This window comes from Lontra canadensis, unplaced genomic scaffold (assembly GCF_010015895.1).
Source record: "Lontra canadensis isolate GAN:19392208 unplaced genomic scaffold, GSC_riverotter_1.0 scaffold4, whole genome shotgun sequence".
NCBI classification, from domain to species: Eukaryota; Metazoa; Chordata; class Mammalia; order Carnivora; family Mustelidae; genus Lontra; species Lontra canadensis.
The window spans coordinates 14,503,865-14,570,557 of NW_022630998.1; the positions used below are offsets into that span (position 1 = coordinate 14,503,865).

Below are 66,693 nucleotides of genomic sequence, written 5' to 3' on the forward strand. Positions count from 1 at the left end.
CCGTAGTCAAGTAAATCTCCCTAAGACTATTCCAGAAATAAGAATTGTTGTTCCTAGAAAATATCATTGATTTATTTAAGAGAAGGAGGATAGTCTTGGTCATGTGCTTTCTTTTTTCCTCTCTCGGTCTGAATAAACACAGCATAGCTAATTTATATTCTACTTTCCCACACTAAGTTATGTGTGCGCTACAATGACATTTAGCTCAGGAATGTAATTTATATAATTAAAAAATGATGTTAGATGTTTGAGGGTTTTATAAAATGTGGATGGTACTCTGCATTGGTTTTGGGAAAATCTCAATTATCTTTTATAACTTTGCCTCACCTCTTCTTTTGAAACTCCACTTAGATTTTCTCACTTTATCCTCCCTTTTACCTTTCACTGATAAGCCTCTTTGGGGTAACTTATAATTTCTTTTCAGTCTGTCTTCTTGTTTTCTTAGTTTTCTCTCTAGAAGTAAATAGTATTTTATTAAAAAGAATCAGGTAAGTCAAATTGCCACCATTGTATTTTTATTTCTAGTAGTTTTGCTTGTTTCTTCTTTTATATAGTTTTTCATATTTAATTCATAATGATCATCTCTTTTATTTTTTGAAATATTATTTTTTATATTGTATATTTGATCATTCTAGTGTTTGAATATTAGATTTTGGGTGTTTTATTTTTTGGTTTTTTTTGGATCCTCTGCTGGCTCTTGCTCATGGTGCTACAATTTCTTGTGTGTTTACTAATTTATGTAAACAGTCTTTGCTGGCTGAAAAGTATTAAGTAAAATAGTATTAAACAACATATTTTCCTTTATTTTCTAATAAAAGGTATATAGATTTTGGTGTGAGAACTGAGAGTAGGCTTAACATTATTCAAAAGTAAAAAATACTTGGGGGCTTAGTCAGTTAAATGTGTGCCTTTTGTCCTGGTCATGATCCCAGAGCCTGCTTCCCTTCTCCCTCAGCCTCTCCCCTGGCTTGTGTGCTCTCTCTCTCTTTCATGCTTACTCTTTCTCTCTTAAAAAAAATCTTTTTTAAATATTCAAAGAAAAAAACAAAAGTGAAAAATGCTTAGAATTATTTTCTGTTTCTAGTATTTCAAATGATAAATGAGGACTACCAGAATCAGTACTAACAGAAGGTCTAACACAGGTGATTAGAGACAACAACTTATAAAGAAAGCACATGAGCTTTGAAATCAGGCAGAATTGGGTAAATTCTTAGCTCTGACACTTACTGTGCATGGTAACCAAATTCATCTCATTTACTCAGATAAAATAAGATAAAATGAGGATGGTGATTGTTACCTCATGAAGATATTATAGATATTGAAAGAGATAATATATGTGATGTGCCTAGCACCTGTTTTGCATAATAGATATGCAATGAAGAATTGTTATATTGTTATTATCACTATGAATTATGAAGGCCAAAATGTCAGTCATTATATATATCATATTCAGAGTATTGTAGAATATCACAAATTGTTCTTAGTGGATTTTCTTTTTAGAATTTTTACATTTAAAGCAACAACACATTGAAAAGCACAGATATATCAATATTAGTCTCCAAATTACCAACACCGAATTTATAATAAATTTAGTAAGGTGGTTTAGGGCACACATAGTGAGGCCTGACAATGTAAATAGAATCCCATTTCTAACTCTCATGACTTGGGCAAATTACTTATTTTCTCTCTCTGTCAGTTTTTCATTTTTAAAATGAGAATAATAATAGTGCTGATGTCAGTGAGTTAGTATGAGGATCAAGTATTATTAATATGATTGGAAGATTAACAGGCCTCTACAAAGTTCTATGTGAGTGTTTATTAAGTAAAGTTTTGAAAACAAATGTTTTATTAATAGGCTTAAAGTGGGTTTTAGGAAAATGAATCTAAATATAAGAGAAATCTTTACCTTGCAGAAACATGGACTTGGTTTTTGAACTATTTCTATAGCTGATTGGTTTCTCAATGAAGCACTATTTTTGGTTGTAGTATATTTTCCTGCCTGAGTTAAAATAAACTAGGAGAGCACTTCCACTACTCTTAGCAGATCTGAAAAGTACAATTGCGTGCATGCGTGCGTGCGTGTGTGCGTGTGTGTGGTGTGCTCAAGAGCTGGGAAGAATAGAAAGCAGTGAAAAGCAGGGGTTCAAATTCCTGTTCTATGTGCTGGAAATGACTTAGCTGATTACTCTTTCACTTACCTCTCTCTTTTTTTTTTTTTTTTTTTTTCCCTTAATAGATGGGTCATCCAAAGGGGAGGATGACTACCTAAGCTTTCTCTTCCTCAAGGAATGAAATCATAGGAACTCTAACATAACTGACAGAAGAATCTCACTCTGCTAATCTATTCTTATAAGAATTAATGGAAAGAATGTCATATGAATGAAATCATACAGTGTATAAGCACTTGGCACTGACTTATTTCACTCACCAGATTGTTGCAAATATTTATAGCTCATTACTTTTTATTGTTAAGCAAAAAGCTCATTGTAGTTTTGATTTATATTTCCCTGATGATAAGTGATGTGGAGCATCTTTTCATGTGTCTAAATGTCTTCTTCGGAAAAATGTCTCTTCATGCCTTCTGCCCATTTCTTAACTGGATTATGTATTTTTGGGTGTGTTGAGTTTGATAAGTTCTTTATAGATTTTGAATACTAACCCCTTATCAGATATGTCATTTGCAAATATCTTCTATCATTCTGAAGGTTGTCTTCCAGTTTTTTGGGTTGCTTCCTTCACTGTGCAGAAGCTTTTTATCTTGAGGAGGTCCCATTAGTTTATTTTTGCTTTTGTTTCCCTTGCCTCAGGAGACATATCTAGTAAGAAGTTACTATGGCTAGTGTCAAAGAGGTTGCTGCCTGAGATCTCCTCAAGGATTTTGATGGTTTCCTCTCTCATATTTAGTTCTTTTCATCCATTTTGAATTTATTTTTGTGAATGGTATATGCAAATGGTCCATTTTCATCGTTCTGCACGTGGCTGTCCCATTTTCCCAACACCATTTGGTGAAGAGACTATCTCTTTTGCATTGGATATTCTACCTGCTTTGTTGATAATTAGTTGACCATATACTTGTGGGTCCATTTCTGGGTTTTCTATTCTGTTCCATGAATCTGTGTATCTGTGTATCTGTTTTGTGCCACTGCCATTCTGTCTTGATCACTACAGCTTTGACTATAACTTGAAGTCCAGTATTCTAAGGCCTCCAGCTTTGCTTTTCTTTTTTAAGATGTCCTTTGCTGTTCAGGGTCTTTTGTGGTTCCATACACATTTTAGGCTTGTTTGTTCTAGTGCTGTGAAAAATGCTGGGGATATTTTGATAGGGATTGCATTGAATGTATAGATTGCTTTGGGTGGTATAGACATTTAAAAAATAATTTGTTCTTCCAATTCATGCGCATGGAATGACTTTCCATTTCTTTGTTTCCTTAGCAATTTCTTTTGTTGAGTGTTGTATAGTTTTCAGAGTACAGATCTTCCTATGTATTTTACAGGTTTTGGTGAAATTGTAAATGAGATGGATTCCTTGATTTCTCTTTCTGCCACTTCATTATAGGTGTATAGAAACGCAACTGTACATTGATTTTGTATCCTGCAATTTTACTGAATTTTGATATCAGCTCTAGCAAATTTTTTTTTGTATGTGTGGAATCTTTTGGAGTTTTCTATATAGAATATCATGTTGTCTGCAAAAAATGAAAGTTTGACTTATTCTGTATTGATTTAAATGCTTTTCTTTTTGTTGTCTGATTGCTGTGGTTAGGACTTCTAGTACTATGCTAAATAATAGTGGTGAGAGTGGACATCTTTGTCTTGTGCCTGACTATAGAGGGTAAGTTCTCAATTTTTCCCCATTGAGGATGATATTAGCTATGGTTCTTTCTCTTACGGCCTTTATGATGTGAGCTATGTTCCCTGTATCCCAACTTTATTGAGGGTTTTTATCACGAATGGGTTTTGTGCTTGATCAAATTCTTTTCTGTATCTATTGAGAGGATTGTATGGTTCTTATCCTTTCTTTTATTAATGTGGTGTAGCACATTGATTGATTTGTGAGTATTAAACCACCCTTGTAGCCCAGGAATAAATCACACTTAACTGTGGAGAATCATTCTTTTTTTTTTTTTTTAAGATTTTATTTATTTGAGAGAGAGAGAGAAGGAGTGAACATGAACAGGGGTGGGGGAGGGGCAGAGGGAGAGGGAAAAGCAGAATCCCACTGAGCAAGGAGCCAGATGTGGGGCTTGATTGAGGGACCCTGGGATCATGACCTGAGCCAAAGGCAGACACTTAACTGACTGAGCCACCTAGGCACCCCGTCAATCATTCTTTCAATGTATTCAATGTCCTGTTGGATTTGACTTGCTAGAGTATTGTTGAAAATTTTTGCATCCATGTTCATCAGGTATATTGGCCTCTAGTTCTCTTTTTTTATGGAGTCTTTGTCTGGTTTTGGAATCACAGTAATGTTGGCCTCATAGAATGAGTTTGGAAGTTTTCCTTCCATTCCTATCTTTTGAAACAGTTTGAGGAGAATAGGTGTTAATTCTTCCTTAAATGTTTGCTAGAATTCCCTGTGAAGCTATCTAGCCATGGACTTTTGTTTGTTGGGAGATTTTGTATTACTGATTCAATTCCTTTGCTAGTTATGGGTCTTTTTAATTTTTCTACTTCTTCCTGGTTCAGTTTTGGTAGTTTATATCTTTCTAGGAATTTATCCATTTCTTCCAGATTGTCCAATTTGTTGGCATATAATTTTTCATAATATTCTCTTATAATTCTTTGTATTTGTGTAGTATTAATTGTTGTTTCTCCTCTTATTTCTAATTTTATTTATTTAGCTCCTTTCTCTTTTCTTTTTGAAAAGTCTGGCTAGGTGTTTACCAAGTTTATTAATTTTTTCAAAGAACTAGTTCCTGGTTTAATTGATCTGTTCTACTGTTTTTTGTTGGTGTTGTTTTTATCATTGTTGTTGTTTTATATATTTGGGTGCTCCCACATTGGGGGCATAAATATTTAGATGTTTTTGTTGGGTAGTACCCTTTATTATGATATAGTGGTCCCCTTCATCTCTTGTTACAGTCTTTGGTTTAAAATCTAGTTTGTCTGATATCCATATGGCTACTCCAGTTTTCTTTTGACATCCTTTTGCATGATAAATTGTTCTTCATTTTCTCACTTTAATCTGCAAGTGTCTTTAGCTCTAAAATGAGTCTCTTGTAGGCAGCATATAGACGGGTCTTGTTTTTTTATTCATTCTAAATCTTATGTCTTTTGATTGGAGCATTTAGTCCATTTACATTCAGAGTGATTATTGAGAGATATGAATTCAGTACCATCTTATTACTTGTTTTGTCCTTGTTTCTGGAGATTTTCTCCGTCCTAGTCTTTGTCACATTTGGTCTTTCTTTCCCACTTAGAGTCCCCATTGATATTTCTCACAGGGTTGGTTTAGTGCTGATGAACTCCTTTAGTTTTTGTTTGTCTGGGAAACTACTTATCTTTCCTTCTATTCTGAATGATAGCCTTGCTGGATAGAGTATTCTTGGCTGCATATTTTTCTCATTCACCCTGCTGAATACATCATGCCATTCTCTTCTTGCTTGTCAAGCTTCTTTGGAGAGATCTGATGTTAGTCTTATGGGTGTTCCCTTAAAAGTTAGGGACTTCTAGGGTGCCTCAGTGGCTCAGTAGGTTAAAGCCTCTGCCTTCAGCTCAGGTCATGATCCCAGGGTTCTGGGATCGAGCCCCGCATCAGGTTCTCTGCTCGGCAGGGAGCCTGCTTCCTCCTCTCTCTCTGCCTGCCTCTCCACTTACTTGTGATCTCTGCCTCTCAAATAAATAAATAAAATATTGAAAAGAAAGCTAAATTAAAAAAAAAAGTTAGGGACTTCTTTTGTCTTGGTGCTTTTAGGATTTTTTTTTATATATATTTAAAAAGTTTATTAAGATATGTCTTGGCATTGGCCTGCTTTTGTTGATTTTGATGGGAGTCCTCTGTGCCTTCTGGGTTTGAAGGTCTCTTTCCTTCCCCAGATTAGGGATGTTTCCAGCTATAATTTCCTTAAGTAAACCTGCCCCCTTTACCCTCTCTTATCTGGGACTCCTATGTATGAATTTTATTATACTTGATGGAGTCACCAAGTTCTCTCAATCTACTTTTATGATCCAAGATTTTTTTCCTCTGTTTGGTTCAGCTTCATTATTTTCCATAATTCTATCTTTTATATCACTTATTCATTGCTCTACTTCAATCCTGTGGTCCTTGCCTCCAGTCAGTTTCAAATCTCAGTTATTATTATTTTCATTTCAGTCTGATTCATTTTTAGTTCTTCAATCTCTATAGCAAGGTTCTCCCTGATGTCTTCCATGAACTTCTCCAGCCCAGCTAGTATCCTTATGATTCTTGCTTTAAATTCTGGATTAGACATTTCACTTATATCTGTTTCCATTAGATCCATGGTGATGACCTTTTCTTATTCTTTCTTTTGGGATGAATTCCTCTGTCTTGGCATTTTGTCTAGGTTTCTGTCTTCTTCTATGTGTTAGTAAAATAAAGTGTGCTATGTTTCCTTCTCTTGAGAGTAATGGCTTTATTAAGAAGAGGTCATATAATATCCAGGGTCTGGTACTTCAGGAAGTGTCTCTGGTGTGCACTCTGCTGTGTGCACTCTGCTGCTCTGTTTTCACTGCTCTCTCCCTTAGGTCAGTCCTCTGCAGAGTTTTCCCTTGCCAGCAGTGGGGAGTGGTTGGACCCTGGCCAGAGTGTGGCAAGTTTTAACTAGGTGTATTCTGGTCAGCCTGTTTAAAGAAACCTGATGCTATTCCCACTAGAAATGAAGCTTTGCAGAACTCTATGGTCATAGATGTGGTACATGGTGTGGGGGGGTTCTGATCTGGGGGAGAGGCCACCATGCTGGCTGCTGGCTGTTAGGCAACCTTGCCCCAGAAAAGCAGTCCCAGTGGAGCACAGAGGGATAAACAATTTAGGCAGCCAGGGTTGATGCTGTGCTATTTACTGAAGCTGGTATATGCTAATGGGTGGAAGGAGACATCCTTCCTGTTCTTTTGTCCCTGGAAAGGGGAGTCCCTGCTTGCTGCTCTCAGGGAAGCACTTTCAGAGGAGCAAATAATTTCTCACTCGTGTGTCACAGGTGTTTTTCAGAGGCTGACTTCACACTGTCTCTGGGTTAGTTGTCTCCCTGGAGCACTACAGTGCAACTTCGGCTCTACCCTAGCCAGCCCTGCTAAGTTTTAAAGTTCCAAACATCAGGGACCTGGTGTGGTGAAGACCTGCACTAATCCTCTGGGAAAGGGTCTTATTGTGCTGGGAATGCTGCAGGTTTGACCCAGAAGGACAGTTGTGCCAGAGCACAGGGGTGGGGATGAGGAGTAAACAAGCTTAATAGGAGTGGCCCAGTAAACTGTGCTCAGCAGGTGTCTCTGCACCTCTGCTGGGTTAGGGGGTGGGGGGCTAATAGGACCTGCTGGTTCTTTTGTCCCTGGAGAAGCAATGCCAGGTCTTACAGATGCACTCCAAAAAGTATGAGAACTGTCTTCCCAATCCCCTTAGGAGATCCTCAGATTGTACAATCTGCTCCAGGATTGCTTGTCTGGCTCCACTCCAGAAGTAGAACAGGGTCATCAGGTCTCATTCACAGCCAAATATGGGGACCTCTGAAATCCCAGTCTTTGAGCCCCACTGGTTGCAAAAACTCATGAAATTCAGCCCCTCCCCCTTCCCCAAGCAGTGGCTTTGAGGAAGTCTGCTCTTTGTGCTTATCCTTGTGTACCCCCATTCTCCCTCACCTTTCTCTGTGATCAGCCCCCTCACCTCCATAGCAGCCATCTGTTTCTCCCCCAAGCCACATCTCTGCACTTTCAACCTTCCTCAAAGTGACTTCTCTCCCTTTAGTTGTACAATTTGTTCTCTCACTCCTCAGATTAATTTCTTGGGTATTCGGAATGATTTGATGGTTATCTAGCTGTGTTTGAAGGACTAGGCAAGCCTAGGGTCCTCCTACTATGCCACAACCTTAGCTCTCTCAAGTTTAAGATCCTTTTGTTTAATGCTAGATCCTAAAGTTTTTCTCCTACATGTTATTTCTAAAAGATTTCACATTTTACCTTTTACATTTAAGTTTGTCATCCAATCTCCTTAATTTTTGTAGTGCGTGAGATTTAAGTCAGACTTCATTTTTTTCTACTATTTATTATGGGCATCCAACTGTTTCAGCCCACTGTTGAAAGACTCTCTTCCACTGCATTGCCTTGGCAACTTTGCCAGATGTCAGCTGAGTGTTACTTGTGTGGGTCTATTTCTGGGTTTTCTATTTACTTTATTGATCCATACATTTACTTCTCTGGCACTATCTCATAGACTTGATAGATGGTACATAGTAAGTACTGGAATTGGATAGAATGATTCCTCTCAGATTCTTCTTTTTTAAACATTATTTTATTCTATTTCCAATGCCCTTCCATAAAAATTTTGGAATAAGACTTTCTATGAGTGCAAATATTTTGTTGGGATGGGAATTTTGTTAAATTTGTATGTCAGTTTGGGGAGAATGGATTTCTTTACTATGTTGAGATTTCCAGGCAATTTTCATGGTATGATTCTCCATTTTTATTTTTTAATTTATTTTTTATTTTTTTGAATTTCCATTTTAAAAAAATCTTTGATTTCTTTCATTAGTGTTGCATAGTTTTCAGCATGCAAACAAATCACCCTCACTCTTTTTTTTAAATTTAGAATTAAACTTAAGTATTTCATTTGTATTCAGTTTATAAAGGGCACTCTCTTTTAATTTCGTTCCTCACTTATTCATTAGTAGCATACAGAAATGTAATTGATTTTTGTGTGTTAACCAGGTATCTTACAATCTTACTGAACTCATTTGTTAGTTCCTGGATGCTTGATACCTTGAATTTTCTATGTAGACCACTAGAATAAAGGTCCAGTAAGTGGCAAAGCATAGAAATTGAATCTGTGCTTTCAGATGACAAAGTCCATTTGCTTTCTACTTCATCTGAATAATTTACATGGGTTATTACTGATATATATTGGGAAATGAATGTTGGATGTTGCACCAATATGAAAACTAAATATTTATGTAAATTATACACAATAAGGAAAACCAAAAAGAAATAATAAATTAATGCTTTATATACGAAATGGCTTAATCAAGACATATGTTGACAAAAAGAAACTCACTTGTTATAATACTTGATGAAATGTAGAGTATTACTTTTAAAACAACCAGGGAAAGGAATTCTGGCCTTTTTCCTATGGCAGTTCATAAATAGTATGTCACCAGTGGCTCAAACTTCTTGAGAAACATTTTATACACTGACATGCTTCCTTTATCATTAAGACAGTTTTTCTTAAATTATAAATTGTGCTTTTGATATAAGTTGGCTAATTTTTTAATAAGGATAGCAATTCTTTCATAGTATTAAGTGTACCTTTTAACTCTTTGCACTTATTTTTGTAAGAGTAGCTTATGGACAAGGAAATATTTTGTTAAATGATGTTGACCTTTTCAAACAATAGCAACAACTTTGGATTATAAAGAGTATGACACAAATCTCAACATCCTACCATTATTATTTCCTTTCTCACACAAAATCACACCATAATATCTCAACTTTCTTGTGAAAAGCACATTTCCCTTTCATTTTAAAATGTAATAAAGTAGGGCGCCCAGGTGACTTGGTTGGTTAAATGACTGCCTTAGGCTCAGATCATGATCCTGGAGTCTCAGGATGAAGTCCCACATCAGGCTCCCTGCTTGGTGGGGAATTTGCTTCTCCCTCTGACCCTCCTTCTTCTCATGCTCTGTTTCTCTCTCTCAAATAAATAAATAAAATCTTAAAAAAAATTTAAAAAATGTAATAAAGCATAAGTCATGAAATTAACAGATATCAGCTTTGCAAATTGTGAAACATAAGAATTTTTTAAAGTAATACATATTGCCTGTCTGCCTGCCTGCCTTCCTTCCTTCCTTCTTCCTTCCTCTTTCTTTCTCTCTCTCTTCCTGTCTTTCTTTTTCTTTTCCTTTTTCTTTCTTTACTTCTTTCTTGTCAAGAAAGAAATGAAAATCCATTGTGGTAAACTCAAACCCTGCGAAGATGGTTTTTGGTCTTCAGTCATAATGACTCTAATTGTGGGACAAAGGCAGACAGTTTTAAGGTAGGAGGGAAAGGCCCGATATAATGTGTTAAGTGCATCCCAAAATACACAAACCTTAAAATGAGTTTATTTATGTCATACTCCATTTATTTCACTAAATTAAACTAACAGACAAAACACAAATTTGAAATGATTAACCTAAAAAATAATGTTGAAAAACATAAATATGTATTTCCATATGAATAATGTTTATTTATTTCCTAAAATACCAATATAGGACTTTAACTGATTAAGATTCAGCTCTTTCTTACCTCACCTGTATTCACAAGGCATCTATGTTTTCAGTTTTGGTTTCTTTAAATTAGACAATGCATTTAAATCTATTTTAAAGGGACTTGATAAATACAGATATCATCATTTTCCCCAATCTTGTTTGGTCTCTCACATTTCATTTCATTTTTATTTTTGTGCAATGTTGGAAGCATTTAACCTAATGAAATTAAGTAATTACAGTGATAACAAAATTGGTATAATCAAATTCTGGGGAAAAAACAGTACTAGTTTTATAAGCATTCAACTTCGCTGTTGAGCAGAGAATTGTGTGGGCACCCTGGACAATTAGCGTACCATGACTTCAGTCTACAGAGTGCTGGTTAAAACTACAAGACAGTTAAGTGGAGGGAAATAGAACAAAGCTATTTAATGACTCTGTTTTACATTGATTTCATTTGCCCTATGAATGACAGACCAGAAATCATCTGCAAATCCTCACCAAGGGCCTGGGACATCTCTACATCCTACTGTCACATGTGCCATCTAAAGCAAATACAAATACCATGAACAACACTCCAGCTTCATGTGAATCTAGCTCTGACTAATAGGTGGGTTGATACATTTTCTGCACCTACTGTTCTTCCCTGTGATTGGATCTAAAATGGTGACAGGTGTTGTGATCTTTATTATTCCTCTTCAGAAAGAAATCTGAGAGCACTTAAATTTTTGAAATAGTTGTACGCCATCCTATCCAGCTAGCTTAAACCTTCCTTATCCTGTCATATCACAACTGTACTCCTGAAGACTAAGCATATGATATATGTAGTAATCTATTCCCCACCTTGCATCAGGCATGTAATACATTCAGAAAAGCAGGAAACAACTCTTAAGAACTTGATCTCTTTAGGTTTCTACATGACTAAGAATGACTGTGATGGTTCATGACTATGGACAAGCAACTTAAAAGGCCTCTAGCAACTGGCCCTGACTTCCATGACTGTAGGTTCCAAATGCATTCTTCACACACTGTGTTTTTGTTTTAATTTTTAAAAAAGATGTTTTATTCATTTCTTTGAGAGGGAGAGCACATGGGCACGTGTGCAAGTGAAGGGAGAGGGAGAGGGAGAGGGAGAGGGAGGAAGCAGATTCCCCTCTGACTGCCCAGCCTGACAGGGGTCTGGATCCCAGGACCCTGAGATAATGACCTGAGTCAAAAATCAAGAGTTGGACACTTCATCTACTGAGTCACCCGGTGCTCCATACACACCATGTTTTTATTTTAAATAGCCCCATTCTTATTTCCATGCGAGAAGGATCAGAAGATCCAAAATAAGCCACTTTGATATGAAGGCATTTGAGAAAAACAAGACATGTGATTCTCTTCCCTATCTGCTTAAAAGCTGGGCACAAATATCTTTTATGGAGGTGTCCTCTTTTCTTATACCAGGAAGGAAAGAACATTCTTTATTCAGCAGAGATACAGGCAGTGCCAAGAGGAGACTGCATAAGCAAAATCTTGTAAAATAACCCTCATCTTCCACTCACCAATATCTTTCATGTATCTACCTTCCATAGTTTACCACCCCTAGAATCTTAAACCCCTTTTCCTTTGTCTTAATGAAGAGGCAAATTACCCAGAGCAGGCCCAGGCTGGCAGACCCCAGTAGGTGAGAAGTTATTAACAATAAGCTAGAGATAACCAGAAGCCCCGCTGGGAGCAAGAGATAACCAGCTGTCTCTGTGTCTGGAAACAGGCTTTCCGCCTAAAGCAGCTCCCCTCCACATCCCCCCAATCCCGAACCTGACCTACTGCATTTCCCTATAAAAAGCCCTATAACCTCACTGCCCGGACCCAGAATTTCGAGTGCGAGCTCCTCTGGGTCCACTGGGGTAAAATGTTCTCCTACTTCTCTGATTGTCACTTGATTTCTCGCCGGTCTGATTATTTTTTCTGCAACATTTCCACTTCTCCACAACTTGTCGCCCTTTGTTAAAATGGTATATAACGCCTCCTCTCCCTGCCCTCCCCCTGCTCCCACACTGAGTCTAACTGCTTCTCGAATCTTGACTTGTAGGCCTCCATGCACTTAAAAAATTAAAAGAGTAATATGAAATAAAGTTTGAATGCCCTTTTTTCCAGTTAATCTGTCTTTTGTGCATTTAATGCACAGGTCCCAGTGATATAACATAAGATAGTAGAAGAAAGTATTTCCTCCTTTATACATATTAGAAATATATTTTACATTTTAATCCCCGATAACATTTTACTACCCTTTACGACTCTGCTTAGTACTAAGTGGTAGAAAGAAATAGTGTTGTGATAGATATTATGTTAGAAAGAGTATCATGGAGTATTTAAGAGAGGTCCCTTGTCATACTGCCAACTTTTAAATCTGCTCTCACTTATCATGTAACCCTGAGAATTTAATTAAAATCTCTTGCTTTAGAGGGTTATTTATTTATTTAGTTAGGTATGAAAACAAATTTGTTGCCTCACAGAATTATGGTGAAAATTAAAGGACTCTATAAGTATAAATCACATTGAACAAAACCTGACTCAGAATGTTCAACTAGTATTAGCTTTAAAAAGTCATATAAACATCCTGAACAGCGTATGTCATAGACCACAGTCTCATGGCTGCCCTGTAGCAAAACTGTACTGCTCACATGACATGAAGCCTGTTAGCTTGAATGTAATTCATTTTGATGCTTTAAAAAAATTAATTTGTAATTCAGCTTTGGTTTTATTTCTTTAACTGGTCCCTCAGTTAACTCACATATAAAGCACACTGTCCTCTGTCTTCTTCTGTTACCCCAAGTCATGACAACTCAATCCACCCTAGGAAAGCAAACACGTAAGTAGCATGTTGGACAATACGAAGATTAGTAAAGTGTGGCTTCTGGCGAGAAGAAATATAGTTGTTTTCTTTTTGGTAGAGTTCTAGGAAACTGCTATCTCTTCTGGTAAATCAGAGAATTTTGAATACAAATGGATTGCCAATTTACTCTTTCAGTTGAATAACTGAAATAATGCTTTTGGTTTATAAGACCATGGAAGATAAACTTATATGTTTACATACAATGTAGATTACATCTGCATTTTTTGTAGAAGTTAAAATTTTCCATCTCTCTAATATATTCATATAACCAGATAAAAATCTTACCTCATTTCTTATATCTAATTACTCACATCATTAATAATTCAAAAATATACTTTTGTCTAATATAAGACTAGTCAGGACTCACGCTTCCTGGGGATTTCTTTCTAAAGCAACTTTTCCTGACTATCTGGTTCTTAACCTTGTTCTGTATTTTGGCAGAGACATGAAAAGTGGAATGATCTGACAAGTACAAAGTAACATATTCACAGTGCTTCCGTGAACGTACAATGCTCCCCAACTCTGTATGATGACTACTATGATTGATTTATTTAGTATTGTAGGAGCATTTTGCACTCTGCTTGAAATGGTTAACCTATATGAACAAAAGGTTTACACAACACAGAAGCCCATCATATGTTTATAACACTAAATATCTTATCACTTGGACTTAAATAAAACCTTCAAAAAGTGATTCTATATCTTCTAAATGATATTTAAAAAGTCATTTTAGAATACATATCCAATTCTGAAAAAAAAAAACTATAGAAAGACCAGTTTTTCATTTGTAAATGAAATCACATTAAAATAAGCAGGACCTAGATCTATCTTTGGCATAGTCAGCTTCCCATGATGAATCTCTTAAGATGCTGAAGGAAGGTGACCTTTTCAGAAAATATCTCTGCTCTGAATAGTCTTCATTTAATCACGTTGCCTCAACACTGACCAATTTAGGTTAGCAAACTCCTTTTTAAAAAAAATCTAGCTGTCTCAGGATGTATATTAATTTGGTTTATTAGTCATTCATACCTATTATAGAATATTAGAAAGTGTTTAAATTTTAGAACTTCACCGAAATTTAAAAATTCATCTAGTACACCCTCATATTTAATAGCTCCAGATTCAAGGTCATTTCAGCATAATGGTCAAAACCATTGCTTCAGAGACTGGACTGCCTGAAGACTGCTAGAAAGTTGTGAGACCTTAGGGAAATTACTTAAATTCTCTTTGCCTCATCTTTTTCAATTGTGAAATGGGGATAATATCTGACACCTTGGTAACAACTTCACAGGTTATTTTGAGTATTAAATGCCATAGTCTATATAAAATGGCTAGAAGAATACCTGCTATATGGTAAGTGTTCTTTTGCTATTATTACGAACTTACTATGGAGATCACAATTGACTTACTTTAAGTGAATACCAGGGTTATTATTTAAAGAGACTTAGAAGAACATTTCCTTTTGAAATTCACTAAATGTCAATGGGCATAGTAAGTAGACAAGGAACTCATGCATTCACACACCTGGGTCAGAGAGCTACCACGACGTAAGCCTCATCACATCTTTTTTAAGTGGCATGTGCTCTGGAAGAAAGAGAGATCAAGAGCAGACCTGGACTCCTACTTCATTTTTGGGAGGAGATAAACAGGACAACAGAACAAAACCACTGTAGGCCAGGTTTCCTCTGACTTCTGCCTGGTTTTCTCACACCTCAAATAATCAATTAAATTGTGCTCTGGTAAAAACAAGAAATAATAATAAAAAATTTAAAAATGGTGCTTTGGTAAATGGGAGAAATTTATTTATTTATTGTGTGTAAAGGAGACAAGCACAGTTAAAATTAAATTCACTGAGTTAGCTACTTCTGTCATCCTCAAATACAGTCTCCTAATATCAGAGTGATTTGGGTAGAAATAACAATAGGAATCCAGTTCTAACATAAAGACCTAACACTCTTGGGATGCCTGGGTGGCTCAGTCAGTTAAGCGTCTGCCTTAGGCTCAGGTCATGATTCCGGGGTCCTGGGACTGAGTCCCACTTTGGGTTCCTTGCTTAGCGAGGAGTCTTCTTCCCCCTCTGCTTGCTGATCTCCCTGCTTGTGCTTGGCCTGTCTGTCTCTAATAAAGTCTGTCTCTAATAAATAAATAAAATCTTAAAATAAGAAAAGGCCTAATGCTCTTTTAGCAGAATACATGAGAAACCAACGATAATCATCAATCTTATGAGAACACTCAAGGATGCTTAAATAAAGATATCCCATTGGTGAAAACAGCAAAGAACTTTAAGATGCTTTTGCAGTATAGACAGAAAGGGTCAGTTTAGTGAATACCACAAGTGCTCTAATCACATTCTCAACATTAGAGTCCAATTGCTTTCTTTTCAAAAACCCCATTTCCCTAATCATTTCTTTCCATGACATATAAGGATATATAAAGTATTATAATGTTATGATGTTTCCAGTTTACCCAGAACACTAGTTGGCCTTAGGCTTTCTTCTACACAGAGTATTTAAGTCAGTAGTTATTCTGCCTGCTGAAATTTCCCTTATTATTTGAAATAAAAGCTAACATTACTCTGTGGTTTTGTGTTTCCTTTGCCTTTATTTGTAAGACTACTTCTCAACAAACAGCAGCCATTTCTTCTTAATGAAACCTGAACAATTCAACATAAAAGAGTGAAAACCTTTTTTTCCCTTGAAGTGTGTCTTCTTAGATGAGAGAAGCAGGAATGCTAGGACTAGGAAGGGCCCAGGTCTTATATGGGAGGAATTTTCTCCCTGTTCATACCTTCCCTAATACCTGGGTAATGGAGGGGTGCCTGGGTGGCTCAGTGGGTTAAGCCTCTGCCTTCGGCTCAGGTCATGATCTCAAGGTCCTGGGATCGAGTCCTGCATCAGACTTTCTGCTCAGCAGGGAGCCTGCTTCCTCCTCTCTCTCTCTCTGCTTGCCTCTCTGCCTACTTGTGATCTCTCTCTGTCAAATAAATAAAATCTTAAAAAAAAAAATACCTGGGTAATGGAAAGGGATGAGTTTGTATGCAGATAAAGTTGAGTGTTTCTTTCTTTCCTTTTCCTTTTTTTTTTTTTAAAGGTTTATTTATTTATTTGACAGATAGAGATGAAAAGTAGGCAGAGAGGCAGGCAGAGAGAGAGAGGAGGAAGCAGGCTCCCTGCGGAGCAGAAAGCCCGATGCGGGGCTCGATCCCAGCACACTGGGATCATGACCTGAGCCGAAGGCAGAGGCTTAACCCACTGAGCCACCCAGGCGCCCCTCCTTTTTTTTTTTAAGATTATATTTATTTATTTATTTGAGAGAGAGGGAAAGAGAGAAAGACAGCAGGAAGGAGAAGGAGAGAATCTGAAGCTGACTCCACACTGAGCACAGAGCCCAAAGTGGGATTCATCCCACAACTACGAGATCACGACCTGAGCCAAAACCAAGTGTCATGCTTCACTGACTGAGACACATCGGTGCCCCCAGCTGAGAGTGTTTCTAGATGGCAACTGGAAGGAATTATGCTGGTAGCCTCCTGGCACTGGCTCCTGAATGTTGAAATGCCAGTGGGGAGTGTATGAGGCTACGGTTACCACCAATCCTAAAACAAGCAGCGTACTCTTCCTCTGCATCTGTATATAGTTCTAGACACAGATCAGTTTAATTGCATCAGAAGTAAAGTTGAATCAGAAGATGGGGGAAGATACACCAAATGGAGACGGTTCATAAGTTTCATTAGGATCTACTGGGGATAGGACTCAGGACAGGTGAGGCAGGGAAGAAAATGAAAGCTGAAGGCAACAGTTATTCTATCCAGGAAGTTACTGGATCCAGGATAAATGTTGGAAGATAAAATATTGGGAACATACAAAAAAACCATTGTAAAATCAACATCAAAATAAAACACATTGGATTTTAAAAGTATTTTACTTGTTTGCTTTATTTTCATGACTGTTCTTTTTCTGAATTCAGCATTTGTTTAGATTTCTGTTTAGATCTCACAGCCAAATAGCAATGTTTCTGTCAAAGCAGCACACAGTATGGAACCAGGGTCGGAATTTGAGTCCTGCCCTGGCCCTCATTACCTTTGTGGTCACGTGCAAGGTGCTGTAACTTTTCTTCTTATTTACAAAATAGACTTTTTCACAATACATAGCTTATCTGGTGTTATAAAAATTACAGAATGTAGATGGTAAACACTTTGTGAGATATAAAGTAGTATGACCACTAGTAGTATAATAATAATGTAACAGCTAGTGTTAGGCAGATTTATGTGACTTTAAAATTAGGGTAAAGTGTGAGGTTCTGGGCCGCCTGCGTGGCTCAGAATAATGGTTAAGCTTCTGCCTTCGGCTCAGGTCATGATCTCAGGGTCCTGGGATCGAGCCCCATATCAGGCTCTCCACTCAGCGGGGAGCTTGCTTCCCCTTCTCTCTGCCTACCTCTCTGCCTACTTGTGATCTCTCTCTCTGTCAAATAAATAAATAAAATCTTAAAAAAAAAAAAAAAGAAATGTGAGGTTCCTGTGTCAGCTTTACCTACTCGTGATCATTAGTCTTTTTGCAAAAATAACCCTTGCTGTTTAGGATCTCTGGGTTTGGGTTTGGTTCTGCTTGAGTCCTTTCACCCTACTGCTGGCTAGGGCTTCCTGGTTAGTGTCGCAGACCTGGAAATTTATACACAAGTCAATATCTGGGCCTGGGCAGAGAGCCAGCATAAAAGAGATGAGTCCTAATGATGAAGTTTTGGAATACAGATGAGGTTCGGTGGGGTGAGGTCTGGAGCTGATGACCAAGAAGGATTCTTGAGGGGTCTTTGGTGCAAAATGGTGGGTTTTCTGAAGCACAGGGACAAGACCCATGGGCAGAAAGAGCTGCTACACTGGGGTCTTGGGAAATGGCTGATTATATAGTCAGGAGCTGGTGAGGTGAGGGAAGAGGATGTGTCCAGAGGACTGTCCTGTGCTAATGAAGACGCTCAGGCTATTGGAAGTTGGTTATTGTGAAGCCAAGGCTATTTTCCCCTCTAATGAGGCACTAACATGAAGACAGTTGGGAGTTTCCTGGGGGAATGTGACATTCCCTTATCACATGTCCTTGTCAATGGGCTTCAGGTTTAAAAAAAAAATCATTTATATTTATGTTTCCTTCCACCTCACCTCCCTCATTTTCATGGAGCGGAGGGTGATGGTAGGGCTTCAGGAAACGGTGTTGTGTACCTCTGGAAGTTAGGCTATTGATAAGAAAGCTTCTTCCTTGTAAATCACTAAGACATTTGTAAACTGAGGGAGGCTCCTGTCCTGCAGGACTGGGATCTCCATCAGTGGACCATTTGTTCTTCCTTTAGGTTAGTCAGGAGTGTATGAGGAACGTCACACATACCACATGAGGAGGCGGTGGAGGGTGCCATTTTCTGCTTTGTCCTCAGCTAGCCTTCTGCTTCCTCACCACGAAGATCTGTGATGCTGTCTGGGAGTGGATGGTAAACACTGGATCCAAAGGCCAATGCAGTGGGAAGTTCTCTGGGTCCTCTGCCACAGCTTTCCAGAGTTTTCTATATCAGAAGTTCTTTTGGCATCTGCAGGAGGTTCTGATGCCTAGAGGGGGCAAACTGCCAGGATTTCTTTTTTCAATCTTACTCTACCTAGCCATTCCAGTTTATTTCAAAACACTCATGATTATTTAACATCCTCGGGACCACAGCCCAAACCACCACCTCCTTCATTTCTAATCTTTATCCAAGATTTTTGCAGGAGCTTTGTTTATAGGAATTTAAAACACTACTTCCTCTCCATAAGTTACAGATTTTTTGCTGTGTTCTCTATGAGCCATGAGCAACCGCTATAATTGCAAAGTAGCCAAGGCGAAAGTCAGAAGTAATTCCAAAATCTGGATCCAGAGCCTGAGCTGCTCTCTGCTGCTGAGAAAGGACATGAATTTGGTATGCCACCTCCACAGAGATGCCACTGGAGATTCCACTACTATATGTCACATTAGAATCTACATTTCAGTTATCAGAGCACATCAAAACCTATCTGTTGTGTACCCAAAGGTGGAGACACGTTTCCACATCTAGTGAGTTAAGATTAAGGACGACAATAAAACAAAAGACAGAAACAAAAGGCCCTGACCACATTTTCCCCCTTTCAGTTGATGGGGTAATTTTTGCTTTTAAGCATCTTTCTGCTATCAAAATCATGCAGTCTTTTTCCAAACATGGTTGATTTATTTTTTCATTATTGTCATGGGATTAATTTTTTGCTCTGCTTTACGGTAAATTATCAATCTTTTCCCAAAGAGAGAGTTTTCCTATCACTGGTATTCACAATCCTCTGTTTTATTGTTTTTAGTCAATGATAAAAGCAAAGCTTAGTTGGTCTTTCAACAAGCACCTGTATTTTATGTACACCTACATTATCTTTCAGTTTTCTATCTACTTTTCTGTATTTATGCCAAAGAGTGAATAAAGAGGCATGCTTTTCTGAGTCACTGAGCATAATTTTTCTCCTTTTTTTAAACTGAGTTATAACTGACAAAATGTATTGTTCTTCTTATATCCCAGAAAATAAGGTATCAACTATGTTCCCATGTCTACCCTCTCATTTTATCTTCAAATGTTCTTTTCACCTGGTCTCAGTAGATATGCTCAGAGGAGGTTGAGGGAAGACCGAGGAGTAGATAGAAGCTATTGGTCTATGTCTTTCAAAATTTTTGTGGATTTTCTAGTCTGTATGGAGTAGTTTATAAAGTAAAACTCTTTAAAAAAAAATAAAATAAAACTCTTCATCTCACTAACACCAGAAAGGATGTTTAAGAATCTGGTGCCATATCCCACTATTACTGAATTTTCAATTACTTTAAAAAGCATCTTTGCTTCCAGAACTAATTTATTCAAAGGTCTCCACTTGGGTCTTGTTGTGATCTGATAGGTTATATTTTCTAAAGGTGCTCATTATTAAATTGGAAGGTATAGTGACAAAAGTTAGTTTAAAAGTGTTTCAATTCCTCCTTAGAATCTTGTCATCATTTTATCAAAGTCTGCTCCCTTGTTATCATGTAACTAGTATTTTTCTATGGAAACTAATGGCTTTCACTGAATTGGCAACATGATTTAATCCTAATAGGATTTACATAAACATTTTCCAAAGAGCAAAATGAGTTCTTTAGAATTTGCAAAGAAGAAAGGAGATGGAAACAGGGCAAATGTGAAGGCATAGTTTACTTATAAATCCTATTGATTCCTTCAGCATACGTGTTCATTAGCAGTTCCTCAAATTACAGTAGCAGCACTTCCGGTACAATGCAAAGTGCCTGCGTGGCAATTAATCAGTCTAGTTGCTCTTGTAGTTTTGGCCAGTCTAAATGATATGTGGCTTTCTGAATGTGTTTGGTTTGTGGTTTTCCCAGACAAGTCCCAAACAATTAAACTAGCACATAAAGGGCCCAGAGCTAAAATTTAACTACTTAAAGCTAAAAAAAAAAAAAAAAAAAAAAAAAAAAAAAAATTGTCACAAAGGAGATCTAGATCTATACAGGGATTTACATCTGTATCTCCAAAATTTCCAAGTCCAAAATTCAGGTTTATTTTGCTATCATTTGAATCAGTTACCTAAAAACGGGCAAATGAAAAGAGACAGGGCTCATTATATATCTCATAGAGGCCCATCTGATGTAGAAGATTTTATTTCCATAATAACCAATGATATTCCTTTTTTCCAAGTGCATATTTGGTAAATTATGGTAAATTATGGAAAGCAACACAAGCATTATCTCCTGTAATCCTCTTAAAAGCAAGACAGGCACAGATGAGGGAAGCAAACTACTCACCAGCTGTGGGACTCCTGCATAAATCACTTCACCTCTCCGTGACTTCATATCCTTGTCCATAGAACTGAAACGATGATATATGGTACATAACTCATTGGGCTGCTGTAAGAATCAAAAGTCATAATTAATATTAAATACTTAAGAAGCCTAACACCTAGTAAGCCCTTTATAAATGCCCCTATTGAAATGATATGATTGCTCTTATTACCACGTTTTGTGAACGAACACAATAAGCCCTGGTTTAAAGGTTTTCATGAGCACACAGGTAACGGATTGTGGAGCTGCGATCCGAACACGGGTGTATCTGATTTTAAAGCTACAGTTATTTATTGCTCTAGTCTCCCTCACTATTACTCAGCTGTTCGCCACTGAAAGTCCAAATACAGATTTTCAGAAAGTGTCTCTCTTAGAATTACCATTGGCTCGAATGTGAACTAAAAATTGTTTATTGAAAATATTGTTCTAGGGGCGCCTGGGTGGCTCAGTGGGTTAAAGCCTCTGCCTTTGGCTCAGGTCATGATCTCAGGGTCCTGGGATCGAGCCCCACATCAGGCTCTCTGCTCAGCAGGGATCCTGCTTCCTTTCCTCTCTCTCTGTCTGCCTCTCTGCCTACTTGTGATCTCTGTCTGTCACATAAATAAATAAAATCTTTAAGAAAAAAAAAAAGAAAATATTGTTCTAGGCAATTAATACCTCTTATTTTCTCACTCAAAATCAAAGGCTTATGTTAATTGGGGGGACATTCTCTTTTAATGCTTCACTTGTTTATGTAATAAAAAATTGAAAACAATATATTTTCAAATCACTGAAGAAAGCCCCATGTGCTAGAATTCATAAATATTTGAAAATGAGGAGTTTTTAACTACTCTTTATTCATAGTTTAGGTGAGTGTGATTTTCAGTATTATATACCTCATTATTTTTTTCCTTCACATGTACAGAAACCAGAAAAAAATTGTATTTTTTAAAAATAAAGTTTTGGCCTCCTGGAACCACTGAGTTTTGCCTTATCTCATTCTATTACTTAAATCCTGCATATGTGCTTTAATTCTCTGCATGTTAATAGTGACCTTGAAAGCTGAGAAAGTCTTTGAAATATTCTCTGAATCAGTCTCTCCCCCACACAGTGCCCACCCCATCCCCAGCTGCCTATACAGTACTCTGGGACCACTGCTTTTATCAAATTCTCACCTCTACTTCCTCTAATCTTTGTCTCAAAAACACAGTTTTTGGGTGACTATTTTTATTTTATTTAAATTTAGACACTATAAATTTTTATAAAGTCCCATAAAAATAGGTATTAACTTCCTTAGATACCCTTCAACATCCCACAGGAATGAAATAAAAAGCAAATAGAATTTTTAAAGCATAGTGTTTTTAACAAAAAGAAAAAAAAAATTAGGGCAAAGTGATGTGTTCAGAGCCCACTGTCAGAAATTCAAATGCCATTTTAAAGTTAGAAGTTAAAAGAGCCTGAAGTTAAATCACATGGAAGAATGTTGGAAAATAGGCACTTTAATGAACTTTCTAGTCTAAAAAAGAGTATTTTGAGTAGGATTATATATGATAAAAAGAAAGTTTTGAAGTATAATACCAGACCAGAAAAATGAAATGAGCTACTTGGCTATCTCTCACTCTGTATTTCTCTTTTTCTCTGAAAGTCTCTGACTCTCTCTAACAAGCCAAACAATTCCCATAGCAATCAGCCCCAAATGGCGGGTTTTGATTAATAATTCACTGCTTCCCTAATTTTCGTCTTTGCTGGTATGTATTTTGTCTTTGCCAGATATGAAGCCCTCACCCATCACATAGCGGCCCAGTTTCTGGTTTTCCTATCTACAGCTTCCTGATGACAACAGCCTTCCAACAGGGAACCTGCAGTCTTCTCTTTCTTCTGTCCAAGCCTTCCCACTCTTCAGCTTCCCTTTAAGTCTGCCAAATGCAAGTGGCAGCGGCTGACTATGGCAAGCTTTTGCTTTTTCTTATTTGGACTATCCGCACTTATTTCATTCACTTTGCCACCTCCCTCTCTCTGAGGCAGAACAGGCAAGGTGGGATATGTAATTATATATATCTCACCACAATCAAGATAACATATATTCACCATCCCTGAAAGTTTCATCATTCCTTTTCATAAACTCCCCAGCCTGATTAGTCCTGCCTACTCCATCCCTTGACAACCACATACCATCCTTCTGTCTTTACATATTTGTGTGCATTTCCTAGAAATTTGTATAAATAGGGGAGCCTGGGTGGCTCAGTCGGTTAAGCATCTGCCTTCAGCTTAGGTCATGATCCCAGGGTCCTGGGATTGAGTCCCACATCAGGCTCCCTGTTCCACTAGGAGTCTCCTTCTCCCTTTATCCCTCCCCACTGCTTGCGCTCTCACTCTCTCTCATAAATAAATAAAAAATAAAAATCTTAAAAACAAGAAATTTATATAAATAAAATCATAAACTATATGCTCTCTTATGTCTGCCTTTTTTCATTCAGCATAATTGTTTTGAAATGCATCGATGTTGTTCCATGTGTTAATATGTAATTCCTCCTAACTGCTCAGTAGTAGCTGATTGAATGGCTATGGAACTATTCATTCATTCATTCACCTATTATCCACATTTGGATTATTTTCAGTTTTCCACCATTATGATAAAACACAACAAATATTCACATACAACTCTTGGCACAAACATATGGTTTTATTTTTCTTGGGCAAATATAGAGGAGCAAAATGACTGGGGTGTGTGATAGGTGTACATTTAACTTCTTAAGAAATTGCCGCACAATTTTCTAAAGTGATTTTATTATTTTAGATTTCTACTGGCAGTGTACAAGATATCCAGTTATTCCAAATCCTTACCAACACTTAGTATGGTAGGACGTTTACATTTCAGATATGCTGTAATTATGTAGTACTATCGAATGCCTAATGATATTAACCCAGTTTTCATGTGCTTATTTACAATCAGCATATCTTCGTTGTTGAAGTGATTCCACCTAATTTCATGTGCAGGCTCATTAGCTATAACTCATTATAGTTAATTAATTTCATGTGAAGGCTAATTAGCTCTAGCTCATTAAAAGATAATCAAATCTTTAAAGAAGAACAATGCAACATATTTTGGGACTTCGAGGGTGTGGAAATAAAAAGTGTAACCGTAGCACCAACACTCGGAGGAAAAAAATGTGGTGAGCAGATAAAAAACAAGTACAAGCAGAACTAAAAGTTCTTGTTTTTCACTCTCATACCCAAAGGGCAAGGTGATGTTATCAAAATATTGCTTTCATGCATTAGTGGTAGATGTGTTTCAAGGGAAAGACAGAACAAATTTAGAACAAATTTGGGTCATCATCTTTGTAGTGGTTTCTATATCACCCACTTCCGAACTTGAAGAAAGTCCAGATCTTTTACCACACACCTTGGAATAACATTACCTAGGCTAGCTGATTTATCTGAGGAAAAATTGCTCCCAGGAAAATCTATGAGATTTTATTAAAATACTGGTCTAAATAAAATATAACGAACTGAAAAACTGTACTAGATGAAGCAATATTAACAAGCAAGCAGAAGATTTACAACACCCTCAAAGATATGAGGTAAATTTCAATAATATGGAGCAGGGACAGGGAGAAACAACTGTTTTGTTAACAATTGTTAACAGAAGGACTAATTGGAAATATTAAACATAAAAGCAGTTTAAATAAAGAACTCCATGAATGAGATTTATAACAGAACTGATACAGGTAAACTACAAATTAATGAGTTCAAATACTCAGTCACAGAATTACCTCAAAAAGCATCAAGAAAAAATAAAGAAAAATTTAATAATTCAGGTGATTTGGAAAATATAAATAGAAGGACAGATATCTGTATATTATGAGTGCCAGAAAGGTAAAAAAAGAAAGATAGGGAATGTTAAAAGAAAAGTGTCCCTCAAGCCGAAGGAAATCCCTGTCAGAAAGTAACATGAATCTACCTGATGCAAGTAAGAGAAATTGAAATGGAAACAATGTAGGTAAATACAGTATTTTATTTCCTTCTACAAATAAAAAAAAATGGTAACTGGAAAATACTAAATTTATTGCAAGTCAAAAAATCTTAGATGGAACCGAGTTGTTATATACCAACCAAAATTTGCCAAAAGAGAAAAAAAAAGTACACTGCTTTCCACCGTGTCTGGTGATGATGGCTAGGCCAAATGTCATTCTGCAAGAGTGACTTAACTACTTCCAAGTTTATTTCTGCATAAAGCACCTGAAAGCTTCCTTTATGTCTTTCTTCCTGCCATGAATGCAGATATCACTGTTGAAGCTCCAGATCATCTTCCTACACTGAGGGCAGGCTGTGGCATAGCTCAGCACCAGCAAGACAGTAACAGTTGACCTCAAGATTTTGTGTGGGTAATTAGAACACTGGTTCTCAGCAGGAAGAATGCAAGCATTTGTTGTTGTTGTTGTTGTTATTGTGAATTCATTATCTTTATATCAAAATACTTTTATTTTGTCATTGCACTTCTATTTCAGACACTGGTCAACAGCTTTATGCACTTTTATTTATCTTTTTAATTTTTAAAAAATTTTAATTAACATATAATGTATTATTAGCCCCAGGGGTACAGGTCTGTGAATTGCCAGGTTTACACTTCACAGCATTCACCATAGCACATACCCTCCCCAAATGTCCATAACCCCACCACCCTCTCACTACCCCCCTCCCCGGCATGTCCATCAATAGATGAATGGATAAAGAAGATGTGGTATATACATACAATGGAATACTATGAAGCCGTCAAAAGAAATGAAATCCTGCCACTTGCGATGATGTGGATGGAACTAGAGGGTATTATGCTTAGTGAAATAAGTCAATCAGAGAAAGACAATTATCATATGATCTCCCCGATATGAGGAAGTGGAGAGGCAATGTGGGGAGTCTGGCAGGTAGGAAAGGAATAAATGAAACAAGATAGGATCGGGAGGGAGATAACCATAAGAAACTTTTAATCTCACAAACAAACTGAGGGTTTCCAAAGGGGCATGTGCACCTGAATGTTTACAGCAGCAATGTTCACAATTGCCAAACTATGGAAAGAAGCTTTATGCACTTTTCTGGTTCTTCTCTAAATTTTCCTTCCCCTTCTCTTCTTTAATCCCTTCCCTTCCCACTTATCTCTGATATCTCACCATAGACCTTCATAATTTTCTTTATCCCTGACCTCCTTCACTTCCTCTGCCTCCTTCCATTTCTACTCCCCTATAAAGTGTTATCATGGACTCAGGGAAAAACCACAAAGAGGAATAAACTCTCACTAGGGAAAGAGATGACACACTGGGGAAATTTACTGCAACTCAGAACCATTGCAAAGATCGAAGATCGGTAGAGCTTCTGGAGATGGTGCTTTTGCAAGTGATCTCTCAAAACAGTTAAAGATAAAAATACTGAAATCTCAGCAGATAAACTACATTAGAGATGACAGGTATGAGAATGTCCTTGACAGCAGGGCAGGCTTCTATGGAAGCAGTAGAACTAATACAGTAGCTAATAATTTATATTAGAATGTTAATAAATGTTTAACAATTTTATTATTAAAAATTTATTTTTTCTTGATGGATTATATATTTTATTTAAAATACAAAAATTTAGTTCTACCCTTCTAAAATTAATATTGAAGAATTTATTTTTACCAACATATTAGAATGAATGTCAGAACTGCGTTAAGACCTAGATTTTTAAAAATACCAGCATTCTGCTTAGTTATTTTCTCCTGTTTTCCCATAATCTTCTCGCATGAGAAAAATAAAGCCTTATATGTTTGTCACTGTCTTTCTCTCATTTGCAAGCAAATGAACACATTTCTAACAAAGAAACTATATTTCTCTTTACGTATACATATTTCTATATGAAACAGAAAGAAAAGGGTCAGTTATGATCTATCTAATTAACAATGTGCCTCTATCAAGGAGTATTTCAATTTTTCTCTCCTGCTTGAAAAATCATATTTGTTGTGTAAATGAAATAAAAATTAAAAAGCACATGTGACAAAAAGCGAAGATAACCAGGACCAGTTTTAATTAGGATCCATCAAAGAACTATTATTAATTTAAAAAAGATGACATGGAGAATGAATAGTCTTTCAACAAGACTATTTCCATTTTCTTCATATTTCCAACCCATTCCACCACCATCTCATACCCCCTCATTCTCATTACTTTTCTTGCTTTTATTTCCAAAGAAAATAGAAACCTTGTAGCTAGATGCTCCTTCAAGTGAAGTTACCAGATATTTAATGATTCCCACCTCTGAACACATCCTCTTCTTAAAAAAAAAAAAAATATTTGAGAGAGAGAGTGAGAGAGAGAGCATGAGATAGGGGAGAGGAGCAGAGGGAGAGGGAGAGAAGCAGATGCACCATTGAGCATGAACCACAATTGAGGGGGGTGAGTTTCAATCTCACAACCCTGAAATCTCGATCCTGAGATCATGACCTGAGCTGAAACCAAGAGTCAGCCGCTTAACTGACTGAGCCACCCAGACACCCCTACATCTGACTCTTCATTTCAGCTCAGGTCTTGATCTCAGGGTATTGAGTTCAAGCTCCATAAGGCCCACATTCAAGCCCAGCACGGAGGCTGCATAAAATAAACACAAGCACAAACACAAAACACAAAAGACAAAAGAAGTCATCTCATATATGGCACTGCTGAGACAGAAATCTTTCCTTCTTCAATTTCTCCCGTTGCCAATTTTTACTTTGCTTTTGTTGTTTTTACTGTTTCAAATCCAGACAGATGCTGGGCTTCCCTAATACAGTCAATCCTTCTTCCATCACTTGCCAACATCCAACTTATCAGTAAGTCCTGTGCACTTTTTAACCTCTTGAACAGCCAGGAGTCCAACCAATTTCTTAAAAAAATTCTACTATATTTACTATTACCTAAAGTGTCATCTCTTAAACTATGACCTAGACACAAAAATGATAATTTTCTATGCACTTTTTCCATTCTCATTTCCAGCATTCATGAACAAAACCAGAATCATGATGATGACTATTTAAGTCTCAACTCTGAGTATACATCTATTAATTAAAACATTTAGTGAATTTCATTTTGAGGTTATAAACAAAAACCCTTAAGACAACATGCAATTTCTCACTAATCTGGCCCTTGGTTATATCTCATCCTTCCTTTGATATCATACTTCTACTTGTTCACCACATTTCTTTTTTGTTCTGGAACAGGTCACGTTCCCTCCTGAAATTAGGTATTTAACATATGATCTTTATACTCTGGTTTCTCTTCAGATCACATAAATCTTTTGCCTTTAATACATGATCTTTTCCCTGGCTAGAAGAATCATTTCTTTCTTGCAACTTACTTAAAATCTTATTTTTCAGATAGCTTCAATTCTTTCACATTCTCTGTAATGTCTTCTCTGGTGTTACGTGTAGGGTAAACCAGCTCTCACCCTAAGATTTCATAACTCTTACACTTTTCCCTATTTAGGAGTTTTCACACTTTAAGGTATGCATTTAATTAATTTCTCTCTTCCCAGTCTATGATAGTAAAGATTATGTATGTTTTTGAATCCTCAGTGTCCAACAATATATCAAATACATAGTTAGATGGCCAAGGGATATTTAGTGAATTAAGTAAAATGAGATGAGTGAATGAATGACACAATCATTCAATCAACCAACACTACATTGGACAATAATGTTTGTGACTTAGCATGGAAATTCTTGTTTCCAATATAATAAAATTAAGGCATACATAAATATTTTTTAGACACTGAACAGATTTCCACTGGAGATAGAGAAACAAAATGCAGACAGATTGCTTCTGGAAAAGAAAAATTCAGTAATTAAACAGATACTTATTAGCCATCTTCTGCATTACAGTCATTTTGCTAGATACCGAAGATACAAATTCCAAAGTACACAGTCCTTTTTCTCAATAGATGAAGGATAAACATGAAATGTAAATGTGAATTCAGTAACAGGGGGTGAAAAGTAGCAGATTCAAAAGAGGTTACAATAGGGGAAATGAAATTATTTTTAAGCTCAGGTAATATTGTCTTGTAAGATGGTACTAATTTTGAAATATTCCTTTATCTAATAGTCCTATTAGAAAACAGTATGCATTTAAAACATATTTTGGTTGCTATCTAGTCACAAGTTTACCCAGTGATAAAATACACATGATGATATCTACTTTCCATCTTACCTCACAAGGCTAGAATAAGGTAATAATGTGAACATATTCTGGAAACAAATATAAACTACTATATTAATGTAAAATATATAATTTTTTGATTCAGATAAACTGATATAAAATATTTTGGAAACAAACATAATTTTTGCAACAGTATTAGACTTCATCATTCCTACCTTGTTTAATCTCCAGAGCTGTGTCACAGGATGGACAACTGAAGACATTTTTATATAGTTGTAGACACTCTTATTTGAACTAAAAGTTAATTTTCAAGCCAAAATGTCTAAATATAATACAAAATGTATGTTGGTACTACCTGTATAAAGATCAGAAAGCTGAACAATTTGTATACTAAGATACTCTTCAAAATGTTTTTCTCATGAAATTATATAAACTGGAATGGAATAAAGTCACATATCCGTCCTGAATCATGATACTGAATTAGCATCTATCTATTATACAATGCTGGTGAATTATATGGAATATGAATTACATCTTTAATAAAGCTGCTATAAAAATATTAGCATTTTTGCCAAATAGTGAAATAATGGAATCAATTGAGGTGCTACATTGGATAAAAAATAATTTTTCATGGCATTAATAAGATAAAAGGGAAGTTTCTTCAAACTTAGAAGAAAATGTGTGATAAAAGTAAAATAACATTTAATAGAATAAAAATGGAATGTATGATATGGGAGTTTATAACTATTAAAATATTTTTGTTTTTCTTTAAGCTCTGTGTTATCCAGGAAAAAAATTACTGTCTGCAAAAGTAGATGGGCATATACCCAGTAAAAGTAGTTCTAGATCATCTATTTTGATTAAATATGGTAACAGAAGAAAACAAAATGGATGACTGCATGTCATGGTTTTTGATATCAGAATGAGGCATTGAACTTATACTATGAAACACAAAGTTTAAAGGAGAGAACTTTTTTTTTAAGATTTTTATTTATTTATTAGAGAGTGAGATCACAAGAAGGCAGAGAGGCAGGCAGAGAGAGAGGAGGAAGCAGGCTCCCCGCTGAGCAGAGAGCCTGATGCGGGGCTAGATCCCAGGATCCAGGGCTTGATCCCAGGATCCAGGGCTTGATCCCAGGACGCTGAGATCATGACCTGAGCCGAAGGCAGAGGCTTTAACCCACTGAGCCACCTGGGTGCCCCAAGGAGAAAAACTTTTTTAAAGGGCCATATTTCTGAGGCAGATAGTGAGATCTTTATCCTATTGCTATCTAAATTATAGGTAAGCTAGTAGAACTGCTAAATTAAAACATTATAGCAATAAATATATGATAAGAGGTATTTCCCTCAAGTCAAAGTAAACATCTGAGTAACTGCAATGGAAATAAAAATGGTGTTTATAGAAACACTAATACTTGGCTAATGTTTTTGATGATTATCCCAAATATATGTATAATTAGTTTGGTCTACATCTGGTAACTATTAATTTCTAGGATAGAATCCAGTACTTTAGTACATAGATACCTTCAAATGAAGATTAAGCTGAAATTTAGTCCACAATAAAATTCCTATCACAAAATCCAGTGAATGAACTTGAAAAAATACATTGTTAATTTATTGCTATATCTTTAATCATACTACATTTCTTTTTCCTGGCTATAAAGATAATATAATCAGACTTATTTCTAAAAAAAGAAAAGATTATTTGTTTGAAAGAGAGAGCAAACATAAGCAGGGGAGGGGCAGAGGGAGAGAATCTCAAGCAGACTCCCTTCTGAGCATAGAATCCTATGTGGGGCTTGATCCCATGACCCTGAGATCGTGACCTGAGCTGAAACCAAGAGTCAGACTCTTAACACAATGAGCCACCAAGCCACCTCATAATCAGACTTTTTAAAATAATGGAGAATATCAGGATAAATGTGTCAATACTGTTAGCTAAATATGTGATTGAACTGGTGAAATTTCAGAGTAATTGCAGTAATGAAACACTTAAGCAATAACACTGTTATTCTTCAGTGATTAGTCAGTGTGTGAAATATATATATTTATATGTATATATAAATATATATATATATAGTGTATGTTCCTAAGTAGTATAACTTGTCTAAGAATCTCATTTTTCAATAAAAATAGCAAATGACAAATTATTGAATTTGTAGATTCAATAAATGTTTACTGAAAGAATGAATAATAAGGGAAAGTTCAGTTAAAAAAGATGGATATTTTGGGACACCTGGATGGCTCAGTGGGTTAAAGCCTCTGCCTTCGGTTTAGGTCATGATCCCAGGGTCCTGGGATCGAGCCCCGCATCAGGCTCTCTGCTTAGCAGGGAGCCTGCTTCCTCCTCTCTCTCTGCCTGCCTCTCTGCCTACTTGTGATCTCTGTCTGTCAAATAAATAAATAAAATCTTTAAAAAAAAAAAAAGGATGGATATTTAGATGCAATCTAATTTGTAGGAATATATTTGGATGCAATAAAGTGAGATTTTATATATATATATATATATATATATATATATATATATATACACACACACACACACATATATATATCCCAAATTTTATATGTATATGTATGATGTATACATTTATTATATATTACATATTTTACATATGTATTAAATGTATACATCAATATAAGGAATAGAATTCACATATACTTTACCCACATGTGAAATATACTAGTAGTTTAAATTAATAGCTTAGTGTTGGATTATAGATGATTAGTAACCAAGGATGTAAGTAACATGATTTAAAACTTTAGGTAGACAGAGCTCATATAAATATATGATTAATTCCTGATCCACAATTAAGTAGTGAAAGTTTCCTTCTATTAATTAAAAGAATCTCTTTTATCTATCTACAAACTTTTTAGGAAGTTCATCACCAGAATTTGAAATGATAGAGAAGCCCTATGATACATTCTAGAATTTTAGGAGGAAGGTTTTATGGCAGGGAACTATACATCAGTCTGAATAAAAATAATAAAAATGTTATCTCAAGCATAAACTGTGTACCTGCGAGTGTTGAGAAATTGAGTAGGAAAAGACTGGATTATACTTCGGCAATGAATGGAAGGTTTACCCTTGATACAAGGGGTTAGAGTGGTATTGAATCTCTGTGCTGAACCAAAAAGGGTTCAGTTCCTAGGATGAGACCGAGAGTCCTCTGTGTATCTGTTCTTGAACAGGTTACAATTTCTGAACCTTCATTCCCTCATTAAAAAATGAGAATTATACTACCTTCCTCCTTAGATGGATATGTGAATTATATGAGTTATGAAAGGTAAAGTGTTCAGTATAGGTCTTTTGATTGTTGTTGTCATTATTTTTTTTTAACGCTCCTGACAAAGCGAGTGATCACAGAATCTACTCATTTTACCCTCACTTCTTCCCAGAAATGGACAGCAGCAATTGTTCCTTTGTTGTCAGATTGAAATGTATCCAGGAATTTGTAGGTATGGGTGGTCAGATCAAGTCTGGTTGAGGTTCCACAACTCTATTCTTACTTGTTATTTGAAAGTAATTTAACAAGAGATAAATGTGTAGTTTCACAGTCATTGATTAAAATTGGTAGCTATAAATGCAAAATTTGCTTTGCATGTTGAAACTGATTTCACAAAAGTGACATACAGATTAATCGTTTTGATACATAAAATAGGGATAAGAAAGCACTCAGATTTTAAGATACCTGAGGTGGGGGAAGAAAATACTTCATGTGTGGGTAGTGTGTCTGGAGGAGAAAGCAGAGCACACTGTAGTAACTGGAAGCTTGGAATAAATTTGTCATGGGGTCATACATAATATTGTCTTGGAAGAGGTATTTTATCCCTGGTTATAAGTACATAAAAGGCTCCTTTTCTTATGATACTTAAAGCAGTTAGTTTTTATGACTTGAGAATACAAGTTATTTTGATGTGGAGTTTTTGAAGCTTAATTTTCTTAAAAAAATCATTAATTACCATATAATTGAAATTGCTTTTTTCCATAAAATTATAAGTCATGAAGAAAAAATAGTAAGTGCTTACTGATTGCATATAATAGAAAAAATAAAAGACTGTCATATGATGTTAACATGATTACTATCTTCATTCACTCACCCACTCATTCATTCACTCCATAAATATTTAAGATCTATGTGCTAGGAATGGTGCTAACTGGTAGAGGTTCAAATAAGACATAGAACTACTCCAAGAAACGAAACAAAACAAAACCAAAACCTATACATAAGTAAGCATTTCAAAAGTCAATTTAAGATATGAATTAAATTTTTAGAAACTTTCCTGAGTTAGTTTTTAAGATTTTTTTTTTCATTTATTTGACAGACAGATCACAAGTAGGCAGAGAGGTAGGCAGAGAAAGACAGGAGGAGGAGGCAGGCTCCCTGCTGAGCAGAGAGCCCGATGCAGGGCTCGATTCCAGGACCCTGAGATCATGACCTGAGCCGAAGGCAGAGGCTTTAACCACTGAGCCACCCAGGCGCCCCCTGAGTTAGTTTTTAAAAAAGATTTGTTGAGAGAGAGAGAGAGAGCATGCATGCACATGGAGTGTGGTGGGCAGAGGAGAAGGAAGAGAGAATCATCAAGCAGACTCCCCACACAGTATGGAGCCCACCACTGGGCTTGATTCCAGGTCCCTGAGATCATGACCTGTGCTGAAATCAAGAGTTGGACACTTAACCTACTGAGCCTCCCTAAGTGCCCCATGAATTACTTGTTAAATATCCAAAAATCCACAACTATAAAAAGTAGACAATTAAACTCCAGCCACAAAAACAATGAAGAAAATATTACAATTTGGACTTGAGGAGAATAGGGAGAGAAACCACTGTTTAGGAATGGTGGATTCATGATCTATTTTCTCTAGGAGCAACAATCTTCCATTAGTTACATATAGGAAAAAAATTGACCCCAATGATTTGATATCACCAATTGATGGTAAGTAAACTATTTCATGACATTTATAATTCTTATGATGCATTTAAAATTGGAGTATTTATTTGAAAGTTTATTAATTTTATTACACAAATTAAAAATGCAAATGACTCACATCATAACTATACAAAAAATAGCAAGAAACCTCACCAACTATCTTTTAAAACATTATTTTTGGGGTGCCTATGTGGCTCAGTGGTTAAGTATCTGCCTTTGGCTCAGGTTATGATCTCAGGGTCTTGGGATGGAGTTCCCCATAGGTTTCCCTGCTCAGTGAGAAGCCTGATTTTTCCTCTCCCTCTGTTCCTCTCCCCCACCACCACTCATGCTCTTGCTCTCTATCTCTCACAAATAAATAAATAAATAAAATCTCTTTAAATAAAAAGATCTTATTTTTTTGAGCAATTTTAAGTTTACAGAAAAATTATGAGGGAGGTACAGAGATTTCTCATATATCTCCCACCTCCACATATGTATAGCTTCTCTAAATATTAACATCCCCTACCAGAGTGGCACATTTATTACAGTTGATGAACCTACATAAACACATCATAGTCAACCAAAGTTCATAGTTCATATTGGGATTCACTCTTGGTGTTGTATATTTGAGGGCTTTGGACAAATATATAATGATATGTGACAATCATTACAGTATTATACAAAGTATTTTCACTACCCTGAAATCCTCCATGCTCCTTCTATGCATCCCTCCACCCCACAACTCCAGACAACCACTAATACTTTTATTGTTGCCAATGTTTCACCTTTCTCAGAAAGTCATATAGTTGGAATCATGCAATACGTAGCCTTTTCAGAACAACTACATTCACTTAGTAATATGTACTTAAGATTCCTCATGTCTTTTCATGGCTTCAGAGTTCATTTTTAAATTTTTTATATGATTTTAATTAATTATTTGAGAGAGAGAGAGAGAATCTGGGGGTGGGGGGAGGGACAGAAGGAGACTGAGAGGGATAGGCAGACTCCCTGTAGATAGTATAGCTTTGGACACATTCATTTTTTTCACTTGAAACTATTTTAAAGATTGTTGTAAATTCAAATGTAGTTATAAGAAATATTGTAGGGATGCAAGGGTGGGTCAGTCAATTAAGTGGCTGCCTTTGGCTCAGATCATGATCCCAGGGTCCTGGGACCCAGTGCAACACTGGGCTCCTTGCTGAGCAGGGAGCCTGCTTCTCCCTCTTCTTCTGCCTGTCATCCCCGCTACTTGAGTGCTCTCTCTCTCTCTGACAAATAAATAAATAAAACCTTGGAAAAAAAAAGAAATAATATAGTAATATCCTGTGTACTCTTTATCCCATTTCCTTCTGTAAGAAAATCTTTTAAAACTATAGTACAATAGCACAACCAAGATATTGACATTCACACTACCCATGATTACTGCATTCATTTGTTTATGTGTCTGTGTGTGTTTAGTTCTTCATAATTTTATCACATGTATAGGTTTATGAAACCACCACCAGAGTCAGGATACAAAATCTCCACAAGGATTACTATGTTACCCCTTTATAAAAATCCCTACTTCCTTCACCTCTGTTTAGCTCTTAAAGCTCAACAGAAAACAAAACAAAACAAAACAAGATAATCTAATTAGAAATTGAGTAACAGACATGAAAGATATTTCATCTAAAAGGATGTACAGATGACAAAAAGAGCATATGAAGATTAATATCATTAGCCACTAAAGAAACACTAATTAAATCTATCATGAGACATCACTATACATCCATCAGAATGATTAACAAAAAATAGCAATAATACCAATACTGGTGAGAAAAAACACTGCTGGCAGGAGTGTAAAATGTTATAGTGAAACAAGATGGGATTGGGAGACAGACAAACCATAAGAGACTCTTAATCTCACAAACAAACTGAGGGTTGCTGGGGGGAGGCGGATATGAAGAGGGTGGCTGGGTTATGGACGTTGGGGAGGGTATGTGCTGTGAAATGTGTAAGCCTGATGATTCACAGACCTGTACCCCTGGGGCAAATAATCCATTATATGTTAATAAAAATTTTTAAAAATGTTATAGTCTGGTAAATCCTTTAGAAATTTCCTATAAGCCTAAACATGGAAGTATATTATATGGCACAAGCAGTTATACACTAGCGCATTTCACTCTGAGAAATGAAAAATTATGTTCACACAACATGTACACTAGGTTCATTATTGCTTTAACTGTAATAACCACAAACTGGGGAAAGCACAGATGCCTTTTAATGGATGAATGGTCAAACATACCACACATTTTTATACTAATTTATGATTCAACAGTAATTCTAGTTTTGAATATTTCCTAACCCCATCAGGAAACCTTCAACATAAACAAGACTTTGAATAAATTCATCCTTTTAAGAAGTTTCCTCACGTCCTTTGCAATCTCTCCTTTTCCCCCATGTCTCCCTTCCTGTTCTGGAAATCATTGATCTGCTTTCTGACACTATAAATTAATTTGAACTATGTAGAATTTAATGTAAATAGTGTAATATATATTACTCTTTCTATGATTTACTTCACTTATTTGCCATTCATACATATTCTTTCAAGAAGTTTCATTTCAAAAATTTGACCCGTTATTTATTAATTTAGTAGGGTATTTATCTTTTTGTTAATTAAGTTTTAAATGCTTTAAACATATTTTGGATATAAGCCTTTTACCAGATATATGATTTTCATATGTTTTATCCTGACCTGTAAGAAATCTTTCATTATCTCAATGTAACTTCTCAAAGAGCCAACTTCTCAATTTTTATGAAGTCTGCATTGTCTTTCTTAATAGCTTGTGCTTTCAGTGTCATAGCTAAGACATTTTTGCCTAAGTGAAGTCAAAAATATTTTTTCTGATGTTTTCTTTTAGAAGTTTTATAATGTTAGCTGTTTCACTTACATATGCTACAACTTAATTTTATACATAGTGCAAAATACAGACCAAAATTATTATTTTATATATGTGGATATCTCATTGATTTATCCCATTTATTGAAAAGATTTCATTCCACCACTGAATTGCCTTTGCATCTTTGAAAAAAATTTTTCCATATATTTACAGTTCTATTTTATGACTCTTCAGTTCCAATGATCTTTTGTTCTATCTGGACAATAAATAACATGCTTTCTTGATTAGTTGATGATCATAGTCCTGTAGAGTAAATAAATTAATTTTGGTATTTAAGTAGCTAAGTACATATATCATTTCAATCAATTTTACAAAATTTGTCTATAGTTTCTTACTAAGACTTGTGCATATTTAGAAAACTCCATGAGGAATAGAGCTACATATATTTAGTATGTATGATTCACCTCACTGTTACCTAACCAAGTGTTATACTTGAGAATGTTTGGCCCAATTAAACATTTACACATGCCAGGGGAATGCAGTTACCATGTCAGAAGGACTGCTTCTGTAAAACTCAGGAATCTCAGAAAGAGTAGGTGAGAAATTTCAATATATTTTTTTCTGGTAAGTTATATTTTTCACCTAAAACTGTGAACAGCAAACTTTGAGTGCAAACATATTTGATAACACATTCTTCTTATTATCAGCTAAAGCTGGCTGAAAACTTTGACTTCTGCATAAGTCAAACCATTAAAATGAACTTTAGTGCACATCATTTTCCTGAAATTTTCTACCTTTTCCATTTATTGGTTGGGATGCATTTTCTAAGTGTATTATTGGAAAAAGTTAAACGTTCACTTTTTCCTCTTTTTAATAGAAGATAAGGCTAGAAAATCATGAAAGTCTTTGATAGTTGCCAAGCTGACAAATGACACTAAGAAGAAAATAGATCCTATGCAGAGGAATTAATTTTGACTTTCTAATAATATATTTGGTGTAATTATAATGTCATCTTTGATAGATAGAGTCTTTTATTCCTCATTTATAACTTATTTATACAGTGCCTTCCGCAAGAAAAAGACAAAGTTACTGATTGTTTGAAGCAGGTTTGCTCAGAAATTCACTAATTATTATCACAGATTTATTTAGGTATTTAATTAACATGACCAAATAATTATAGCAAGAGTATTTTATGGCTTTCAATAAGTTTATCTTCACAAATAATTTAATACAAAACAGTTTTGTACTATGTGCATGTGCATACTGGTCAAAAAACCCCTATCTTTAGAATGATTATAACAAATCAACAAGAATGTTCTTTAATTCTTAGTGATCAATATAGACTACTAAAATATAAATTGTGAGGTTAATAGCAAATTAATATAAAGGTAGCCACATCAAATTAAATCTTGTGCATGTTGTGTGAGTTTGCAGATTTTATAACAGTACAGAGTCATGGGCAATGATATAGTATCAAATTCATGCTAATAAATTTCTTTGTAATATAAATAATAAGGAAAAAATTTAAGACAAATTCATTAAAAACAGAGCAATACTATAATAATAAAATTCACAAAGAATATATAACTAGCATAAATATTTTTGTCACCCTGAAAATTTTATTTATATCTACACTCATATCTACATGTATATCTCTAAGTATATCTGTATTTGGATTAATGGATAGATAGATGCAATTATTAGGACTATAAGGGAAATTGAGAGAAATTCAGTAATATTAGGGTAAGCTAACATATTAACTTCTCGCTACTCAGTGTTACTGAAAAGCATAAAAGTTAACAAATTGCCAAAATCTTCACAGAAGGAGGGATTGTAATAGAGACTTCTGGAATTGACTAAAACAAGATGGAGAGTAAGTGGTATTACCCAATGGCAGAGGTTGTTTGGTTTAGGATGAAGGTAGGGACAGCAACCTGTATGTCATAATGAGAAGCAAAAAGCATCTCTGATGCTAGCAGAATGAGGAAGTAACTAGTCACCCCTTAAGAAGCCTGCAAAAAAGAAGCTTCCTTTCAAACAACCAGGCTTTAAGTTACATGGTAAGGTAGGAGGATGTAGAGCAAGTTCAGGGGTAGATAGTTGATAGACTATTAGTTACAAATTGGAAGGGTTTGGGACAGAAGATAAAATCACACAGAATATTGTTGATTGTACTATATCATTTTTTCCTGAGTCACAGTATGTCATTTTTCACCTGCAGATTCAAGTCTTTCCTTTGGGAATACTTTCTTCTATCTGGAATATTTTCCATTTGTCTGTTCTGTTCTCCTCTTCAAAAAACCAATTACTAAATCTACCAAAATATTCATATTTTCCTTTTAAACTTTTATTTCAATTTTCTCTAGCATGACTGCAATATAACTTCCTGAGTTTATAGTCTTTAATATTTTCTACTTCTAATGTGATAATCCTTTTTATAATGCCTTTATATACTTTGTTTTGCCTTTGAATACTCTTTAATTAATTTGTTGTGATTTGTTAGCTTGCTAATTACTCTTTACATAAATTATCTTTGAACCTTTATACTGACATATATTTATTTCAAATGTATAGGTAGATGAGTTTATTCAAATGGATAGTCATATAACTATCACCACAAACAAAATATAAAATGTTTCCATCACCACAAAATTTCTCTAGTCCTTTTGTTTGCTTTACCATTTGTCTTTTTTGACAGCTTAATTGATATATAATCATATACTGCAAATTTATCCATTTAAAGTACACATTTCAATGTATTTAGCATATTCGGAGTTATGAAATCAACACAACAATAAATTTTAGAACATTTTATCACTCCAGTAAGAAATCTTATACCCATTAGCAGGTACCTCAAACCCACCTATCTATCTCCATCCCTGGGCAACAATTATTCTATTTTTGTTCTCTACAGATTTTCCTAGTCTGAATATTTTATATGAATTGTACCATATAATATGTGGTCTTCTGTTACTGATTTTTTTCCCTTACCATAGTTTTCAGAGTTCATTTATGTTGTAGTATGTAGTATGTTTTAGCATGTATCATCACTTCATTCATTTTTACAGCTAAGTAATATCCCACTGTACATATATACCACATTTTGCTTCTTTATTCTTCCATTGATGGACATTTGGTTGTTCCTAAATTTTAGTTATTATGAATATGCTGCTATGAACATTCACATAAAAGTTTTTGTTTTCATTTCTCTCAGGTATTTATGTAGTAGAATTGCTAGATCATATGATAACTTTACATTTAATCATTTGAGGAACTGTCAGACTGTTTTCCACAGTAGCTGCAACAATTTTACATTCCTACCAGCATGTATGAGTGTTTTGATTTCTCTACATCCTTGTGAACACTTATTATTATCTACCTTTTTAATGATAACCATCATATTGGGTATGAAGTGATATCTCATCATGGCCTTGATTTGTGTTTCTACTTGGATAATGAGCAACATTTCATACATTTGTTGGCCATTGTATATCTTCTTTTTCTTTTTTTTTTGATGATTTTTTAATCTATCTTAGAGAGAGGGAGAGAGAGCATGAATGGGAGGGACAGAAGGAGAGGCAGAGAGAATCTAAAAAGACTCCATGCTGAGCAGAGAGCCAGATGCAGGGCTTGATCTCACATGAGGCTCATGAGATCATGACCTGAGCCAAAACCAAGCTGGGAGCTCAACTGACCGTTCCATGCAAGTATATAGTATATTTTCTATGGAGAAATATCCATTCATATCCATTACTCATTATTTAATTGGGTAATTTCTCTTATTATTCTGCTGTAAGGGATGGTTATACATCTTAGATATAAATCTCTTGTCAGATCCATAGGATTTGCTAATTTTCACTTTCCTGTTGGTTTCTATAGAAGCACAAATATTGTTAATTTTGATGACTGGAGTGTCTTTTCATTTGCTTTCATTTGTTTTATCTGTTGTCTTATTATTAACTAGTAAGGGTCTATTATACAGCATAGTTATAAGTCCTCAATCTGATAGTATGTTTTACAAATATTTCCTCCCAGTCTGTGACTTGTTTTTCATTCCTTCAACAATGCATGGTGAAGAGCAAAAAACATCTTTTCAGATAACACATAATATTTACTTACTTTTCTTAAAGTCATCTGGTTTAAACTGTGTCATTTTCCTTTCTTTGATGAATTGCCTTGGCACTTTTGACAAAAATCAATTGGCTATACTCCTGGACTCTCCACTCTTTTTCATTGAGCTACAGATTTCTTTTTCTGAATACCTAGCTATCTTGATTACTATGACTTTATTATAAATGTTGAAATAAGTTTAAGATAACTTTTGCAGCATTATTTTTCTTTTTAAATATTGCTTCAGACATTATAGATGCTTTGAATTCTTTTATAAGTCTTAGAATAATCTTGTCCATTTCTAGAGATAAAACCTGCTGGGGGTTTCATCAGCAATATACTGAATCTAGACATCCATATGGGGAGAAGAGCTCTTATAGCACTGTTGATTCTCTAACCCATGAGCATCACTTTTCTTCTCATTCATTTAATTTCTCTCAGCAAGGGATGCCTGGGTGGTTCAGTCGGTTAAGTGTCTGCCTTAGGCTCACGTCATGATCCCAGGGTCCTGGGATTAAATACTGCTTGCTCAGCTGGAAGACAGCTTCTCCCTCTCCCTGTCACTCCCCTCTGCTTGTGCTCTCTCTCTGATAAATAAATAAAATCTTTAAAACTATTTCTCTCAACAACATATTTACTTCTTAACGTAGAAAACATGTGCGTAACATTTTGGATACAGTCTTAGGTATTTTTTGCTATCATAAATGGAATTTTTTTTTTAAATTTCAATTTTCCAATCTTTTGCTGCTACCTATTCAAATACAATTAATTTTTATACTGAACTTGAATCTGCTAACTTCATACATCTAATAATTTGGCTTCTTAGTTACAACTATTGTAGATTTCCTACAATTTTTCTAAATAATCATAATATCTACAAATAGGAAATTTTTACTTCTTCCTTTTTAATCTTACACCTTTATTTTCCTTACCTTATTAGAATGGCTAGGTCCTCTAATAAAATGTCAAATACAACTGATGAAAACACATATCCTAGTATTCCATCTTAAGGAGAAAATATTCAGCATTTCACCACTAGTATGATTTTTGGTTATCGGTTTTTTGGAAGCTACTCTTTATCAGCTTCAGTTCCTTAATATTTCAAGTTTGCTAATCCTTTTTATCCTGAATGGAAGCTGGGTACTGTCAAACAGAACAGTGATTTATTCCTCTTCATTTTATGGGAAAATTGAGTAAATCTGGCATTTTTCTTTTTGAAATGTCTAATAAAATGTACTAGCGACACCATCTGTGTCTAGTATTTTTTTTTCAGAGAAGATTGATAGAAACATGCATATTTGGAAATATTTGGTGCTAATCAGATAGTCTATTTCTTCTAATCAGTTCACTTGCAATCCTATCTAGTATACGCTTCATTTCAGATATATTTTTCAAAGTTGTTTTTTTTTTTTTACTTTATTTTTTCGGTGTTCCAAGTTTCATTGTTTATGCATCACACCCAGTGCTCCATGCAATACGTGCCCTCCATAATACCCACTACCGGGCTCACTGAACCCCCCACACCCCTCCCCTCCAAACCCCTCAATTTGTTTCTCAGAGTCCACAGTCTCTCATGGTTTGTCTCCCCCTCTGATTTCCCCCAATTCCCTTCTCCTCTCCTCCCAATGTCCTCTGTGTTATTCCTTATGCTCCACAAGTAAGTGAAACCATATAATTGACTCTATCTGCTTGACTTATTTCACTCAGCATGATCTCTTCCAGTCCCATCCATGTTGATACAAAAGCTGGGTATTCATCCTTTCTGATGGAGGCATAATACTCCATTGCGTATATGGACCATATCTTCTTTACCCATTCGTTTGTTGAAGGGAATCTTGGTTCTTTCCACAATTTGGCGACTGTGGCCATTGCTGCTATGAACATTGGGGTACAGATGGCCCTTCTTTACACTACATCTGTATTTTGGGGTATATACCCAGTAGTGCAATGGCAGGGTCATGGGTAGCTCTATTTTTATTTTTTAAAGGAATCTCCACACTGTTTTCCAAGTGGTTTCACCAACTTGCATTCCCACCAACAATGTAAGAGGGCTCCCCTTTCTCCACATCCTCTCTAACACTTGTTTATAGTCTTGTTAATTTTGGGCATTCTAACTGGTGTAAGGTGATATCTCAATGTGGTTTTGATTTGAATCTCCCTGATGGCTAATGATGATGAAGATTTTTTCATGTGTTTGTTAGCCATTTGTATGTTTGTAACTTTTCCTATTTTGTTTCATCATGTTACACTTTTCTTTATATCCACAAGAATATGGAGAATATTGATTTAACATTTTTATTTATTTAGTTATTTAGTTAGTCAGTAAGTTACTTATGTTAGTCACCATACAAGTACATCATTACTTTTTGATGTAGGTTCCATGATTCATTGTTTGCATATAACACCCACTGATTGTAACATTTTTAATATCCTTTTCTTTGTTCTTTGCAGATCTCTTTTTTATTGAATTTTTGGTAAATGGCAACACTAACAATTTAATAAAATAATACCAAAAAATCAGCCCACTAATATCTCACCTATATCCCAAATTCAGTCTACTGAATTTTTAAAAGAACACTCTAGTTGTTTCTTACTAAAGTTACTGTACATTGGCATAGTACTTAACAGTTTTAGATCAGACAGTGGTTTCCTTGCAATCTCGAAATATTTCAGTTACTTACTGTGGTAAATATATTGTATTTCTGCTCAACAACATAAAATTCTTTTGCCAGAGTCAACATAATAGTTCCCTACCATCTTGATATGAAAAACAGCCATCTGATTTGGTTATGACAATGAAATGTTAGTGCTAGTTTTGAGGATTTAAGGGCTGCTAAAGTAGTCAGCAGTGTCCTAGCCTGCCTAAACCATCATCCTCAAAGATTCATGATGCCAAAAATTAAAAAAGCATAACCACCAGTCAACCATAATGGATACATAGCCTGAAAGAGAACTATATGTTTGTGTTTCTCAACCATTAAGATTAGTTTTTGTTTATTTATTAGTAAGAGTTATGATCATTTATTAATAAGAAATAAATTATTGCATACATTACAACTGATATTTAACTGATAGTTAATGATGTTTCCTATCAGGTTCTAAACACTGATGTAGAATCAATATTAGACTGTATTCCAAAATCTATACATTATTTTGCCAGAAATACAAAATTGTCTATAGAGATACTATGACACAGAAAATCCCTAAACCAGAATTGGCACTTGGGATGGGGAAATTATTATAGCACAAATTTTGGGAACTAAAAAGTAACTGACTTAAATAAATGTATCAGAAAAGAAGTTGAGTTTATTCAAATTTTTAGAAGAAATTATTTTATGGTGATTGAACTTTGCCAGTGCACTGAAAAATAATATTTCATTTAAACACCTTTGAAGAATATATTTGCTTTGCTTCCTTGTCCATTAAAGAACTATTTAATGTTTCATCCAAAATAATGTCAATCAAGGGGGTTTACATTTGTCAAACTGTTATTATTTTTATTTAAAAAATTTTCTCAACCTAATTTCACCGAGACATGCATGACAGCTAGTGCTCATAGTCTAATACACTTAATTTTAGGGCTATCCATGCCAGCTAATGAAGTCGACCTGTTGATCCAAGACAGTTTTAATCCATTTTGATTAATCTAATTAAATGTCACTTCTGCAATCTTCCCCGTTAGTCTGTGGCATGTTAAAATTTTATCAGCTAAGAAATTACTGTATTTTATGTCCAGTTTCTTTATTTTTGAGAAGTGTCAGAGAGACCCTGTTTCCTGTTGCCTGTTTTCTGTACTTCCAATGAACATATTTGCAAATATGTTTTCAATGTGTAAAAAGGTAAAGGTCTCCTTTTAAACATTGAATAATGTTTACATATTTATTGTCAATTTCTAAAACATATTAATTATTTTTATTTCAGGGGTGACTAACAAATTAAAACTAACACCTCACTTACATTTCAGTAAACTATTATGCCTAAGGAGTGTGCACCAAACGCTGACATTGCTGTCTTTGTGGTTGGTTTCTTTATCCCTTTCTTCCTCCCTCCTTTCTTCTTTTTCTCCTTTTCTTTTCTTTCTTTCCTTCCTTCCTTTTTCTCTCTCTCCCCCTCCCTTCCTCCCTTCTTTCCTTTCTTCTTTCACCACAAAAAATGTACACCTGTTTTGATGTTTAGTTTTGTTCCCAAAAGTTCCTTTACATTAATAAGATTGTTAGCCTTTTTCAAAGGGAAAAGTGAAAAAGTTTTTTAAGTATAATAACAAATTTGAGGTAAATCAAAATTTTAAACTTAAAACTTTACATAAACAATTTGGGCTTTTTTTCTCGAATCACCTGAATACCTGAAACTTACAAATGTTCTTTAAAAGAACTTTTATACCCATGAGCTTTAGGAATATAATATTTCGGACTGTTCTGAAAATTTAACCTATTGCCATTCTAATACACAACAGATAAGAATTATTCAAGTTACCTGTGTTGTTGGCACCCAAAGCCAGAGAGAGTTTCTTCCTAAAATCCAATTAGATTGTTTTCTTTCTTTGCATTGATTTAAAATTCTTATCACTTAGAATTTTATTGAAGGCCCTCAGAAATTTAGTTTCAGTCTACCCTCACCTTTTACTGGCTCTTCACATCTATGCGTTGAAGCAATTAGGCATTTTCCTGAGACATTTCATTTATTACCTGAAAACTTGATAATATGCATATAATTTTTTTTTTTAAAGAAGTCAAGCAGCATTTATTACCTTGGTCTATCATACTGGTCTTGTTACTTTTCCTTCACAATTAAATGGTTTTCTGCCTTCTCCCCCCCCCCCCCAAGTCTGGCTACTAAACACAGTACATCCTTGAACCATTAGCTCATAGCAACACTATGCTTATTCCCCTTCTCTAACACCATTCATTCACAGATCAAAGTTCTGGTGCACAAACCCTTTCCTGTAGGAAGTTCAGTGCTTGTGAAAGGATCTGTAATAATCCAGGTCCCTAGGAAGGCCAGCTCCAGTGACATGAGGATAGAGAGTAGCAGCTTGCTGGTTGTCACTTTTCTGAACATTGGACAGAGAATCTTTCCACTTCTGCTCAAGTTTTCACTTGTATTTGTTTACCAACCTCCTCTTGGTACATTCCAACTGGTCACGCTGCTCCCCCAGCTCTTCTGTGATTTCTGGGCCAATCTGGCTCGTCTCTGTGGCAGTCCAATGAGAACACCCAATACTCTGGGTAGTCCAGTTCAGGCCGTCAGTACCTTGCAGAAGCAACACTCTTTGAGACTGCAACCCCTTCATACGCTCATTCTCTATAGTGTATGTGCCATATTTCATGTGTCCTCACCCTCCAGGTGGGGTTGTCAAAGATATGCTTCTTACTTTCTGATGAAGGTTTGGCAAGGCCTTCTGGTAGGTTCGAAGCTTTGACATCATAAGGTTAGGAAAAAATAGAGGTGCATGATGCGGTTTCTCTTCCATCTCTGCCAGAATTTCATTTGCAAGAGGAAAAATCTGATCAGCTTCTTCTTCTCTTTTGTCCCTGTCATCCACAGGAGACACTCTGGCACCCCTAAAAGGTGTTCATGGAGGCCATGGAAGATCTCATGAAGTTTTTTAAAATGCTACAAAGAAGGTGTCAGAAGTGGTCATGGCACAGGTCATGCTCCAGCAGTGGTCACTGAGATTTGCGTCAAAAGGTCTACTCCGATCCCCAGGGTCAGCCACCCACCCCAACACATATTGGGGCAACTGCCACCACCACTGCCTGGGACAAGGTGCTTCCTGCAACTAAAATATTTTTTAATACATAAGGGAATTCATTGTTTAAAGGAGAAAATCCTCTCCCTGAAAGTGTTCTTTTGTTTAATCTTAAGTTAAAAGATTACTTTTTGGATAACTTGTTTTATCACGATAATTGTGAGAAAACTGTATTTTTCTTTAGAACACAGATCAAGTAATATTATGCAAAGAAAAGACTATGAGTTGACATACAGGACCAGAGAGTAACATCCTTTTGGACAACTTCTGGGTCAAAATCTCCTGCCAGCTATAAACGGATATTTTAGAATTATCACATTTGTAAATGATTTATATTTTGATTAGTTCTGTTTGTCTCATTATACTCTGTTTACCTCTATTTGGCTGGTTGGTGTCCTCTATAGTCTACATTATCTACAGCTTCCATTGTTCTAGGTGGTTAAATTTATCAATATTTATGGTTCTCTTTACTGATGATTGATTGCTACATCTTCATGGCTTCTTTGGCAGTTTATGGTATTTTAATTAAGGATCATTTACAGCATGAACACATAGAAATCAAATCACTGTTTTCATGATTAAAAAAAAAGTAAGCTTATTCTCTCTCACTTCTTTCAGTAATATTTAGAATAACAGTTATCACTTGAGATTACTAACCACAAATTTTTGTTACCAGAAGGAAATGATTTATACCATTATTTTTTTTTTTCAAAAAGGCAAAGAAAAAAGTGACAAAATAGACTTGCCAGTATCAAAGATATTATATATCACTCTAGGTTAATACAAAATATAGCATCATGATATCAGAAAACTACTTAGGCTGGAGAGAGAAGATTAAGAAATTGTCCTGTGTGATTTCTTCTTTTTTTTTTCTTTTTTAAGATTTTTATTTATTTATTTGACAGAAAGAGAGATCACAAGTAGGCAGAGAGGCAGGCAGAGAGAGGGAATCAGGCTCCCTGCTGAGCAGAGAGCCCGATGTGGGACTCGATCCCAGGACCCTGATATCATGACCTGAGCCGAAGGCAGTGGCTTAACCCACTGAGCCACCCAGGTACCCTGTCCTGTGTGATTTCTGTGGGGCCTTATTGACATAGCATTGCAACATTTATATATTTTGGTCAATTGTACTGCTTAATGAAACAATCACAAAAATGTTATAGTCAAACTGAATTATAGACTAACAAAGGGGTGGCATGGTAGAGAAATTAGTGTCATTTGGATATATATATATATATATATATATATATATATGCTTATATATAGGCATATATACATGAGAGAAGGAGGAGGAGGTGGAGCAGGAGGAAGAAGAAGGGGAGGGGAGGGAGAGAAGGAAGGAGAGGAGAAGAAGAAAAGAGAGATTACTATTAACCCAAAGATTATGGTAGCTATGGGAAAGCTATGATATAGTCTTTTAGTCAGACATCCATAGGAATTTAGATAGTAGCTTATCAGTATCAAAATTTTTAGATTTCACGTGTTTCACTCATAAAGACAGAGCCTTGTGTTTGTGGAATAACTGGAACCGGACTAGTTTTCTGCTGTGAACAGCTATAAAACTGGACAAAGCATATGAGGCATCTGGTTTCACAAAGTGAGTGCAAAGCTACAATCCTGACAGAACTTCAGCAATGACTTGAGCTCAGTGATGTGAACTCAACAATCACACTCCTCTGCCTGGGGACAATTTTCTCAGCCTTAATAAAGATGTGGAATTTTGCAGAGCACAGAAGTCCCATTGTGCTGAGGAGCCAGAAATCAGAGTTCTGGTCAGCTGAAGCAGCAGGAGTCTGCAAGCCAGAATAGTGATGAGGAAGATGCTGGGTAGAGACTGGAATTCGGAAGTCAGCATAGGGATTCCTTGGGAGTCCATGGCTGAGGGCTGGCTTGTACACTCATGTCTTAGCAGAAAGTGGCCATCAAAGATTTAAAGAGGAATGGATACCAGAAGATGAGGGACACCCTGGTAGAAGAGTTCCTTAGGACATAGGAATTCTGTCAGAATTGTTCAACCTACTTGATACCTCCTTGATACCCCTGGAATTCCTCTGAGAAATCAAAAAGGCCGAATTTGAAAAATAAGGACCATTCCCTATTGTAAGACTTCTATTTGTTTCCTAGAACTGCCATAAGGAAGTACAAAGATGTGAGTGACTTAACCAACAGAAATTTGTTCTGGATACTAGAAGTCTGAGTTCAAGGTTTTGGCCGAGTTAGTTCCTTCTGATACCATGAGAGAGTATCTGTTCCATGCCTCTCTCCTAGCTTCTGGTGCTTTGCCAGCAATCTCTGCCATCCTTTGTCTTGTAGACCCTGTACCGTATCTCTGCCTTCATATTCACATGAGTCTTCTCTGTATGTGTGTCTTTGTTCATATTTCCCCCTTTTATACAATCACCAGTTATACTGGGTTGAAGCCCACCTTACTCCAGTATGACCTCATCTCAACTAATTACATCTAGAATAACCCTATTTCCAAGTAAGTTCACATTCGGAAGTACTTGGGGGTTAAGATTACAGTATTTGAATTTGTAGGGAGACGCTGTACAACCCATAATACTTTAGAATCATCTTAAAAGAAAGACTTAAAGCAAGTTCTGAAAAGATTCCCTAGGGGACAAAGGGTCTGGAGGGTGAGCTCCCCTAGTTAAAACAACTATGGAATATCTTGGGCCTTCCACAGTTAAAACTAACAAAGTTTAAACACAAGCTTACAGAAATTCAGGTATACATAAAAGCCTCATGCAAATTGTGGTCTCTAAATTACTTCATATTGAAATTGTTTTAATTATTCATTATTCTCAATCTTTTCTTAGAAGAGGCCTATATATGCTTTACTAAACTCCTTTTAATAGTTATAGTGAACACTGAAATAAAAATACTTTTTAATTGAACTGCCTGCTAGGATAGGAAAATAAACATTCTGCAGAAGTTGGTTAATAATGAAAAACTTAAGGGAGCTCCAAAAAATCAGGTTATCTAGATAAATATTTCAGTGCAACTCTCAAAAACAAAAATAATGTGAAAATTCCATGATAAATACAATAGTAAGATTTTAAATATAGATAGTATCAGCTACACACACACACACACACACACACACGCACACTCACACACACACATATGTGTTTATAGCTTCAGGCTACAATATCCAATATAAAATTTAAGCTACACATTCTGAAATATACTAAATATACTAATGAAGTATAATTTAATATGCTGCATCATACTGTGACTACATATACTGTATTTTAAGTGCTTATTCTCTCAGGAAATCAATAATTTAATTTTTGTTTTAAATTCAATCATGCATTCACAGCTTTGTAGAAACTAGCAGCAGTTGTATTTTTATTTTATTACACATTTCTAAAAAGTATCTTTATTTCAATGTTCACTAGCATTATTAAAAGGAGTTAATGTAGAATATATGGCCCTTTTCTGCAGAAAGGATTGAGGATAATGATATATTAAAGTAATTGGAACATGATATAATTCAGAGGCACAATTTGAATGAGGTGCTCCCACATATTGCTTGTATCTGATGGAAACTTGAAGTCGTTTAAGTACCTAATAAATTGAACTATACTGTAAGCCCACATCTATAAACATCAGACAAAAACAAATAGACAAAAACTAAATAATAAAACTAGATTTAACTATTTTTGTACTAAAAACTAGACTATTAACAATGACGTTACAAAAGAAATGAGACTCTATGTTGGCAATGGAGTTGATAATATAAAATAAGCCAACTGATAGAGACATTCATGTTGCAAAATTTTGCTGAGCAAATTTATGCAGTACTAAGATATCTATTTTATGAATCTTATTTTATGATTTCCTCAGCAGATATATCACATACTTTGATTCTGTTCCTGTGTTTATAGCCTATCAAAAATAGTGCTGCATTGTTCTTTTAATAGGTAAATATAAAATAAAAATACTAAAACCTTTCTGAAAGTAATAAATGTAGAATTGCAGTGACAGGTTTAAAAATAAGAAAATTAAGTCAAATTAGGGGAAAGTCTCTTTAATACATGTTGACTTGCATACAGAAAACAACAAAGGAGCCCAGTTAGAACTGCAGGATCTTATTCTGGTAGTTCTGTCTTTAATTTCTGAGGAAGCTCCATACTGTTTTTCATAGCGGTTGCATAGAGAGTGCACAAGGATTCCCCTTCTCCATCCCTGGCCAGAATTTGCTAGCTTTTGTCTTTTTGATAATAACCATTCTACCAGGTGTGAGGTGATAAATCATAATGGTTTTGATTAGCATTTCCCTGATGATCAGTGATGCTGAGCCTCTCTCCTTTACCTCTTAGCCATTTGTCTTTGGAAAATATGTCTACATCTAAGCAAGCCTTCTGCCCATTTTTAACTCTCATTACTATGATTGTTGTTTGCTATTGAGAGGTATACGTTCTATACACTTTGGATATTAGTGTCTTCTCAGACAAGATGGTTTGCAAATATTTTCTCCCACTCTATAGACTGACTTTTTAATTTCCTGACTGTTTCTTTGGTGTTGCAAAAATTTTCTCTCACACAATCCCATTTTTTTTAAGGAATCACATTTGTTTAGTTTTGTTTTAGTTGCTTGCACTTTTGGTGTCACATCCTAAAAAATTATTGCCAAGACCAATCTGAAAGAGTTTACCTTTGTGTTTTCTTCTAGGATTTTTCCGGTTTCTGGTCTTATATTTAAAGCTTTAATCCACCTACAGTTAATTTTTTTGAGTGTTGTAAATTGGAAGTGCAGTTTTATGTCATTTATGGAAGAGGCTATCTTCTCTTCATTTAATATTCTTGGCTTCCTTATCAAATATTTGTTGACCATATATGTGGGTTTATTTCTGGGCTCTCAATTCTGTTCCATTGCTCTATGCCTCTGTTTTTAAGCCAGTGTCACAGGATTTGTTTACTTTAGCTTCGTAATTAAGTTGGAATGTAGAAGTGTGAAGCCTCCGGCTTTGTTCTTTTCCAGGATTGCATTAGCTATTCGGGATCTTTTGTGCTTCCATACAATTTTTAGGTTTTGTTTTGTTTTTATTTAATGAAAAATGCCATTGGAATTTTTATACTGAACTGAATTTATAAATGGTTTCGGTATTACAGACATGTTAACAATATTAATTATTCTGATCCATGAACATGTGTTATCTTTGTATGTACTTGTGTCTTCTTCAATTTCTTTCATCGGTGTCTTATAATTTTCAGTGTACAAATTTTCATCATCTTGGTTAAATTGATCCCTAAGTATTTTCTAGTTTTTGATGCTATTGTCAATGGGATTGTTTCATTTCTTTTTTCAGGTATCTCATCGTTAGTGAATAGAAATGCAACTGATTTTGTATATTAATTTAATATACTGCAACATTATTGAATTTGTTGATTAGTTCTAACCACTTTTTGGTGTAGTCTTTAGGATTTTCTCTATATAAATATTATACACAGAGACTGTGTTTGACATGATCACTGCTTAGTTAAAGCTATTTTTATTACTGTTTATTTTCTCAGTATTCTGACCTTAAATGTAATTTCTTCACCAGAAAAAATCAGAGAAAAGTGATCTGAAAACAAGTGTGATAATTCTTAAGATTGTCCATTAGTTCTTCCATTCATTATTTTAATTCAACCTCTTTTTCAGGATTCATTTCTTTGGTTAGTATTATCTCCAAATGAAATAATTTTTTGATATAGTACTTCTATTTCTCCTAAACATAACCTTGTAAAACTTCAGCCTGATAGGTATTGAAAATAAAATGTTAAAAATATGAGTGATGATAGCTTTAAAAAAATGGCAACTTACAAAAGTAGACTATCTACATCCAAACCAAGAACCTGAAAAACATTCTGATTCCTATTAAAACCAAAAGGCTGTGTAGAAATAATCAGCTTCTAGGAGTAAGAATTGTTATTTAACTAGTTTAACTAGGGTCTTCCTAAGTTCACACTGAAGAGGATTAAATCAACATATTAAGTTCTAAAATCTAATATAACAATTAGATCTTGAAAAGTTACAGTGGAAAGAATTTCATGAATCATTTTTAGTTTCTTAAATTTAAGGCGGGGGAGTGCTCAGTCAGTTAAGCATCTGCCTTCGGCTCAGGTGATGATCTCATGGTCCTGGGATTGAGCCCTGTGTCCAACTCTCTACTAGCAGGGAGCCTGTTTCTCCCTGTCTCTTGAACTTTCCTCCCAGCTCATGCTCTCTCTCTCGCATGAATTCTGTCCTCTCTCTCTCAAATAAATAAAACCTTTAAAAATAAATAAATAAATCCAAATATGACTAATTAGAGCCTTTTAGCTTAGCTAAATTGTGCTCTTTACTTCTCAAATGAAAGATCAGATTTTTACTTTATTAGAAATGTATTCAATTTCCCTTTAAATGTTTTTGGTGTTTTATTCAAAAGGGTGACTATATCATCTTGAAGCTGGCTTTTCTTCTCAGGAAAACATTTGTTATTTTATAGTCATAGTTAATAGTAAAATACCATTTTTGGCAAAACGTTTCTTGCCATATTTCCCTTCTTTCTCATAGAATGTTTATTCTATTTATTAAAGCTTTTCTGGAACTACATTCTTCTCCAAATAAAACTAAAGAGCTAACATTTTGTCTATGTCTAGATACAATATGCATATTTTCATTTTACTCACAGTACATGTTTTTATAAATATTGTTAATAAAGTTGGAAATGAAAATGTCTTAAATTGATACAAAACTACCTATTAATCAATTTTCACTATTCACAGTGACGTTATAGGGTCAAAATCAAGTTTTAAGCATCTCTTCTTCAGAAAGAATATTAATATTGAAATTAGAAGCTGATAAATCAAAAACAATCCTCAAAATTGATGTAAAAAAATTGCAAACGGTTTCCTGAGACCAAAAGTCTAAGAAAGTTATCTATTATTTTTGAAAGTAACTTGTAAACGTGAGAAGCAATTTATAACAGTCAATTCATTAAATAACAGAAAAACTTTCATTTACGTACAAGAGATTGAATAGTTTGCTTTTGAGAAAGCTTGATTATTATCTATGTGCAAAATATGCAATTTCAAACTATTATATAGATCCAATATGTTATTATCACTTTGTGTATTTGTGAGTTTTATTAATATACAGACTAATTTGGTCATATAGAAATAAGAAACTTCATTCAAATATATTATAATCCTTTGTTAGCAAAATTAAAATATCAGTTCTCTTTAACTCATTATAGGATAGGTTTTTGTCTAAATCTAGACTGCTATTGATCTTCCCAAAGTGACCTTAAACACACACACACACACACACACACACCCCTACCTGCACATGTGTGCTTTAGTACTTGGTTTTCACCATGACTAACAATCATCAAAACTATTTCATCTATTTATTTCCTTTCATACTGCCAGTGATCCTCCTCAGCACACACAAAGGAAAGTTCAGATTATTCATATTATCATGTCTGTTAAATAAATACTACAGTGCTGTTCTTTACTGGTTTCTTAATTTCTAGTCTATGCTGATATTTTTCAGGGTTTCAGGAATGCACTTGCCGATAGTCAACAACAAAAAAGTTCAGGAATTATCCCAGCCTCACTCCATTTCATTTGCTTCTAAATGCCTTACCCTTCTGCATAGCCTCAGTTTCTTACATGTTTCTCAGAGTATGTATCCTTTTATTCTAGCTATGTTACAATTAAGGAACACACTTTACACCATTCACCATGATCACTCTTATAACTTCCTTAAGGTGGTGGTACTTTGGGCTATTTTCACCCTGTTACATGTTAGGGCTCTTGGTGGGGGCTGCCTCAGCTCTGTACATTTTCTGGTCCTCCAGGAATCCTACCTGACTGTACTCGTCATGACACTTTCTCACTTTGCTTTAACATTAGGCCTTAGTCTCATCACTACATTTAGATCCAAAATACATTTTGCCACTCACCTATACAAATTACGAAATCAGTAACAGGAAATTGAATTGTGAGTTATTTTCAATATTCCAATTAGACCATGGAAAATTTAAAAAATGCCACTCAGTGTTTTACCTTGAATACATAGTTCTTTAAATAGTTGAGTAATATTTTTTAAAGATTTTATTTTTTTATTTATTTGACACACAGAGAGAGAGAGAGATCACAAGTAGGCAGAGAGGTGGGCGGGGGGTGGGGGAATCGGGAGCCTGATGTGGGGCTCAATCCCAGGAACCTGAGACCATGAGCTCAGCCAAAGGTAGAGGCTTAATCCACTGAGCCACCCTGGCGCCCCAAATATTTGAGTAACATTAACGGGAAGTGGACTACTACTTAATGAATGTCCTTTGATAGAAAAAAAAAAGCATGATATAATACAATTAATAAAAAAGGCTTTAGTGACAGAAAGGAGATAAGTTTCTAGCTCAACAAAATAGAAAATGCACTAAAAACAGCTTGTAACAGAGCAGGATAAGAACTCTGTAAACTTAAAATTAAATTAGAAAAATGAATATGACCTCAAAATATGTTTTTAAAAATCCCCTCTAGGACACAAATGAATTTTTGAAACTTCTGGTGTTACCTATCTATCTATATGCTTGTTGTATGTTACCTTTTGGTGTTATCTATCTATATGCTTGCCACCTATGCTTAGAAAAAGCTATTGTCAGTGGATTTAGTACCCAAATTTAGACTTCTGATACTGTCCTAAGACTCAGCTAAATCAATGTTTGGGGGAAGAAAATTAAGATGACCCAGGGTTATCTTGTTATTTCCAGAAAACAAAGATAATTTCAAAGATGTCTAAAATAGTACCAGTGAGAATGAAGAAGCCAGGGAATTAGAGTTCCCACCTGCCAAATAGTGACAATTTGAGATTCATAACAAGAAAATAGTAGAGGCGCCTGGGTGGCTCAGTGGGTTAAAGCCTTTGCCTTCGGCTCAGGTCATGATCCCAGGGTCCTGGGAGCGAGCCCCACATCGGGCTCTCTGCTCGTCAGGGAGCCTGCTTCCCTTCCTCTCTCTCTGCCTGCGTCTCTGCCTACTTGTGATCTCTATCAAATAAATAAATAAAATATTAAAAAAAAGAAAATAGTAATTAATGTCAGTTTTATTAAGTTGATTTTATAAAAGTTCTAAGTCCAAGGTGACACTCAAAAAGGACAGATACTTAAAATGTACTAAAGGTAAATCACACAGGACTTTCCCAAGTATGTTTACAAAACAAAAATTTCTATATACTGAACCATATTTCAGCAGAATGCATCTTAGGCAATTATGTTTTTATTTATTGCATGAATTATATAAATAGTATATATAAATTTTGGTAATTGCCTACTTGAAAATCATATGGGACATACAGCATTTAAGAGAATAAAAATAACTTTTAAAAGTATTTATATTGCTTGTTAATGTTAATTAAAAATGTTAGAATACACTGAACCATATAAAAGGTAATACTAAGTATTATGACAGCAGTATTATAAATGACATCATATCAAATAAAACCAATAAAATATGTGATATAAGAGAAGATGGGAGAAGTTTACACCTCATTATATTAGATACAGAAACAGCTAGAGAACTCAACAATAAGTTGGTCACTACTTTCTAAGACAGGATTAAACAAGATCAATATAAGAGCTTATCGGAATTTTCATAGTATCTTACAACTAGTCAGGGTTTCATGACCTTTTTCCTTCTTATTAAAAATAGAGACATGTATATGTTACATTTATGGGGGACTTTGGGAACAAATTCTTTGGCACCCTATTTATGCTGGATAGTATAGAAGATCGGGCAGAAAAAAAATCTTCTGAGATAAATTAAAGAGGAAAACTGTAAGTTAAATTATTTATACATATATAGAGAGTTTATAAAGATAACATATATATACATATATGTGTATATCTATCTATCTATATATGTATGAATGTATTTATGTATGTATGTATCTATCTATCTATGGTTGGCTTCTTTTAAAGCTCATTGAAATGTTAATAATTTAACACATTCTCCAAAGAAGGTTATGGTATATGATTTCCAAACATAATGGACCACAAAATTGTTGTCTTTTCTGGCCATCTTGAGGAACTAAATTTCTGCAGAATGCACTTTAAGAAATTATTTTCATTTATTGCACAAAAATATGAATTGGACTAATAACAACATGGAAATTCCTATTTCTGGTATTTCTAAGATTGAAACAAAGTTTTGTTGTCTATGGAGTATTCATAATGCTTCTAGGATTACACTGACATCACCATTAACTACGACAGTATATTTTTAGATAGGCCTATTTTTTAAAGGAAAACTTTAATAAGGGGAGAAACTGCACTTTTTTTTTCTAAAATAGTACTCAATATTCAAATTCACACCATGCTCTGATTTTCCTTTTCTAGAGCTTAACATACATAGACTAATAAAGAATAAGTAATTTCTCTTCTGATTTCTGATTTGAGAACCGTAACAGTAAAACAGCTTGCTCTAAAAGCACATTTTATAATATGTCATTCTAAGATTTCTAGAAATGCATTGTAATAGCACTGGGAAAGATCTAGGAGGAATATAATAGAAAGTCACATTAAAGTAATATTCTCTCTTGAAAGTAAAAATAGTACACATTATTGCATGTTTGCAATTCCATATTGCTTTTCATCTGAATACTTCAAATGCTCAGAGTGTGATTATAATGGTGGCAGGTTCACCTAACAGGATTGGGAAAAGAAGGGTGCTGTGCAAGTGAAAACATTGTATATTGTTAGAGAAAATTTGTTTTCACAGCACTTGTATAAGAGCTGGGAGTCTGGGTTTTGTTTCTGTGGTTATTGTAAAGGTAGTTTTTCTTAATCTGCCTAATACCTTTCAGGAAATTAATGGGTTAGAAAAAAGTTAGGTATTTGACTGTATTTTTATCACAACAGCAAGTGCTTATTTATTTCAAGTAAAATACTATATTCAAAAATGATAGGCCAAAAGATACAATACAGAGCAACATAATGGAAATTCTACTGCAAATTCTTTAACCTCTTGAGGACATCTTGTCTCAAGGGCCTTTTTCAGTGTGAGCATAATACAGTATCACGAACTCTGAGTCAACTTGCCCTCGAACCTTCTATCCAAAGGATCTCACAGCTGCCTTCCACAGCAATGAAACTACTCTGGATCTGTAGGTTCCAGAGACCTCAGTTCTGTCCTCCTGGTACCAGATTTATGACCATGCCACAGGGTTTCAACTTGACTGCTCTTACACATTACATAAGAATTACCGCACATACACACTTCCAGGCCTGGTGCTTTCCAAGCAACAGTGGCCTTATCCCGTCTCACTGACTAAATGCTCACATTGTATCTAATATTTTATAAAGCACCTCTAAGAAGGTTTTTTTTTTTTTTGTATTTTGAATCTAGTGTTTGTCCTTAGAAAGTAACCTTCAATTAGCCCAGCTGCAGTGCTGGCATAGAAGTTAACAAAAGATGCTTCTGTAGACATTGCTGCTATAAACATTCGGGTGCACGTGCCCCTTCGGATCACTACGTTTGTATCTTTAGGGTAAATACCCAGTAGTGTGATTGCTGGGTCATAGGGTAGCTCTATTTTCAACATTTTGAGGAATCTCCATGCTGTTTTCCAGAGTGCTTGCACCAGCTTGCATTCCCATCAACAGTGTAGGAGGGTTCCCCTTTCTCCGCATCCTCACCAGCATCTGTCATTTCCTGACTTGTTAATTTTAGCCATTCTGACTGGTGTGAGGTGATATCTCATTGTGGTTTTGATTTGTATTTCCCTGATGCCGAGTGATGTGGAGGACTTTTTCATGTGTCTGTTGGCCATCTGGATGTCTTCTTTGCCGAATGTCTGTTCATGTCTTCTGCCCATTTCTTGATTGCATTATCTGTTCTTTGGGTGTTGAGTTTACTAAGTTCTTTATAGATTTTGGACACTAGCCCTTTATCTGATATGTCGTTTGCAAATATCTTCTCCCATTCTGTCAGTTGTCTTTTGGTTTTGTTAACTGTTTCCTTTGCTGTGCAAAAGCTTTTAATCTTGATAAAATCCCAATAGTTCATTTTTGCCCTTGCTTCCCTTGCCTTTGGCGATGTTCCTAGGAAGATGTTGCTGTGGCTGAGGTCGAAGAGGTTGCTGCCTGTGTTCTCCTCAAGGATTTTGATGGATTCCTTTCTCACATTGAGGTCCTTCATCCATTTTGAGTCTGTTTTCGTGTGTGGTATAAGGAAATGATCCAATTTCATTTTTCTGCATGTGGCTGTCCAATTTTCCCAACACCATTTATTGAAGAGACTGTCTTTTTTCCATTGGACATTTTTTCCTGCTTTGTCGAAGATTAGTTGACCATAGAGTTGAGGGTTTATTTCTGGGCTCTCTATTCTGTTCCATTGATCTATGTGTCTGTTTTTGTGCCAGTACCATGCTGTCTTGATGATGACAGCTTTGTAATAGAGCTTGAAATCCAGAATTGTGATGCCACTGATTTTGGCTTTCTTTTTCAATATTCCTTTGGCTATTTGAGGTCTTTTCTGGTTCCATATAAATTTTAGGATTATTTGTTCCATTTCTTTGAAAAAACTATGGAAAGAACCTAGATATCCATCAACAGATGAATGGATAAAGAAGATGTGGTATATATACACAATGGAATACTATGCAGCCATCAAAAGAAATGAAATCTTGCCATTTGCGATGACGTGGATGGAACTAGAGGGTATCATGCTTAGCGAAATAAGTCAGTCGGAGAAAGACAACTATCATATGATCTCCCTGATATGAGGGAGAGGAGATGCAACATGGGGGGCTAAGGGGGTAGGAGAAGAGTAAATGAAAGAAGATGGGATTGGGAGGGAGACAAACCATAAGTGACTCTTAATCTCACAAAACAAACTGAGGGTTGATGGGGGGAGGGGGGTTGGAGACATTTGGGAGGGTATGTGCTATGGTGAGTGCTGTGAAGTGTGTAAACTTGGCAATTCACAGACCTGTACCCCTGGGGATAAAAATATATTATATGTTTATAAAAAATAAAATTAAATTAAAAAAAAAAACAACCTCAAAATATAAAAAAAAAAAAGATGCTTCTGAATACACAAACCTTAAAATTTTTTCTTGGATGAAAAGAACACAGAAGTAAAAGTGACAAGAGAATGAGTGGGACAAAGTAGGGCTCCAGGCTCTGCCCTATTTTTTTTCTAGCATTATGTTTTTTTTTTAATTAAAATAGTCTGAATGGATTTATTAAACCCAGATGGATTCAAGGAATCATAGGAATGAAGGAGGCAAAGCTATAAAAAATGTGGGAGTTCCAGAGGGTAACTATTGCACTCACCTGCCAGCATGGCCAGCTTCCCTCTTAGTGTGGGATTGGCCTTATTCTATTCATACAGAGAAGAAAGCTAATTAAAACTTAAATAGAGAGCATAAAGTCACCTTTCCAGGGATATCGGCTTGTATATGGTTTCTCTATTCAACTGTTCTAATTTTGAGACACAATTTTTACACTTTCTTCTTGATGTAGAACATCAACTATATTGCAGGTAGGCAAAAGACACCCACGCATCACTGTATTTGTTTAACCCTCAGTACACATTGGAAGAATATTATTATTATTTTACAAAGGAAGAAAAATTAGGCTCAGACGAATTACCCAAATCATTGACATTAATAGGGAAAATAGGAAGAATTGTTATAAAGAAAAATGCCAAAGCTAATTCTCATTCCTTTATAATCTGGCCCATTCATTTATTTATACACTGAGTGTTTGCTGAAGACTCACCTAGCCTTGAGTACTGAGCTAGGTGAAAGGGGGATATGACAGTCATTGTGAGTAATTTTCCAGGTGACTTTATCCTGCTCTCTTTCTAACAGAAGACCAACCTCATTGGAAGATTTCCCAAGAAACATCTCATGATTGACACTGGTCAGTCATAATCCCCCACCCTTTTGGTGGATACATGTTTTTCTTACTTCTCCTGTTGCTATGGGGTTAGGGGCAAGAAGATTTTTGTGGAAAAAAAAAAAAGCATTAGTTCTTTGAAGATCAAAAACCACAGCCTTTCAAAGAGAAGATCTTGCTCATACCCTTTCTTCCTGCTGGGTTGCTGGAACCATCTTATATAAGACAAAGACGACAGGCCCACATGTTAAGGAGAGGGGAAAAGATGGAATGGGTTGATGATGACACCGAGGCACTGAGTAAACTCTGGTCTATCTCTGAATTTTTATAACTTAATTGGGTCAGAAAGATTTCTCCAAGGGAGAAAGAAAGACCTGAAGGATCAGTAAGAATTAATTAAGCAAAAAGAGCACTTGTCCTCTCAAGCTTCTATGTAGCATAATGTATTCTAAGAATATAAATATATGATATTGTCCAGAAAAGGATTAATTTTGCGAAAAGAAACATTTGACCTGTACTCAGCTCCTGGAAGATAATCTCAAAGCCCCTGAAAGTTTCTGCCAGGTAAGAGTGTCTTTTATCAACTGGGCCATCAGCTGACCCACATACTCTATGTTAACAATATGATTTATGGTGGGGCCTTGAAGGAGCTGGAAAATTTGAAGTGACTCATTCTCTGGAGGGGCAGGAAACCCAGTTCAGTCATGTGGACAGTCAACCATCTCCTTGTGGCATAGCCCCCAATAAAACCTCTAGACACCAAGGCTCTGGTAATCTTGTTGGCTATTCTCCATGCATACTGTGACACATAGTTGCTGAGAGAAGGAAGTTCTGCCTGAACCCACTGGAAGAGGACAACTGGAAGGTCCATCCTTGGAACTCTCCTGACTCCTCTTCTATATGCCTCTTCCTTTGCTGATTTTAATCTAGATCATTTTGTTGTAATAAAATGTAACTGTAAGTAAAATAGCTTTTTGTAAATACTGTGAGTGCATCCAACAAATTATTAAAACTGATAGTGTTTGGCAAATCCCTGAACTTGCAGTTGATGTGAGAAGTTGATGTCTTAAGCTTCGTAGATGGTTTACAATACTTATATCTCAAAAAATATAGTATTGCTTACATTATTTATTACACCTAGTTCTTCTCTTTCTATAGCTTCTCTTGATGGCTGGAGATGGTATGTAGAATTATATATACTTGGTCATCAAAAGAAAGTTAGACTGTTTCAATTTTAAGTAGTCTTTTTTGGATGAATCTATTTGCCCAGAAGACTTTAGATAAATATTTCTGTATTAATTTTCTAGGGTTATGTAACAAAAATACCACAGACTGGGTGGCCAAAAATAACAGAAATTATTGTCTCAGCTCAGGAAATAGAAGTCTAAAAATCAAGCTGTCAGCAGGATCATGTTTACACTGAAACCTGTAAAGGAACCTCCTTTCGACATCTTCCTAACATCTTCTGATGATCTGCTAGAGATCCTTGATCCTTGTTTGTCTTCCAGAAAAAAATGCACAGTATCTGCCTGTGTCATCAAAGAGGTTCTTCTCTCTGCTTCTGTTACAACATTTCCTTCTGATTATGAGGACTATACTTACTTTAGATTAAGTGCCTACCCTTCTGCAGTAACATTAGATAATTACAACTGCTATGACCCTATTTCCAAATAAAGAATATTTTGAGATACTGAATATATTACTCCAACATATATTTTAGGGGGACAATTCAACCCATAACTGTTCTCTTATTTCTTTTACTTTTCTTTCCTGTTTGTAAAATATTGTGGTATATGGAGAATTGCATGCATTCTTATGGTGACATCTAACTTAGCTCTATGAAACTAAGGCTCTGGCAACTCCATGGAGTGCTCATGCTTGCCTGAATGTGAAGACAGGGAAATGGGCTGGCAAATTCTCTCAGGCTCTGCTTTGGGAAGTTACTGGGATTTCACTATAAATCCATTTCCATAAAAATCTCCATCCTTTTTTGAGAGTAATGTAGAAGACAAATCAGGATACTTGGTCTGACCCCTCTATTATCTCTCCTTCAGGTTTATTCCACTTTCAAAGTGGTGGACATTTGAGAATGACTGTGGATGTAAAGGAAGGGCATGGTGAGAGGGGAAGGAATATACTTCATTGCTGGAATTGGGGAAGTAAATAGTTCAGCTCTGCAGTAAGTAGGTCATTAAAACACAGTTACTGTGGAGATATTCATTGGAATGATTTTCCCTTATTTTCAAATCTTCTAAAATATTAATACACTATACCAGATCAAATGTATAGATCAAAATAAATGCAGTATACCTTTATCCTTGAACTTCTATTTACTAACGATTACAATATAACTTTCTTCTAAGACCTAAGATTTACATGATATTCTTCTGTTTAAAATTATGAAAAGTGTTTCTCTTGTGCTATGGATTTAATCAAGTATAATCTTATAGCTTAGCAATGATTTTTCTGGCTGAGGGGCATTAACTCTTTTGAAAAGTACCTAAACTATTTATACAATTCATGAGGATCCTCATGGTTTTATGCCTTTAAGGTTAATAAAATTTTAATTCATAAATAATTAAAAATATTCTATGCATCAAAAGCACATCTGGACTAGAATTTACTGAGTTAAGACATCCTGGTTTTCCTTGTAGGATGCCCACATAATTTCGTGGACCACTGATATTGATATTGTTGAGATCCCAGCCCCATCCTCTTATGAACTATTAATATATTCCTAATTTTTACAACAACCTATTCCACATATGGTACCTAGGCAAGATTTCTGAAATCATAAACTAAAGTTACTACTCACTGCGAGGTGTTTAGCTCTTCCTCATAACAGCCACAGGAAAGTTGTACATGTTGCTTCAAGTGCTTAGCATGCTCTTTCGTGCTTGTTGCATGGCTGACTCATTTACATCTTTCTTGTGTAAAATGTCATCTTTTGATACCTCTGTTAAGATCTCATCTTTTCGGGGCACCTGGGTGGCTCAGTGGGTTAAAGCCTCTGCCTTCAGCTCAGGTCATGGTCCCAGGGTCCTGGGATCGAGCCCCGCATTGGGCTCTCTGCTCTGCGGGGAGCCTGCTTCCTCCTCTCTCTCTGCCTGCCTCTCTGCCTACTTGTAATCTCTGTGTGTCAACTAAACAAATAAAATCTTTAAAAAAAAAAAAAGATCTCATCTTTTCATAGAGATCTTCTATAATAATCCAAACAATGTAGCCCCACTAGTAATTCTCTATGCTATATTACTTCTTAGTTATAGTTTCTCTACCTGAAACGATCTCATTTTAAACCTGACTTATCTGTCTATATCTTCTAAAATATAAATCCAGTGGAGATAAGGATGGTATAAAGTATCTGGCATTAAGTATCCAACAAATCAAGGTGAAGTATAATAATAAAACATCATTTCAGCTAAATTAAAAAGTGCAACCTGTGAAGCTCTGTGATCTTCCCTAATAACTTTCCATCACTTTGGCTTTGGAATAACAGCTTTGAAGAGTGGACTAGGAGGGGAGTGATGTACCAGAAAGAAACTGAAAGTCAGGAATTTGACAATTTTAAGAAGAATAGAGTATAGGTACTGAGAGAATGAGAGATTGAGATAAATATAAGATATACTCTTAATAACATTTATGTTCAAATTGGTTTCACTATCTCATAGAAAGCACATCCCTAAATATGTTTTCAAATGAGCTCTTCCAAAAGTTGATTTTCATGTGATTACTAGAGTTTGGCTTGTTCAGAAGACAGGGCAAGAATTCCTGAGAAAAGAGTAGATATGGAGGACCAATTTTATATAAGAATTTAGATCAGAAATGAGTCAAGAGGGAAGCTCTTTCAGGAAGGCAAGGATTTTTTAGGTCTATAGCTCTGTAAGTTATTGTCATTCTCTCTTTCCTCATTTATCCATGAAATTTTATTGAGCTCACACTCCCAGGATTCCTCAGGCACTATAGATAAACCAAGGAATTACAGACTCCAATTCCTTGAAATTATGATATTTACAGCCTCATGGGGGAAATATCAACATTAAATAAAAACTTACTCTGGTTAGCTACAAAAGACTGAATGCCTTCAAGTAGAGTTAATTCTTCCTTAAATGTCATATGAGCAACATCAACAACAATTAAAATGGTTAAAGGGACTGTTATAAGCAACATTCTACAAGAACAGAGAGAACGGAGCAGAGAATATATTTCTGAAGCTAAAAAGAAATGACTGAGTGATAGAAGATTTAGAGTATCAGAGTCTGTAGTATACAAAACCAATAAGCAGCTTTTTTTTTAACCTATCAGAATTCCCACAAAGTTTCCGAAATTAATACTGCCAGATGCCTTTGCAATTGTGGGATATGGGCAAAGCTAAAATTAGTAAGACAAGTGAAGTTTCTTTAAAAAGCTGTAAGTGACTCTTTCCCCCATACCATGCAGGCTGTGATATTATATCCCCACCACAGTAAAAGATGGAGGTTGTAGTCTCTGAAGAGAATTAAACAGAAGACTTGGAAACCAGGCATGGTTGAGAGCGAGGAAACCATATGGAAAATGTACAGAATAAAGAGAGTTGTATATCCTCCAGGTCATTGTAATTCCAGTAAGAAAATAGAAAATTGTGTTCTGGGAAATCTTTCAAGTAAAAAGTAGATATTTAATTCAAATTACTTAGTTATATCCCACTCAGCAATTTCATTATACTACTCTTAGCTTTAGGTAAGTCTTAGTGCATTAATCTCATAAATGATGAGACAAATAAGAATTCTCAAATCAGAGAAAAATGTCAGATATGTAAGGAGGAGACTGAAGCAAATAAATGAACAGCAGTCTCCAGAAAACAAACAATTTGAGAGTAAAAATAAATACAAAAATATATTTTGAATATCAACAGTAAAAGAAGATATTTTAAAATTTGCAAGAACAGGATAGTATAAAAAAATATATATAGAACATTCTAAAAACTATATAAAATTAAAAACATAATGTTAGTACTTAAAAACTCAAGAAAAGTTTAAGTAGTGGGAATTTTCCAGAAGAAAGCAAAACACAACTGTAGAAAATAAAAAGGAAAGCCAAGGTGACTGGATGATCCATTCAGGCATGTCAACCTCTAAATAGTGAGAACCTAAAAACAGTGAACTCATTAAGGAAATAAAATATTCAAGAACATTTTCAGAGCAACAACAAAATGTTTCCCTATGTGTATCTTTAACCTTGTACTTCAACAAACAAACAAAATAAATGAAAATAAACCCACACCATGTAGAGATTACTACGCATTCACTAAACTGTATCTCTTTTGAGCTAAACTGGCTGTGAAGCTACTGTATTTTCTCTACTCTTTTCCCACACTTGCTGGCTGGATAGAAATGATCCAGCAGAGGACTCCTCCAAGGCTCTAGTTACTTTCAGAATGACTAGTTGGGAGGAGCCTGATATATCACACTGAAAGCCATATTCCAAGTACCTTCCAGACTGACTGATAGATGAACTATAACCTCTGTAGTGGCAAGCTACAGAAATTTGGGATTGATTGTTATAGCAGTAGCCTGAGTGATTAATAAAAAATGTAAACACTATTTCTCTAATCTAAATCCTGATATAACCACATTAGGGATATGGAAAGTGAAAGTATAGAAAATGTATTTGTGGGGCACCTGGATGGCTCAGTCGCTTAAGCATCTTCCTCTTGGTTTTAGCTCAGGTCATGATCTCAGGGTCCTGTGATGGAGCCCCGAGATGGGCTCTATGCTCAGTGCCAAGTCTCCTTATCCCTTTGCCTCTACTCCTACCCCTGTGTGTACTCTCTCTCTCTCTCTCATAAATAAATAAAATGTAAAAAAGAAGAAGAAGAAGAAGAAGAAGAAGAAGAAGAAGAAGAAGAAGAAGAAG

The 66,693-nt window shown here is 35.4% G+C and overlaps 1 pseudogene; it reads right to left on the minus strand.

Moving 5' to 3' along the window:
• Positions 1-46,129: 46,129 nt before the first annotated feature.
• Positions 46,130-54,785, minus strand: LOC116863769 (annotated as a pseudogene).
• Positions 54,786-66,693: the final 11,908 nt, after the last annotated feature.